This window comes from Puma concolor, chromosome C1 (genome assembly GCF_028749965.1).
Source record: "Puma concolor isolate L17-30 chromosome C1, mPumCon1.1.hap2, whole genome shotgun sequence".
NCBI classification, from domain to species: domain Eukaryota; kingdom Metazoa; phylum Chordata; class Mammalia; order Carnivora; family Felidae; genus Puma; species Puma concolor.
In genome coordinates, this window is record NC_141674.1 from 162,208,684 (window position 1) to 162,280,772 (window position 72,089).

General features: G+C 38.1%; 1 protein-coding gene across 2 annotated transcripts; it reads left to right on the forward strand.

The window, feature by feature from the left end:
- The first annotated feature begins 12,169 nt into the window (after positions 1-12,169).
- Positions 12,170-45,262, forward strand: PDK1 (pyruvate dehydrogenase kinase 1). 2 transcript variants are annotated; one of them, XM_025934147.2, is made up of 11 exons: positions 12,170-12,371; positions 14,233-14,374; positions 16,986-17,057; positions 19,426-19,610; positions 19,891-19,986; positions 21,192-21,269; positions 23,061-23,137; positions 24,952-25,050; positions 35,922-36,032; positions 39,810-39,923; positions 42,648-45,262. In XM_025934147.2, exons 1-11 carry the CDS (start codon positions 12,170-12,172, stop codon positions 42,786-42,788), a joined length of 1,317 nt encoding a protein of 438 aa, XP_025789932.1. In that variant the 3' UTR covers positions 42,789-45,262. The 2 variants fall into 2 exon arrangements, with proteins under 2 accessions (XP_025789932.1, XP_086575034.1); XM_086718908.1 differs by lacking the exon at positions 35,922-36,032.
- The last annotated feature ends 26,827 nt before the right edge of the window (positions 45,263-72,089 follow it).

Below are 72,089 nucleotides of genomic sequence, written 5' to 3' on the forward strand. Positions count from 1 at the left end.
AAATAACAACTGACATCACAGGAATACAAAGCATTCTAAGAGACTAGTAAAAAAAAATTATATGACAACAAATTGGGCAACTTAGAAGAAATGGATAAATTCCTAGAAACATACAATCTTCCAGGACTGAATCAGGAAAAAGTAGAAAATCTGAACAGACTGATTACTAGTAACAAAGTTGAATCAATAATCAAAAAACTCCCAACAAACAATAGCCCTGGATCAGATGGTTTCACATGTGAATTTTATCAAATATTTAAAGAAGAATTAATACCAGTTCTTCTCAAATTATTTCAAAAAATAGAAGAGGAAGGAAAATTTGCAAATTCATTCCAAGAGGCCGGCATTACTCTGATACAGAACCAAAGACACTAAAAAATAAGAAAACTACAGACCAAGATCCTTGATGAACACAGGTGCAAAAGATCCTCAACAAAATTCTAGCAAACCAAATTCAACAATACATCAAAAGGACCATTCACCACAATCAGGTGGGATTTATTCCAAGGATGAAAAGATGATTCAATATCCGCAAATCGATCAACATAATATATCACATTCAAAAACGAAGGATAAAAGCCATATGATCACCTCAATAAATGCACCAAAAGCATTTGAAAAAATACAACATTCATAAAAAAAGCTCTTAACAAAGTGGACACAGAAAAAACATACCTCAAAATAATAAACACCATATAGGACCAAGCCAATGCCAACATTTTACACAATGGTGAAAATTGAAAGCTTTTCCCCTAATATGAGGAACAAGACAGGATATCCATTTTCACTACTTTTATTCAACATAGTACTGGAAGTTTTAGCCATAGCAATCAAACAAGAAAAAGAAATAAAAGGTATCCAAATTGGTAAGGAAGAAGTGAAACTGTCACTATTTGCAGATGACATACTATATATTCCTAAAGACTCCACCAAAAAAATATTAAACTTAATAAATGAATTCAATAAAGTTTCAGGATACAAAATTAATATATGGAAATCTGTTGCATTCCTATACAGTAATAACGAAGTAGGAAAAAAGAAATTAACAAAACAGTCCCATTTACAATTGCACCAAAAAAAAATAAAATACCTAGGGATAAATTTAACAAAGGATTGATGAACTATCTATACTCTGAAAACTATAAGACACTGATGAAAGAAATTGAATATAACAAATGGAAAGATATAACATGCTCATGGACTAGAAGAATTAATATTGTAAAAATGTCCATATATTGAAGCAATCTACAGATTCAGGACAATTCCTATCAAAATACCAATAATATTTTTCACAAAACTAGAACAAATTTGTATGGAACTTTAAAGATCCCAAATAGCCGAAGCAATCTTGAGAAAGAACAACACTGGAGGTATCACAATCCCAAATTTCAAGCTATCCTACAAAGCTATGGTAATCAAAACAGTATAGTGCTGGCACAAAAACAGACCCATAGATCAACATAACAGGATGGGGAGCCCAAATATAAACCCATGCTTATATGGCCAATTAATCTATGACAAAGGTGACAAGAATATACAGTGGGGAAAAGACAGTCTCTTCAATAAAAGGTGTTGGAAGAACTGGACAGGTATGTGCAAAAGAATAAAACTGGACTACTTTCCCAGAACACATAAACATAAACTCAAAATGAATTAAAGACCTAAATGTGTGACCTGGAACCATAAAGCCCCGAGGACAAAATAGGCAGTAATCTCCCAGACATCAGCCTTAGCAACATATTTATGGCTATGTCTCCTAAGCCAAAAGAAACAAAAAGCAAAATTAAACTACTGGGACTACAACAAAATTAAAAGGTTTTATAAGTAAAAAAAAAAAAAAAAAAAAAATCAACAAAATGAAAGGCAACCTATTGAATGGGATAAGATATCTGCAAATGACATATCTAATAAGGGGTTAATATCCAAAATATATAAAGAACTTACACAATTCAACACCAAAAATACAAATAATCCAATTTAAAACACAGGCAGAAGACCTGAACAGATATTTTTCCAAAGAAAATATACAGATGATCAGTAGATACATAAAAAGATGCTCAATATGATGAATCATCAGGGAAATGCAAATCAAACCGCAAGGTATCACCTCAGACCAGTCAGAATAGCTAGTATCAAAAGACAAGCAATAACAAGTCTTGGTGAGGATATGGAATATAGAGAACCCGCACACACTGTTGGTGGGTATATTGGTGCAACTACTGTGGAAACAGAATGGAGATGCCTCAAAAAATTTAAAATATAAATACCATAGGATTCAGTAATTTCACTACTGAATATTTACTCAAAGAAAACAAAAACACGAATTCGGAAAGATATATGTATGCATCTCTATGCTTACTGTAACATTATTTACAATAGCCAAGATATGGAAGCAGCTCAAGTGTCCATCAATAGATGATTAAAGAAAATATGGTATACATATATAATGGAGTATTATTCAGCCATAAAGAGAATGAGATCTTGCCTTTGTGACATCGATGGACCTAGATGGCATACTGCTAAGTGAAATAGGATAGAGAAAGACAAATACCGTATGATTTCACTTATATGTGGAATATAAAAAAAAAAAAATAAGCAAACAAAAACAGAATAGAAACTACTCATAAATACAAGAGAACAAACTCTTGATTACCAGATGGGGGGGGCACGGGTTGCAGGATGGACAAAATAGGCAAAGAGGATTGAGAGGTACAAACTTCTGGGTATAAAACAAATAAGTCACTGAGATGAAAGTACAGCATAGGGAATATAGTCGATGATACCGTAATAACATTGTATGGTGACATATTGTAACTACACTCACTGTGGCGAGCATTGCATAAGTATGGAACTGCTGATTTGCTATATTGCATACCTGAAACTAATATAACATATAACTATACTTCAATAATAGAAAAAAAATTTTAATTTTACTCAGTTGAATTTTTGTTCAAATTTTGTTCAAGAAGGCAAATGTATATAAGAAAATATCATGCTCCAGTGGAATATAAAGCATTGCTTAGAGCATAACTTTCTAAAGGGTCTGATTCTGATTCATCATTCTCTTGGAGCTATTTCTAACTCTGCAAATTGTAGATAAGTGATAATGCAAAATTATGCTTGCCTATATCCATGAAAATAAATTGTCAGATGGAGGGTTTCTGATTCCTAAAAGGAAAAAAGCCAATTTTGATGCCCTTTGCAAATTCACTTCTGTTTTCCTTTTTTTTTTTGAGTTCTCCTTTGAACTGGTTGTAACATCTTTTCTGGTTGCCTCATTTAATTAATGTCTTAATTAAATTTTTGGCATGTTCATTTTATTATTATTATTTTTTAGCTTTACTGAAGTAAAACTGACAAAATTGTAAGATTTAAAGTATACATGGGGTGCCTGGGTGGCTCAGCCGAGCGTCTGACTTCAGCTCAGGTCATGATCTCATGATTCATGGGTTCGGGGCCCGCATCAGGCTCTGTGCTGACACCTCAGAGCCTGAAGCCTGCTTTGGTTTCTGTCTACCTCTCTCTCTGCCCCTCACCCACTCATGCTCTGTCTCTCTCTCTCTCTCTCTCTCTCTCAAAAATAAATAAACGTTAAAAAAATATTTTTTAAGTATACAATGTGATAATGACATGTTCATTTTATAACTACTTTCAAAGCCTTGATTTTACCTTTTTCAGCTTTCTGTAAGTAAGTAAATAAATAAATAAATAAATATTTTTTAAAAAGGTGTCTAATTTGCCTTTGGGCTACACATGCAAATGAAGTTGAACTATTATGAAGTCCAGAGCCTGTGTGCATTTCTTGGAAAAGGAATAAACCATTTCAATCAGTAGCTCAAACCATCTCTCCAGAAATCAGAACAAAGAATTAACTTTGTAACAGACACTCTCTTAAAACAAGACGTTCTTGTCTTTACTACCTTACCCTACACAACAACCCAATCTTGCCATAAAGAAAGAAGGCAAGTTTGACTCAGAGGGAAACCAAATTTATTGATTTGTACAGGACCTAAGGCACAGAAACTCTTCCGTAATTCCTTGGCACCCTAGAGTCCCAAATCCAAATTCAGCTATTATTCTTAGCTGGATTCCTGCTGATGCAACCTGGGTTACAGTAACTGACCCTTCCTCAGCTTTCTTCACAATCCCACCCAGACTCACAATTTCTTTTTGCATTTCCATTTAAAGGGAGACAACTGCCATGGACTCACATACCATAAGGCTACTACGAGTCTTCCTCAATATTTCCCCAAGTCCTTAAAGCCACCCTACACCCCATAACCTCTACCCAAGCTTCCACACTAGTGCAGTATGTTGATGACCTTTTACTCTGTAATTAAACTAAGTTGGGAGCTCTTATAACTTCTTCATTCTCTTAAAGGCAGTAGCTGAACAAGGCCATAAAACCTTTAAATCTAAATATCAGTGGGTACATGCAACTGTTATCTCTTCAGTATATGCGATACGTCAGGGCATTCAAAAGCTCACTCCATGGGGCATCTGGCTTGCTCAGTGGGTGAAGCGTCTGACTTAGGCTCAGGTCATTATCTCACTGCTTGTGAGTTCAAGCCTTGCATCAGACTCTGTGCAGACGGCTGGGAGCCTGGAGCCTGCTTCAGATTCTGTCTCCTTCTCTCTGCCCCTCCCCTGCTCATGTTCTGTCTCTCTCTCTCTCTCTCCCTGAAATATAAAATAAAAACATAACAAATATATATATTCCAAAATGCCTTGAGTCATTTTGCCCAGCCCTCTCCCCAAAACAGTTAAATGAATTTTTAGGGGCAGACGGCTATTGCCACCAACAGATTCCTAATTTTGCAGTTTTTGTTAAACCTTTGTATGCTCTTGTCTCAGATATCACCCCAGAGACCATTTTCTGGCTTTCAGAGGCATTAACCTCTTTTGAAGCCATAAAATCAGCTCTGTCCACACTTCTGACATACCTAATTTTGACACACCTTTCCATTCATACAGCCATGAAAACAATGGCTATGCTGCAGGCACTCTTGGACAACCTTTTGCCTCTCCTGAATGTCCAACAGCATATTTCTCACGCCAATTAGACCCTGTGGCATCAGGTATGCCTCCATGCTTACATGCAATGGCTACAGCTTCCACCTTGATGGGCAAACCCCCTACTCTTACATTAGGCTTCCCCATTCACCTATGTGTTCCCCATGCTGTGTTTGCTCTCTTACAAGTTCTTAAGTCACAGCATCTCTCTACCCAATGACAGACCACTTATGAATGATTAAGCTCTCTTGACTAACCCATTAACTTACATCACTGAAGAACTTTAAATCCAGTTACCTTACTAACCTCTCTGATAATGGAGAGCCCCACTCTATCCCCCACGATTGTCTTACAACTGTAAGTATGATCTCAAAACCACAAGAGTGTCTCTCAGACATCCCTCTAGATAATCCAGACTTACTTCCATTTTGTGATGGCTCCTGTACACAAGATTTCCAGGGAAACATAATCATTGGTTGTGCCATAATTTTCCCCCATAAAACACTTGGAGGCTTATTTTTTGCTCACAGTAAAATAGCCCAAGTGGCTGAACTCCTAGCTCTTACTAGAGTTTATATGCTGGTAGAAGGGGAAAACTGCTACTATTTACACGGATTTTGTAATCTGCCATGCTGTTGGCATAATCTGGAAATTTCATGGATTCTTAACTTTGGTGGATACTCGCATTGCTAATGGGCTCATAATTGCTGACCTATTATGAGCTATTCACCTCCCTTCTAAAATTACGATTATTCACTACTGAGTTCATACTAAGGAAACTGATAGTGTACCCTTAGGAAACCATAGAGCTAACAGAGCTGCTAAATATGCAACCCAAAACATACCACTCCCCCATCCTCAATCCACCCAGTTTTTAACCCTACCTTTATCCCTGACTCATATTATTAATTATCATACAAATGCCCTCCAATTTTAAAAGACAATTACATACAAAAGGGTGGAAATAATTATCAGATGGATTATATATATTGGCTCAAATGGACTCCTTGTAGCCCCTTTTCTTATAACCTTTTGGCTAGCACTTATCTCCCACCAAATGGGACACAAGTGTGTGAAAGTCAATGCAGGGAAACCTCACTAAAAGGAAGTTGGGAGGTTTGGCTGGGGGAGCTCTCACACTCTACCACTCATTTTCAATTACAGAACCAACAGGAAGTCTGCAACTCAAAGCCACTTTCCTTGGTAGCAACTCAGCTACCAAGAGACAGTCACAAATCAGCCAATGAAAAGCCACTATATACTTCAAACTCCCAGTTTACTCTAACGGGCTTTTCGTTTATAATAGCCTTCCCAACTTCCCCCCTTCCCCCTATAAAAGAGCACCCCTCCTCTTGTTCTGCAGACTTGCCTATGGTTTTGCCACAAACTGCTTGTCCCAAACTGCAATTCCCTGCTATTCCCACATAAACCCATTTGCGCTGATAAAACAACTGGCAGCTTATTTTTAAAGTTAACCTGTGCAAACAGATTAATTAAGGAACTAAAAAAAAAATTGGTTCTGCCGTGGCATCCGTAAAATTTCTGACCAAATTATCTCCCAGAGTACTACTCATACATCTTACCAAATCAGCATGCCCCTAAGAAGTCCTCTTAGGTCCACAATGCCCTTTATGGCATTTTAAATGGATTTTATAGACTCACCCCCTGCCTTGAGCTATTCTCCCTATTTGGCTATTATCTGCCTATTTAGTGAAGGGTCTGAATGCTACCTGACTGTGTAGACTGTGTGCTACACTGATGTGCTCATGCCACAACAGTGGTAAAGAAATTAGTAACTGAGATTATTCCTCATTTGACATTCCTTTATGGACTGAGTTAGATGAAGGAACTCATTTTACAGCAGAGATAAACCGCCTGCTTGCAAAAACTCTGGGACACTCATTAAAATTTCACATCCCCTATTAACCTCAATCATCAGAGCAAATGGAACATAAAAATCTAGATCTAAAAAGAACCTTAGAAAAGATGTGTCAAGAAACTGACTTCAATGGCCAGAAGAACCAAACTTGGTCTTTATTAAAATCCAGAATACTCCATATAGGAGACATGGATTGATCTCTTTTAAAACAGTGTTTGGTCGGGGCGCCTGAGTGGCTCAGTTGGTTAAGCTTCGGACTCCTGATCTTGGCTCAGGTCATGATCTCAGGGTTCATGAGATGGAGCCCTGCATAGGGCTCTGCACTGCCAGTGCAGAGCCTGCGTGGAATTCTCTCTCTCTCCCTCTCTCTCTTCCCCTCCCCTGCTCACATACTCTGTCTCTCTCAAAATAAAACATTAAAAAAAAAAAAAAAAGCCCAAACTGGTCTTTGTTCCTGCTAATGTAAACATTTGATGGACTGAGCAAGGGAGACAGGTAAATAATAAGGTGTGATATCCATGATCAGAAGAAAGTTACTCTGCCTTTTTCCCTGGTGAGTTACGTGGGCCGCAGAAAATCTCTACAGAAGCTCAAAGACTATCCCTTGTCAGGGTGAAAACAATAGCTGAAGATTTTTCCTGTTACATTGAAAACAGACCTGCCACTGGACTTCTCCTGGATGACATACCAAGCTAGTATTACAACCAAACTCTGTGTTTGATGCTGAAAATGGCATTTTCTTTTTCTTTTTCTTTTTTTTTTTTTTGGAAAATGGCATTTTTAAACTTGGCAAGGAGATTAAAAATAACTCTAGCATAAAAGTTTGCCAAATCACCAAACAGGTTTACATACCAGCTGCCCCTCTTGTTAGATTGCCCAATACCACACACTATATTTGGGTGGATCAGAATTGCAGATTTCTTTGGCTCGATGACAGCAGTAAGCTTTATAGCTGCCAGAACCAAACTATAGACCTCCTACATCACTATTTCACAACCTGTTCTGCTCTCATAGACTGACAGGAAAAATAGAGATGTATGGATATTAACATTATCAATGGCAAAGGTCATGGAATACTCCAGACTTTAAAAATTACAGGTTTCAGGGTGCCTGGGTGGCTCAGTGGGTTGAGCATCCGACTTCAGCTCAGGTCATGATCTCATGGTTCATGGGTTCAAGCCTCGCATCGGGCTCTGCTCTGACAGCTTAGAACCTGGAGCCTGCTTCAGATTCTGTGTCTCCCTCTCTCTCTGCCCCTCCCCCTCTCAAAAATAAATAAACATTAAAAAAAGAAACTACAGGTTTCAAGGGTGCCTGGGTGGGTTGAGTGTCCCACTCTTGATTTGGGCTTAGGTCATGATCCCAGGGTCATGGGATCAAGTTCCGGGTCAGGCTCTGCATTGAGTGTGGAGCCTGCTTAAAATTCTCTCTTCTTCTCCTCCGGCCCCTCTCCCCTTCTTGCACTTGTTAGCTTTCTATTTCTTAAAAAAAAAAAAAAAAAAAAAAATTACAGGTTTCAACCTAACCTTGTCTGTAAATCATACCCCTCTTTTTTATTTTTAAGTTTATTTATTTATTTTGAGAGCGAGAAAGAACACAAGCAGGGAAGGGGCAGAGAGAGAGGGAGAGAGAGATTCCCAAGCAGGCCCCACCCAAACTGTCACTATGGAGCCAGAAGCGGGGCTTAATCCTATAAACCCTGAGTGTTGACCTGAGCGGAAATCAAGAGTCTGATGCTGAACTGACTGAGCCATCCAGGTGCCCCAATCATAACCCCTTTTTATCTTATGTAGCAACAAAGTACATAAAGGGTTCCCACCTAAGTTTTCAGGACAATGTGGGTTCAGACCTGCCTCCTCCTGTCACTAAATACTCCACCTTACATGCCAAATTATAAACTTGGGTTCCTTTGTTCATAAAATTATGTCACACAAACACGCCTCTCAAAAAAATCATAGAAATTCTGCTTGCATATCTCAAGTCCACCTTCTTTTCAGCTTTAAGGGTTTTTATTCCCAAATCTTGGAGATTATGAATTAATTAGAAAAGGCAATCCTAAATCTCTCTGTAGTGGAATAGTTCAATACCACTATGCAAACTTTGAAAACACTCCCGTCAGAAGTTAACAGCTTAGCCTCTTTGGTACTGCAAAATCGTCATGCCCTACATACACTGGCAGCTCAGCAAGGAGGAACTCCCTGGTGAAAAATGTTGCATCTGTGTAAACCAAAGGGGACAAATAATACCTAACTTAAATCTGTCATAATAAAGGATTAATATTTGTCATCAGATAAATGAAACAGTAATATTTACTGGACGGATCTATTTCTGGGGTTGGGAGGCTGGCTTAATGGGGTGTGGGGAAATGCGCTCTGATTTGTTCTTCTGTTTGCTTCCTCATTCTAATCTACGTGCTTTTTTCTCTTTGCAGATCTCCTACCGCTCACTAGCTCAGTTTCTCTCTCCACAGTCACCAGCTCAGCTTTTCATATTGAAACTCCCAGGGAAGTTTCAGAGGGAACTGGAGAGGCCCAGGGCAGGCTGCCCCCAAAATGTGCCACATGGCATATTGGTTATTTTGAATTGAAGCTACTTGGAAAAAGCACAAACACATGGAGGCTAAACAACATGTTACTAAGCACAACATGTTACTAAGTAACCAATGGTTACATGAGGCTACTTGGGAAATAGCCAGTGTAAGGACACAGACCTTCCTCTGTCCCCCACCCCCACCACCCCCTAGGCAGGAAATAAACCTTCCTTATGAAAGTTACCTTCCCTGTACTAAGAAGTAAAAAGACAACCTTATCACCAGAGATAGAGATTTTAAAGCTGAGAAAGTTGTAGAAACAAACCTTGTCACTTTTATTTTAAGTTTATTTAGACAGGGTGGAGGGGCAGATAGAGAGGGAGAGAGAAAATCCCAAGCAGGTTCCCCACTGCCAGGGCAGAGCCTAATGTGGGGCTCAAACCCACGAACTGTGAAATTATGACCTGAGCCAATATCAAGAATCAGAAGTTTAACCAACTGAGCCACCCAGGCAAACCTTGTTACTTTTTACTAATCTACAACCTCAGCCCAAATTCTTAGAATTCCTAATTAAAACTCTCAAACATTTATTTTCTTTATCCTGTTAATTCCTCACAAATTTATTGTCTTTTTGTCTAAAATGTATAAAAACTGCGAGTCTTGGTCATTTCTTTGGATCTTGATTTCATTATTGGGTCTCCATATGCGCCTAATGAATTGGGTTTTTCTCCTGTTAATCTGTCTCATGTCATTTAATTCCTAAACCAGCTGGAAAAACCTGGCAGGGAAGGACATTTTTTTCCTTCCCTAAAACTGCTTCCCCTAAGATATTTTTACCAATCGTCGGGTTAATAGATCCCTGAAAAACTCTAATGTTCTCTCCAGCTTCTGGACAGTAAGCCTTTGACCAAAAAGTAAAATGTTGATACCATTTTTAATGTGTTTTCATAGAATCACTCTCTGGATATTGAGTGGAAGTTTGGTGGTGAAGATACTTTGCAGAAAAAAAAATATTTTAATAAACAGCTGAGTTAGTTTCTGGGAGAACAAAGTTGCTAAAATAAATCTCAAGATTCTTGCTGGGCCTTTGTACTTCCACACAAGTCAACGTTCAGCTGAATCCCTCCACGTGCTCAGGTGGAAAGCAGCAGAGTTGCCAACAGTGGTTGAAGGAGCTGAATAATACTATGCATAACCTTTAAGATTTTGGAGTTTCTATCCCAGTGACTGCTGGAGCTATACATGCATACATATTTTATTGATAAACTACCCAGGAAAAAGTAATTTTGTTTCATCTAAGACATACCAAAGTACTGGGGATGGATATAGGGGGAAGTAGCAGTGGAGAGGAGGGACAGCAGTGGTGATTTTCAGCACAGATTGCAACTTTTGTAGCTCTACGGCATTAACCAATATAAGAAATTGTCTAGTCTTATATTCACTATAGGCAGTTCCTGACTTTCAACAGTTCAACTTATGATTTTTCTACTTTACAATGCAGCAAAAGCGATATCCATTCAGTGGAAATTATACCTTGCATGTTGATGTTTCCCCAAGCAAGATGCAACGTGGTACAACATTCTTTCGTGATGCTGTGTATCAGCAGCTCCAACTCCAAGTCTGCCACATAATCACCAGGGTAAACAACCGATGTACTTACAACCATCCTGTTTTTCACTTTCAGTACAGTATTCAATAAAGTGCACGTTCTTATAGAATTGGCTTTGTGTTAGAGGATTTTGCCCAACTGTAGACTAATGGAAGTGTTCTGAGCACATTCAAGGTCCACTAGGCTAGGTTACGACGCTGAATAAGTTAACCGTATTAAATGCGTTTTCAACTTACCATATCCAGAGGTGCCCCATCGTCTAAGTCGAGGAAGACGGAGCAGAAGAGGAAAGGATGGAGCAGCCAAACTGTGAGGCTGAGAAGACAGTTAAAGTCAGTCAGTCAAGGAGAGGGACCCTTTGAGTACTTTGCTGACCATGCCCGAAGACTTGTCACCTAAGACTGGAAGTTGGGTTGCCAATCATCTTCTGGGTCTGCAGTCGCTGACAACATTTAGGGCCACATTCCCCCTTGTTCATTGGTATTTTTGTACCACTGCTTGGCAAGGGTCAGATCCTGAAGCTCTCTGGGTCTTGGCTCCTTCACCTGTAAAATGTGGGGTTTGCATCACAGAGGAGAGTTTCTGGAAAGCGCTCGGACAGCCAGCACACAGGTGTGGGAAGCGAAGCGCGGCCCAGTCCTTCAGCCTTTTGGCTGAGGCTGGGGAGGCACAGATAGCAGGAAGGTGGGGTGTGCTCCGAGAGAGCGTGGGAAGGGGGCGCACCAGTAAGCGAGGGCGCCTTAGGGGCCCGGGCGCCACGGCCACCTACGGGCTTCCTCGCTGCAGGGCGGGCCGGGGACTGAAGAAGCCTAGGCTCCTCCCGCACCCACGGCTTCCCGCCGGCAGACCTGCGCACGCCCTCCCCGCCCCACCGCTCGCCGGCACCGCCCCGGCGCACGGAGGCTGGACTTTAGCACGGGGGCGGACCCCACTCCCGCTCCCGCCTCTCTCCCCGCCTCCCTCTCTGGGTCCCGCCCCGCGGCGCAGGGGGCCGGGCTCCGGCGAGGGGGGCGGTGGCCGCGGCGGTGACAGCCGCTCCCCGCCCCCGAGGGTCGCCACGTCCCTCACGTACCGCCCGGCCGAGGCGCTGAGCGGCGACCTGGCTACCCCAGCTCCTGCTCCTCCGGCGGGGCTCGGCATGAGGCTAGCGCGGCTGCTTTGCGGAGCCGCCTCGGCCGGCCCGGGCTCCGGGCTGCGCGCGGCCAGCCCCGGCGCCAGCCGCAGCTTCACCTCGGACTCGGCCTCCGGGCCGGCGCCTGAAAGCGGCGTTCCGGGCCAGGTGGACTTCTACGCGCGCTTCTCGCCGTCCCCGCTCTCTATGAAGCAGTTCCTGGACTTCGGTGAGTGCGGCCCGGGCCTAGGGCCTTTGTGCGCGGCCCTGCTCGGGGAAATGCGGCCCCTGACCCGGGACGGGCCCGGCCCTCGCTGGCCCCCTCTCACCTCTGGCGCACCCCTCCTTCTTAACGTCTCCTCCCCCAACGCTGTAGGTGTTTCCTTCCTCCCTTGCGGACAGATCCCCAAGCTCAGGTGCACGCGCTGGCGGGCGGGATAAATAACCGGGGGCGTGTGCCTTTTTATTGTGTATTGTTGAAAAACAAACCTGGAGGGCCGCGGGCGGAATGACCTCCCGCCTTTCAGCGCACGTGCAGAGCCGCGCTCTCTGCCAGGCGCCTTCCGAAGAGTAGAGCTCCGGCTGGAGGCAAGTGTGCTGCACACTCCCGGGAGTCGTGTTCGGATTCTGCACAGTGATGATAAATGCTCAGTTTTGTAGACGATGATTCCATAAAATTGGCGCGATGATAGGGGAAGCAGGTTATAACTGGCCCAATTGTTTCATAGAATGTTTTCCTTGCCACTTGCTTAATAGTGTTTCCACCAACAGCACATTCATTTCATCATCAGCAAGTAAGTGTTGAGCACACGTAAAGTGCGTGAGCACTAGACTAGACGTGGGGATTGCCACATTTCACCCTGTAGAGGCGACTGTCCACTTTCCTCGTCTTCCGGTGGGTCCTTCCTGGTTTTCTCTAGAAAGGATGCAACAGATTGCAGAGAAATTGCAAAGTTAGACTTATAACTTTGACTTCTCATACGGAGGCGTGGAGGGGAAAGGGAAAACTAATAAACTCGAATAAAGTCATAACATGTCAGTAGAAAAAGTTATCTTCTGCATGGTGAGTACTGTTAAGTCAGTAATGGATCTCTGGTGGGCTCAAAAGATATCAGCTTAGCTGACAGCTTTATCTTAAAATTGTGGTGTACAGAGGCGAACTCTTTTTGGCGCAAAGCCCTCGGTTTTCTTTGTTGTTACTTTAAAATGACTGTAGTGTGATTAAGGGGTGAATTTGGCCTTGTTCACAGTATGCCATTAAACTTTCACAAGAAAGTGTTTTCCTTTAATTCGGTAATTACTGCTAGGAACAATCTAGTTTTGGCTAAGGCTGCCTTTCTAAAACAGCAAGATGACATTCGTGAGTTCAGAATGCATTGCTGAAATAACATGATTTTTTAGTTTAACTTTCAATAGAACTGCTTGTCAAAGGACATTCTACAACTGTTCTGCTTAGTAGCTTGGTATAGGAGTGGAGGAAGAGTAGGATGCTTACCAGGAATCAGACTATTGAATAAGACCTGGGGGTGGGGGTGAGGGGAGGGGGAGCTTGAAGATGGCTGCTGAACAGGTATTGGTATTTTTTGCTTTCTGTTGCCTGAAATCCCTCCTGTACATCAGCTCTTTGCTTATCGAGGTTCCCACGCACATGACCAAATTTCTCTGTTTATATTGGACAGGTATTCATTTCTTACAAACCTGGAGTTAGGAAACAGATTTTCTAAATAATAGCATCCAGTTAATAGGCTTTGGCAGGTCCTGCTGTTAATTAGACTCTGCACTTTGTTCAGACTTGCTCAGGTTACCTTGGTGCTAAGAAAATCACAGGAAGGATGCAAGTGATGGAGAGGGGAGAGTATCTTCACTGCTCTACAAAGCGATTGGAATGTCACGACTTAGGTCATTTAGGATGCCTCACAACCCTGCTGACTGGGTTATCTCATCCCTTTCGTCCTCATTCCCTGTCATGAAGGTGATGCTACTACCACTCTGACGTTGCCAAGTAACTCCCTCTGCGTTTCTCCCTGCCTCTTGGCTTCTACTGCCTTATGGGCTCTACTTACTGCTGTTCCCACCTTGTTTCATTTTAGGATCTATGAATGCTTGTGAAAAGACCTCATTTATGTTTCTGCGGCAAGAGCTGCCTGTTAGATTGGCAAATATAATGAAGGAAATAAGTCTACTTCCAGATAATCTTCTCAGGACTCCATCAGTTCAGTTAGTACAAAGCTGGTAAGATTCCCATCTTGTGTTTGCAATTTCAATGGACTTACGGACTTTACTCAAGGTGAAAGCAAATACTCTTTTACTCTTCAGTGGATTCTTACGGTAGTAAGAGCATTCCTCCACCTCTTTTTGGGTGTGTCTGGGCTTGTCCCCTGAATCCTGGACTCTACCACTCCTTGACTTTGAGAAAACAAACAAACAGCCAATCAGAACTGCACAGAAATACACACACTAAATTTAAGATTTCTGATATTAAATCTGTAGGGATGTTATGTTATAATAAAAAATATCTACAAAAAATATATGTCTACCATTTGTTGATGGCTAGGGATTTATAGGCATTACCTTTAATCCCTTTGACAACTCTGCCCATTAGGCATTATTATCATCATTTACAGATGAGGAAATTGAAGCACCTACTGGCCTTTTGCCAAAGGTGGTACCATTCATAGTGGAGGTAGGATTCAAGCCCAGATTTGTTTCTTTCTACTATACCATGCTCTAGTCAGAATGATAAAATGTATTAAAGTGTGTATATATTTTTGAATAAACTGAATTTATTTTACTGTAGTATATCTTTGTCAAACACAAAAGTTAAAATCTTTATTCTCCCATTTTAAAGTAATTACAAAGTAGTGGAATCATATAAGAAACTCTGCTGTCTTCCAAAATATGACAGTAGAGGTATTAAGGGTATGAACATATACGTGGCCATTTAAATACAGCCTTTCTTGAAAAATAAGATAAAAACAGAGAGGGAGGCAAACCATAAGAGAGTCTTAAATATGGGGAACAAACTGGGGGTTGCTGCTGGGTGGGGGGGGGAATGGGCTAAATGGATGAGGGACATTAAGGAGGGCACTTGTTGGGATGAGCACTGGGTGTTATATGTAAGTGATGAATCACTGAATTCTACTCCTGACACCATTATTACACTGTATGTTAACTAACTTGGATTTAAATTAAAAAATAAATAAATACGGCCTTTCTTGTTAATGTTATTAATTTAAAAGTGTAATTCTTTTAAGCACTATACATTTCAAACAAAAGAATTTGCCAGAGTTCAGTCTTAAATGGAAAATAAAAATTAGCTGCAAGATTTTTCCCAGTTCTGATTCATGGAGATCTTAGCACTTTTTTGTAGCCATTATAGTTTGTAGGAGAAGCTGATCTAACTTCAACTTTAAAAAACAAGCAAAAGAAGTATGACTGCTATAATATGTGATAATGAGATGCTATCTGGTTCAAGTATGGAACAATTATGAGTGTGGTTTAAAGAAGAGGCATTTGTTTAGGAACTCTGATGGAATCTAAAGGAGAACATATAATTTTCTACGGAAGCTTATTTCTGTTTTTTAAAATTCTTCACTGAAAATAGAATATGCTGCATCTTGAAATCTGTTCTGTGCCTAACATGTTGTCAGTGCTCAACCGTCTCTTGAATTAAGAGCGTAGTTTTTCTTGCCAGGGAAGAGAAAAGTAAGGGGTAAAGCAAACGTCAGAATCACTTGACTTTGGAATGCTTTGGACTGAAGAGAGGCACACACTGCTTGTCAAGAACAGCTTTCCAAATCAACATATGGATTTACAGATTTTTCAAACACTTTCATTGCCCCTGGATGCCTACTAAAGACAGTTGTAGATAACAGTGCCCACAGACCAGCCAAAGCAGAGCCTATATAATTGAAAGTCATTGAATAGCAGTGAGGTGTTTTCAGCTCCGGCCCTGTACTGCCATTATGCTTGGCCGCATGACCTTGACAAAGTCATTTGGCTTTTCCTCATTTTGTTCCTTCCTTAACGGGTGATTTGCTACCTTGAATTGTTAGATAAATTAAAAACCTACATTTGTATGACTTTTGTTTTTGTTCAGCTCTGTTTAAAAGAACTATGTGGTAAGTTATAGGCTTTTAACAAATACTTGTTGATGGTACACAAACTATTAACCTGGAGAGTGCATGCTTCTGAAGGACAGACAGCCACCTTCAGCTCCAGCTGGTCATTGCCACTGCGGAAGTACCATCCACATCATCTGGCTTTTGTTTGTTTAAAGAAAAGCCACAAGTCTAGATTTTTAATGTAGAATCTCCCAATTTTGAAAGATTGCAACTAATTAAAAATTTTGTAAAGCACCAAAGCCCTAAGAAGGTCTGTAGGGTTTTAAAACACAGGTTTTAAGCTAGACTCATAGACTGAGGTAGGTGTTCCTCCACATTTCGTTGAGACTAAGACAAATTAAGTCATTTCCCTCAGATCACATAGTCACTGGTAACAGATGCGATTCTCATGACAATCAGCATTTCTACTGTATAGTGGTAAATTTAAGAAATTGAAAAGCTATTTTAGAGTATAGAACTTAAGAATAAAAGAAGTAGGAAATCTTAAAACTCTAAAATGTAACCTATGTTCTTAGGAGAAAATGTGCACCTTCTATTACTTTATGCCAGGCACTTTGCTCAAAGGTGGATGGGTATAAAAATCCTACTTCAACCATAATTCATAGCACTATTCTAAATTAAAAATTAAGAGATGGGTAAAAATACCTTTTGAGTATTTTCATAATATTGAAATTTCAAATTGTGAAAAAACAAATTTACCCTACTGGTTTGCATTTTAGGTATATTCAGAGTCTTCAGGAGCTTCTTGAATTTAAAGACAAAAGTGCTGAAGATGCTAAAACTATTTATGAGTAAGTACATGATTTTGACCCTATTCGGAACACAATTTAAAAAAAATTTTTTTTTTAACATTTATTCATTTTTGAGAGTGAGAGAGAACATGAGCTGGGGAGGGGCAGAGAGAGAGAGAGGGAGACACAGAATCCAAAGCAGGCTCCCGGCTCTGAGCTGTCAGCACAGAGCCCAACCCGGGGCTCAAACTCACGGACAGTGAGATCATGACCTGAGCTGAAGTCAGACGCTCTTAAACATCATGTAAAAAATATAAATGTATTGAACTTAAACTTGCTATTGGGTCATTTTAGGGAAATTAACTTTTAGTTTCTCACCACTCGAGAACATACAGTAGTACATGTGTCTATAGCAGCTCATACAAGTAAGACAAATATTGTAAAACAGTGAATATAAGAAAAGACAGTTCAAGTCTGATGATTAGGGAAAATCCAGAAATGGCCTTGGTGCCATTTGGATGATAGGGGACTGGTGAGAGGACTCTTTATCTGGAGAGCTCAGGTGAACATTCAGCTCCAGCCAGTCATTACCAATGCAGAGACATTATTCAGATTGTCTGATTTTTTTGTGTGTTAAAAGCAGTAACTTTAGATTTTTAGTGTAAAATCTCCCCCAATTTTGAAGATTGCAACTAATTTTAAAAAGTTGTTTTAACACCGAAGGCCTACAAACACACCTCTGTGGTCTCACTTTCTGACCTCTGTAAGATGATGAAAGTAATGACAAATGTAATAACCAGTGTACCAGAATTGATAAACCCAGGTAGTCCCCTCAGGCAGTTATCTGCTTATTCCGATGAATGTTGCTCAGAACTTAAAGCCCACCTCTTTTGTTGTCCCCAGAGTCTATTGCACATTTTTTTTTTAACTGTCTTTAAACATGATGGCAACATTTCACCTTTTAAACATAATTGGGTCTGAAAATAACATCAAGGATTTACTCTCTACCTAGGTATGAAGCACACTGTATATTTAATCTTTAAAACAGTGCTCTTGAGTTAATGCTATCTGTGCACAAAGAGGTTAAGTAACTTAAGGTAGCATTAAAATTACATAGCCAAGGGGCGCCTGGGTGGCGCAGTCGGTTAAGCGTCCGACTTCAGCCAGGTCACGATCTCGCGGTCCGTGAGTTCGAGCCCCGCGTCGGGCTCTGGGCTGATGGCTCAGAGCCTGGAGCCTGTTTCCGATTCTGTGTCTCCCTCTCTCTCTGCCCCTCCCCCGTTCATGCTCTGTCTCTCTCTGTCCCAAAAATAAATAAACGTTGAAAAAAAAAATAAAAAAAAAAATTACATAGCCAACTAGTGTGATGGGATCAGGATTTGAACCTAAGCACTTGCACTTAAAAATAAATGTACGCTATAGAACCTTCTGAAAATAGCTAGTCAGAGCTGAATCTAAAAAATAAGGTGAGCAATCAAGCAGAATAATCCTGTCTTGGGTTTTAAAAGAGAGAGAGGTGAAATAAAGGGGTGATGAGGAATGATGAGTGTTTGTTGTTTTTGAGGAGTTTTGTTGTTTGTATTTTGGATTAACAGTTTGGTTTTGAAGCAGATTACAAACTAGGAATTCCAAAAATATTTTGAACGATGAGAGCATCACTGGAATAAGTTGATAGTACTCAAGATGATGACTCTGAATGGGAAAGCACTCATTCAGAAGTGTAAATTCTGATGGGTATGTTACAAGATGGATTTTATTTCATAATTAAGACTTCTTTGCTCTTTTATCTAGATCTTTAAATTAACCATGCAATAAATGCCTTCTAAATGACAGAAGTGGGAAGGCTGGATGACTTGAAAATTTTTCTTTTAACACAACAGTTGACTCTTTCTCTCCCATTTTTAAACTTCTAGGATCAGCGACATTAAAATTCCTTTTACTTCTCTGTTCTCAGTAGTTCTTTCTCTCTTGGAACCATAGGGAATAGTTCCAAAACAGACAGGCTTTATTGGCTTATTCATCTTCATTCCTCACAGAGCTGTGTTCACTAGAAGCAAGCACTCTCTGTCTTCTCTTATGCTGAACGTCCGTGGAATACTGTCCTCGTAGGGAATGCTCAAACGATCTTAGTTGATGATGGTTAAAGCAGACCCTTAACATTTTTAGGATTGTGTTTTGTGGCAGCCTTACTTTTAGGAGTTCCAAGAAAATAATTAAGCTTCAAAAGTTTTATTTTGGAGGTCTTTATATTCTATATTCTATATATCGATGATCTGAAATACAGTTAAATAAGCAGAAGAAAACATGCACTGATGCTTTTTTACTCAAGTAGGGATTTCTTGCCTAGAAAAGGTTGGTTAAACGTAGATTTTAGTATTAAATTCACTTGTCAAAATATTTGGCTGTTTTGACGGACAGGTTTGTTTAGCTTTACAGATACTGTGATTCGGATCAGGAACCGACACAATGATGTTATTCCTACGATGGCCCAGGGAGTGATTGAATACAAGGAGAGCTTCGGGGTGGATCCCGTCACCAGCCAGAATGTTCAGTACTTTTTGGATCGCTTCTACATGAGTCGCATTTCAATTAGAATGCTACTCAATCAGCACTGTAAGTATCTAGAAGTCAGGAGAAGAAGCAAAATGAAATGAATGTGTTGGTATATTTTAAGTTTATTTAGAAAACTTCCCTTTAATAAGCATTTAATTTTGCTTTTTTGTGTGTATTAAGTAAATAGACTGTCATGCAAAGGAGGTATTCTCATTGAATGTAAAATACTACGTTTAAAAAAAGTGTCTGTTCTACTGTTTGGCACCATTCAGAGACACAGTATTCAAATCAGGAAAAGGGCATTAGAGGGTTTAGCTTATTTTGTTTGTTTGTTTGATAGCTTTATTGTTTGGTGGAAAAGGCAAAGGAAGCCCGTCTCATCGAAAACACATTGGAAGCATAAATCCAAACTGCAATGTAGTTGAAGTTATTAAAGGTAAATGCTTACATTTCTCCTTTCATGAAGGATGCAAAAATCAAAATTATTGAGTGTTAATTCATGCCAATAAAACAATTACTTGTATCTTGAGATAAAACATTAGGAACAAATGCAAGGATTTGAGAATAATTTTATGATGTTAATTGTACATTATGTATAGGATGAATATTTTGTTGATCCAATTCTTTGTTAGGCAAAGTATGGTGATACTGTGAGGGCACCTGTTTCACTTCAAAAAGATTCAAGCTCCACCTCCCCCTGCTTTCTAATTCCCTGTACTAGGAGCCATAGTCTGTGATAGTTTGGTTTGCATTTTTCCACACTTTTTTCTGTTTATACCACATATACTCATATATGTATATATGTCATTGTTGTTCTTACATTGTTTGCTTTGGGAAAACGGATGCTGTATGTATATTTTTCTATAAGCTTAGAGCCATCACACCACATTCAGTACATATGGAAATACCTTAGGTTTTTGAGTGGCTTAATGGGTATTTCAGAATGTATTAATCCATCCTTCTATTGATGCATATTTAGGTTTTAATTTTTTTTTAACCAGTAATACTGAAGTGAACATCTTTAGACATGTGCTGACTTTACTAGTACTTTAGAAGGCAAGATTCTTAGAATTTAAGACATTTAAAATGCATTTAGGGGCACCTGGGTGGCTCAGTCAGTTAAACGTCTGGCTCTTGATTTTGGCTCAGGTCGTGATCTCACGGTTCATGAGATTGAGCCCCATTTTGGGCTTTGCACTAATGGTGCAGAACCTGCTTGGGATTCTCTCTCCCTCTCTCTCCTCCCTCAAAATAAATAAACTTAAAAAAAATTTTTTTAAAGCTAAAATGCATATAAAATTTTGATACCTCCTAAAAGGTATCAAACAATGAATTCCTAAACTTTTACCAACTCTATATGTTATGTGTATTGTAAATATTTTCTTCACCCTGCTGTTTTTACTTTGTTCACAGTGTCTTTTTCTTTATGAATGTTTTTATTTTCTTATAATCATATCTGTCATTTTTCCTTTATGGCTGTTAGGTTTTATCATGTCATACCTTCTCCAAACTAAGACTGTTAAATTATATTTTCTTCCATAAATGGTTTTAAAATTTCGTTTATCAATAGTATTGCCATCTTAATGCATGATATAGAAATACATTTATTTAATGCTTTTTTTTTGTTTTGATTTACACTAGATGGCTATGAAAATGCTAGGCGTCTATGTGATTTGTATTATATTAATTCTCCTGAACTAGAACTTGAAGAACTAAATGGTAAGCCTGATGATATCTTTTTCTGAATGATTAGTGTTGTGATTTTCTGCGAAGGGATGATAAGAAGAATTTAGATTTGTTTTAATATAAAAGGACTTTTCATAAACTCTTTCATTGAATATGAAAGCCGAGGGAGAACAATCATGTTAAAAATATGTGTGTGTGTGTGCGCGCGTGCGTGTGCTCATGTGCATGTATGCGTGTATGTCTGTAATTAGTTGGATTCTGTCTGAAAAGCATTTTGGCTTCTTCCTCGTTTTGTTTATGTTCAATTGATAATGTTGATTCTTTCCTTATTTTTGTGGGTTTTCTTTTTGGTTAGTTTGGTTAGAAAAAAATGATGCCAAGAAAATTATATTTGACTTTTATATGCATTTCAATACTGTAGAATTGAAGAATTTAAGAATTCCACTTACTGAGTGGTAAATCATTTTTATTATTGAGGAAGTAAAAAGACTGGGGGTGTAAAGAGGAAAGAAAGATGCTGATCTGTTTGAGAATCTGTTAATCTCTGATGGTCTTTTCACCCTGACTAGTAGTGTGCCTTTTGGACAAAACAATTTCAGATATCTTGGAAGGAGATTGATAAGTTTCTCTGTGTTTCTGAGGGGTAGTGTAGTTTTGTAGAGGGAAAAACAGTTACTAAGTGAAGATGACCCTTTAAGAAGAATAAAATTAAGTAGGGTTTTTCTAAACTGTATTCTGGAACTTCTAGTGGGAGAGAAATAAAGAAGTTACTCAATTGAAAATAGAACTGCTTGGTGTTTTTCTAAAGCCATATTAACTTTTGTTTCATAACAATACCATTCAGTAAATGAGAATCACAATGCAGAGATGATATTTACACCTGAACTGCTGTGAGCATGTTCTAGGTGTCCCATCCATGTTTCCGTGGGGTGGTTTATTCAGAGGAGAGTCCAATTTATTGGGTCAGTTGGAATTCTAAGGTAGGGTGAGGCTTATTGCTTTGCTCTACTTTAAGTTCTGTTTTACATACAGCCTGCCCCCCTCACCACATCCCCAACTGGCCTTCTAAATTTAATAAAATGTTTGAATGTAGAATTCGTATCCCTTGATAAATTGATGCTAGCTTAATTTTTTTTTTAATTCAAATCTATATACATAGAAATGCCTGAAATAAAACAGAAAACATTCCACATGGGAGAAACATTCAAAAAATGACTTTTTAAAAAAAAGTATTTTTTTTTATATTTATGTGAGTTGGACCATGGAACTTACAGACTTTAATACTTGTTTTGGTACTCTGTATTTAAGAGTCTCTTATAGTTTGCCTTCCAATGGGGGGTGGGGGAGAAGGGAAAATGGGTGATGTGAATTGAGGAGGGCACTTGTTAGGATGAGCACTGGGTGTTGTATGTAAGTGATGAACCCCGGGAATCTATCCCCAAAACCAAGAGCACACCTTACACACTGTATGTTAGCCAATTTGACAATAAATTACATTGAAAAAATTCTTGCTTTGGAAAGTAAAATTCTGGCCTAAAGGCTGAGTGTCCTTTAAAAAGACTCACCATCATAGAGGAAATAGGAAGCTGGGTTGGCTAGATTGTCATTCAGGGTCGCAAGAATGACTGCAAACTCATGTTGTCACTGTCATATGTGAATGTGGGGTCAAACACTAATATACTGAAGAACTGGGGTGACAGTTCTCTCCCAAATAATAGTGTCCTCCATAGTAAATGTTTTCTTTTCATCACTACACAATATATACTTTAAAATGCTTTAAGCACATCTCTCTGTACTTTTATATTTTTCTCTTCTGCTCTGTAGCAAAATCACCAGGACAGCCAATACAAGTGGTTTATGTACCATCCCATCTCTATCACATGGTGTTTGAACTTTTCAAGGTTTGTAAAATAGTATTACATAACCTTTATCAGTCCTTTTCTGAGGTTAGGGATCTGCTCTGAAAATTAAGTACTCTACCAGGTTTTCCTCAGTTTCATTAAAAGATGTCATTTCATGCTCAGTGTCACGTCACGTTGCTGGAGATCAGCCTTTTGTCAACACTGATGGACATCTCAGTGTAGCAGTCAGCTCATACTGGGAAGTCAGAAAGACCTGGGCTTGAATTCCAGTTCTTGATACATATGTGACCATGGGAAAATCCGTCAACCTTTTTGAGCCTTAGTTTCCTCTTCTGTAAAATGAGGATAATACTACCCAGGTTATGATGATTGGGAATAGCATACTAAATGTCCAGTACAATGACAACTCATTATAGGTGCTCAATAAGCTATATTAATATTTTTTAAAAATGGAATATTTAGAAGAGTAATTTTCAATTTTCCACCCTTAAAAAACCAGAGTCCCACTATTATATGTTTTTTTTTTCTTTGAAAAAGTCATTTATATTGACTTACAGGGCTCCTGCTATCATATTTGCTCCTTACAACAAATTTCAAAAGCTAAATAAAATGAGTCTAGTAATGTTGAGAGTACTCTTTTCCCAAATAACGCACCAATGGCAACTTGCTAATGGATAGAAAAGTGAGTGAGGAGAAGTGGTACAGGTCCCTGTGGCTAAAAATGACTGCCCTAAATCAAGCTGACAGTCTCTCTGACTTTAGTTAACATGTCTTCAGCCAGCAGCAAACTGCTAGAAGAGGTGGCTTTCAGCCTGACCATGAAAAAGAAAAATACACTGAAACACAGAAAATCTAACAATATCATAGAACAGCAGGAGTTCAAGAATGCTCTTTTGTTCTAGGACATCAAGAACATATCTAATACCTTACAAAAATCTTTCTCAAAGTGGGAAAATAAATAAGCAATTGGCACTTCAAGGATTAAGATTAATTTTTTTCCTTAAGATTTCAGTTACATAAAGGTCTTATTCCCCATGATGCTTAATAAAATAAATTACCATATTATAAAACAGATTTTATATAATGTCAATAATAATGTCAATAATCTTAAGTAGCCTTTGGTAGAGATTATAGCATCCCCAGGGATACTCAATCCTGATGTGTATGTCAGGGCCACACACTCTGAATTTTTAGGAGTGTTTTTAAAAAATTTAGCTTAAAAATTTTTTAAATTCAGTCCCATCTTTTGCCTTTTTAACTGTATCTAGTTTTACCAATTTCTCCTCCATTGCTACATGTCATGTTATCTTTTAGCGCTCATAATATATTGGCATTGTGTACTGTGTATCCTTTAGGAACTGATCAAAACTAGAGATATTTACAATGTAAATCAAACTAGTGATGAATTGGATTAGTTTCTACATCATAAAACCATTGCTGTGAATACTATATGAAAAAATTTTTTCCTTAATTTATGGCAATTAAAATGATTCCTAAAAATAGAGACAAAACTCTTTTCAAAAAATAAGTTATTATCTACTAAACTATAAAAATATTTGGATAGAATTTTCAGCTTTAATGTAAACTATTTAAGTGTTGAGATGCCTGGTTTTGGAAAATATGCAACCTGGATTTGGTTGAAATCTTTAAGTCAAAGTATCTCACCAGTCGTCCAAAATGGACAATAATTTTTTGAAGTAATTCTTTAAATATAATTATAAGAATTATACTTTGGCATATTTCCAGCAAACTAAAAATTTTTTAATTTCAAATGGTGCCTATGTGTTTGAAAATCAGAATTAGTTTCTTCTTTTTTAAAGTTGTGTTTTGAACGGAACCCTAATGTATTTCAGAACGCGATGCGAGCGACTATGGAGCACCATGCTGACAAAGGTGTTTACCCTCCTGTTCAAGTCCACGTCACACTGGGTAACGAGGATTTGACTGTGAAGGTAAATGCTCCCTGGCATTGTTTTGTTTGTTTCGTTGATGTACAGGCATGCACATAATTTCTTGAAGACGTAATTTATTCTTAGAAAGAGATCTTATCTCTAATAGCTAATAAGCACGTTGCTTCATTTATCTGGCAGATTATGGAATTATCCCTTGAGTCTCTTTCTATTCTGGTCTGTAATCCAGATGATGCAAGTAAAAATAAATCCTGAAAACACAGTTTAGCAGTCATCATGAATATCTACTTTGATAAAGTATATATTTTTTTCTTTTAGAATTTAACATTTATTTATTTTTAAGACAGAGAGAGAGAGAGAGAGAGAGCATGAACAGGGGAGGGTCAGAGAAAGAGGGAGACACAGAATCTGAAACAGGCTCCAGGCTCTGAGCTGTCAGCACAGAGCCCGATGCGGGGCTCGAACCCACACACCACGAGATCATGACCTGAACTGAAGTCGGACGCTTAACCGACTGAGCCACCCAGGCGCCCCTACTTTGATAAAATATTTGAGTGTTCGCAGTGTTACATAGATAGCATATAACTTTTCATTTTTAAGTAACATTTTTCAATCTACTTTTATATCATTTCATTTGATTCTCGTAACGGCTCTTTAACATAGGAGCACAGGTAATTTTATTGTCAATTTTACAGGTGAGGAAACTAAGACACAGTGATTAGCTCATAATTAATTACCCAACTAATAAATGTAACAGGACATGAAGTCAGGCTCTCTGACCCCAGAGAGCCTTCTTTAGATAGTTTAGTTTCTTAGAGTATGAATATGCTCTTTTTTAAATAATCCTTTTAAATTTTGTTTTAAAGTAATAAATGCAAAGAGTATAAAAATCAAATATATTAGTTCCTGGCCATTTGTAGGCCACTACTCAGAGATAATCTTTTAGTTATTTTTTCTGGGATTTATTGATGTATTTTTAGTAGTATTCTGATATCGCTATTTCTGAAATTTAAAAATTTTCAACAGCAAATACTAGCTTTCTGTTATGATAGCTTAGGAATTAGCTCTTGTAGAGCACCTCCCCTCCCCAACACAGCCTTAGTTGCTATTTTCCCCGTTTTAAGTTCATACATGAAATTCTGGATTGAAAATAATCATCTTGAAGAATTTTGAAGGCATCTACTGTTACTTTTTTAAAAAGTGTATAATTCAGTGGTTTTTAGAATACAAAGTTGTGCTACCATACCACTAATTTCAGAACATTTTCATCACTCCCAAGAAAAACCTCAGTACCCATTAGCAATCACTCCCCAATTTCTCCTACTCCCCAGTCTTTGGCAGCCACTAGTCTACTTTCTGTAAATGGATTTCCCCATTTTGGACATTTCATAAAAATGGAATTATACAATATGTGATCTTTAGTGACTGACTTCTGCCACTTACTGTAATGTTATAGCATGTATTAGTTCTTCATTCCTTTTTGTGGTTGAATAATACTGTTATCCATTTTGTTTTATCCATTCATCAAGTTGATGGACATCTGGGTTTGTGTTGTGAGAAGACTTTGATAACTCGTTCAATCTCTTTATTTATTATCAGTCTATTCAGATTCTGTATTTCTTCCCAAGGTAGTTTCGATACTTTAGGCCTTTCTAAGAATTTGTCCATTTCACCTAGGTTGTTTAATTTGTTGGCATAGTGGGGCGCCTGGGTGGCGCAGTCGGTTAAGCGGCCGACTTCAGCTCAGGTCACGATCTCATGGTCTGTGAGTTCGAGCCCCGCGTCGGGCTCTGGGCTGATGGCTCAGGGCCTGGAGCCTGCTTCCGATTCTGTGTCTCCTTCTCTCTCTGCCCCTCCCCCCTTCATGCTCTGTCTCTCTCTGTCTCAAAAATAAATAAAAACGTTAAAAAAAATTTTTTTAATTTGTTGGCATAGAATTATTCATAGTATTTCCTCATAATCCTTTTTATTTTTGTAGGATTGGTAGTAATGTCCTCACTTTCATTCTTGACTTCATCAATTTGAGTTCTCCCTTTTTTCTTGGTCAGTCTTGCTAAAAGCTTGTCAATTTTGTTAATCTTTCCAAAAAAAACTTTTGTTGAGTTTTTGCCATTGTTTTTCTATTCTTTATTTCATTAATTTCTACTCTCATGTTTGTTATTTCTTTCTTTTCCTTGCTTTTGAGTTATTTTGCTTTTTTTTAGTTCTTTTTTGTTTTTTTTTTGTTTTGTGTTTGCTTTTTTTTAATTTCTTAAGGTGGATTTTAGGTTATTGATTTGAGACCTTTTATAGCTATACATTTTCCTCTAAGTACTGCTTTCTTTCTATCCCATAAGTTTTTTGTTTTATTTTATTTTTTTAACATTTATTCATTTTTGAAAGGCAGAGAGAGTGCGAGCACGAGGAAGGGAGGGGTGCAGAGAGAAAGGGAGACACAGGATCTGAAGCAGGCTCCAGGCTCTGAGCTGTCAGCACAGAGCCTGACATGGGGCTCAAACTCACAAACTGTGAGATTATGACCTGAGCTGAAGTCAGATGGCTTAACCAACTAGCCACCCAGGCGCCCCGTATCCCATAAGTTTTTTATGGTGTGTTTTCATTTTTATTCATCTCAAAGTATTTTCTAATTTCTCTTGTGATTTCTTCTTTGACCCATTGTTTCTTTAGGAGTATGTTGTTTAATTTATATATATTTGTTAATTCCCACATTTTGTTCTGTTATTGACATCTAATTTCATTCCATTGTGGTTAGAAATACAGTTTGTATGATTTCAGTCCTTTAACATTTATTGAGACTTGTTTTATGGCTAACATATTGTCTATCCTGGGAAGTGTTTCATGTGTACTTTTGAGAAAATGTGTATTCTGCTATTGTTGGATAGAGTGTTCTATAGATAGTTGTTAGGCCTAATTGGTTTATAGTGTTATTCAAATCTTCTATTTTCTTGTTGATCCGCTATCTAGTTGTCATATCTGTTATTGAAAGTGGGGTATTAAAGTCTCCAACTACTATGGTTGACTTGTCTCTTTCTCCTTTCAATTCTGTCAGTTTTTGCTTTATGCATTTTGGAGCTCTGAGGTTAAGTGTATATATGTTTATGATTTTATATCTTCTTGATGTATTCATCTTTTATCATTGTAAAATGTCCATCTTGGTCTCTGATAATAATTTTTGTCTTAAAGTGTATTTTTATCTGATACTAGTATAACCACTCCAGCTTTCTTTTGGTTTCTGTTTCCGTAGCATATCTTTTTCCAAGATTTTCCTTTTAGCCTATTTGTGTCTTTGAATCTAAAGTGTGTCTCTTCTAGACAACATATGGTTAGATTATGCTTTTTTTTTTAATCCAGCCAGCCAGTGTCCATCTTTTAATTGGAGTGTTCAAGTCAGTTACATTTAACATAATTATTGTTAATATAGAATTTGTGTTTGCCATTTTGTCATTTGTTTTGTATATATCTTATGTCTCTTTGATTTTTTATTTCTGTATTACTGATGCCTTTTTTTGTTCAAATGATACTTTCTGGTGTACCATTTTAATTTCCTTCTTGTTTCTTTTTATATTTCTTTGAGTTATTTTCTTGTTGTTGTCCCAGGATTACAATTAATATAGTGATTTATTTATAACAATTCAGATTCAATTCAGATTAATACCAACTTAATTTCAATAGTGTAGACATACTTTGTTCCTGTATAGGTCCATTCCTTCCCCCTCCCCATCCTCTGTACTGTTATTGTCATAAAACATACATTTTTATACATTGTGTGTTCATCTACACAGATTTATAATTATTCCTTTCTGAAATTGTCTTTTAAATAAGGTAGGAGAAAACAGTTACACACAAAAAATACACACATACTATCTTTTATATTTACCTATGTAATTCTTTTTCCTGGTGCTCTTTATTTCTTCATGTGGATTTTATTGTCTAAAGTTCTTTCATTTCAGGCTAAAGGAATCTCTTTAGTATTTCTTTATAGAGCAGGTCTACCAGTGATGAACTCTCTCAGTTTTTGCTTACTTGAGAATGTCTTAATTTCTCTTTCATTTTTGAAGAACAGTTTAGCTAAATATAGGATTTTTTGGTTAATACTTTTTTTTCAGCACTTTAAATATGTTAATCCTACTGCCTCTGGTCTCCCCAGTTTCTGATGAGAAATCAGTTGTTAATCTTTTTAGGATCGTTTGTATGTGATGAATCACTTCTCTTGCTGCTTTCAAGATTCTTCTTGGTTTTTGACAGTTTTATTATGATTTGTCCAGGTATGGACCTATTTGAGTTCATTATACTTGGCATTTGATGAACATCATCTTTTTTTTAAGTTTATTTACTTTCAGAGAGTGAGAGAGCAAAAGCGTGAGTGGGTAGGGACAGAGAGAGAAGGAGAGAGAGAATCCCAAGCAAGCTCCATGTTGACAGTGCAGAGCCTGTTGTGGGGCTCGATTCCACAAACCATGAGACCATGACCTGAGCCAAAATCAAGAGTTGGACGCTCAACCGACTGAGCCACCCATGCACCTTGATGAAAATCATCATTTTAATCAAAATTGGGAAGTATTTTGCCTTCATTTCTTAAGATGTTCTTTCTGCCCCCTCTTCCATCTCCTCTTCTGCTGGGATTTCCGGTACATCTTGGTACACTTGATATGGTCACACAGGTCTCTGGCCTCTGACATATTTTTTTTTTCTTCTTCTTTTTTTTTTTTCATTTTTCTTTATTTTTTTTTCTTTCTGTTTCTCAGACTGGATAATTTCAATTGAGTTATCTTCACTATCACTGATTCTTTTTTCCATATGTTCAAATCTGCTATTGAGCTCTTGTGAATTTTTCATTTCAGTTATAATATACTTCTCAACTCTTGAATTTCAGTTTGGTTCTCTTATATAATTTATATATATTTTTTATTGCTGTTCTCTATTTGGGGAGATATCATCCTCTAACTCCAGTACTTTTAAAATGGTTTCCTTTAGTTCTTTCAAAATATTTAAAATAGCTGACTTAAAGTCATTAGTTTCCTCAGATATAGTGTCTCTTGATTCCACTTTTTCCCCTGTGCATGGGCCATACATTTTTCTTTGCATCTCTTGTAATTTCTATTGAAAATTAGACATTCAAAATAACATAATGTGACAACTCTGAAGCTCACATACTTACCCTCTCCCAAAGATTGTTTGTTTTGTTTGTTTAGTGACTGTTTAAACTATTTCTGTAAAGTCTTTATTCTGTAATGTGTATGGCCACATATACTTGGTTAGCTTAGTGATCAACTTATGATTGGACTGAGAGTTCCTTAAATACCTGCTGTCTTCCAGTCTTTGCAAAGGGGCTCCGTGTGTATATTGGGGCACACTTTCAACACTCAACCCAGCAGTTGACAACTTCAAATTAACCTTTAGGTCCTGCTTATACAAAACCTCAAGGTCAGTCAGAGATGAAACCTTTCCTGAACGTGAACATAGCCCTGCACATAAGCATGACCTTCTAGATTCCCAGGATATCCCTGAGCTTTTGTAAGCCCCTAAAGACATCTCATTCCCTAGCTTTTCCTATTAAGGTTTTTAGTTAATTTATTGTTTGCCTTAACTGTTGTACACTGCTTTAGGCAAACTTCAGGTTCATCAATTATCTCTAATTGTTTTTGACATATTTCTGAGGATCAGGGGTGGGTGTATACAAGACATTTTGCACTGGGGAGCTCAAAATCAGGCCAAAGAAAGATAGCCTTCCCAGTGGCTGCCAGGATGCCAGTTTCACTCTGATTGCATGTTACTGATGGGAGTGGAGATGGGGGTGGGAATAAGCCAAGTTAAAACAGCACAGAGTCCACTGGTTTTGTTTTGCCTACGTGTTCCCTAAATTGCTGCAAACCTTTGGTTAATTTCTGGAGTTCTGAACAAATTTGATTCTGACAGTATTTGCCTTTTTCTTGGTGCTTTCATGGATGAGAGACTCCTTTTTCTACAATTTTTGCTGATGTCCCTCTTGCTATTCTTTTTGAGAAGACTTTTGCTTATTCCATTTCCTGTTCCTTCATACAGGCCCAGTTTTAGATGTCAGGCTTTATTGTTTTGTTTGTTTTAACTGAAGCTTTTAAAATCTTTTCTTCAGCTCTGTTCTGAAATTGCATAATGATGTGACTTGGTGTGGGTTTTTTCTTACTCATTGGTCCGGGCCCTTAGAATTTCCGTTGCGTCCTTGGCACTTTCTTCCCTACTGCTTCACTTTTTGATAGTCTTATTTGGAGGATGCTGGTCTTCATGAATTGATCTCTGATTTTCCTTATCCTTTTCTCCTGCTTTTTATCTCTTTAAACTTTTCATTCTACTCTGTGAGATGTCCTTGACTTTGAATTTCCAACTCTTCTATTGAATTTTCATTTCCATGATCTTATTGTAAATTTCCAGGAACTCTTTATTTTTTATTATTCCTTTCTTAGAGCATTCTGTTTCAGTTTTATCTTCTATTATCACTCTGAGGGTAGTAATAATAGCTGTATTTTTTTAAAAAATTAGTATGCCGGGCGCCTGGGTGGCTCAGTCGCTTGAGTGTCCAACTTCGTCTCAGGTCATGATCTCGCTATTCATGGGTTTGAGCCCTGCATCAGGCTCTATGCTGACAGCTCAGAGCCTGGAGCCTGATTTGGTGTCTCCCTCTTTCTCTGCTCCTACCCCACTCGTGCTCTGTCTCTGTCTCTCTTTCAAAAATAAATAAACATTAAAAAAAATTTTTTTTTAATTAGTATACCTTAACTGTCTACACTTTTCCCTCTGAATTTCTTTTTTCTGTTTATCTCTCTTGGCTGTTCATTTAAAAAGAGTGAGACACAAATAAATATATGGCAAATACCATCTGTGTGCTAAAAATGTAATGGGAATGCATCACTTTTTTTCAGCCCAGATGCTAAAGTATGTCTATTTTTTGGTTGTGTGTCAGCTATTTGCTCATTAAGGTTTACTTGATTCAAAGTAAGTCCCACATGTCTTCTGCTTTGGGGCCTCAGTTGTGCTACAGTATCGTCTTTCTCATACCTTTTTCTGTTTCTCTTTCATGTGTTTTTACATGTTGGTCTGTAGCTGTTTTCTTTCACTTGTGGTCATCCATCACAGCATAGATCAAGATTCACTGAGGTCTTAGACACTTAGCAGAGATTTGTCCTGTGCTGGTGGACAGGCTCTGTTTGGGGAATCTGTCTCTTTGGTGTAAAGAAAGCTTTATAATGACCTGGCAGTTCCATTCCTAGGTATATACGCCAAAGGACTGAGAACAGATACTCAAGCTAAAACTTATACAAGAAGGTTCATAGCAGCATTATTCATAATAGCCAAAAACTGGAAATGGCCCAGATGTCCATCAACTAAAAAACAGATCAACAAAATGTGACATAGCCACATAATGGAATATTATTGGGCCATAAAAGGAATGAAGTATTGGTATCTGCTACAACATGGCTGCTACAACACTGGAAAGATGACACTAAGTAAAAGAAACCAATCACAAAAAACACATACAATTCTATATATGTGAAATGTCCAAAGTGGGCAAATGTATAAAGACAAGAAATAGACTAGTGTTTTCTTAGGAGTGTGATCAGTAGAGAGTCCAGGATTTCTTTTTGAAGTAATGAAAATAATCTAAAATTTGTGGTGATGGTTGTACATATCTGTGACTGTATTGAAAACCATTCAGCTTTTACATTTTACATAGGTGAATTTTATGGCATGTGAATTATTTCAATAAACTTGTTTTTTTTTTTTTTTAAAAGAAAGGCTCATAAGGGTCTTGAACAGACTGTTCTAGAGGTCTCTAAAAACTCTACTCATATTAGGCATAGTCACTTGACTGCACCTGCTCCTGTTATCTCTACTCCTATTAAATGCTTCCTTTAATTTTATTCAGTAGAGTTTTCATCCCTATCACTAATACTAGATTTTCAGGCTCAAGGTCTGCTTTTAACATATTTATACAGATATGTAGAGAGAAAAATAATGCTGAATGATATGTATTAAAAAGTCAACACGATGGCTTAAAGTTGAGTTTTTATATAGTCTTTTTTTTTTTTTTTTTTAATGTTTATTTATTTTGAGAGAGAGAGAGAGAGCAGGGGAGGGGCAGAGAGAGAGAATCCCAGGCAGGCTCTGCGCTGTCATTGCAGAGGCCGGTGTGTGACTCGGTCTCATGAACTGAGCCAAAATTAAGAGGCGGGTTCCTGAGTGAGCCCCCCAGGTGCCCCTATATAGTCTTTATCCCATTCTTTTAGCTTATTCAAATTTTTGACATTTTTCACCTTTTTTCTCTGCTAAGAATCCTGTGAGACAATTGTTTTTTTCCAGCATTCGAATGGAGCTGCTCTTTCAGATTTGATGTTTATGCTGTATTCAGTAAATAACATAAATGTTACAGCCACATCTTTTAAATTAAAATGTAAATGTCTTGGTTCATACCCTGTTGGTGATTTTACAAACTTGACATTGATAAGCTCTTGAGTAAGAAACTTCAGGAGCTCTGGGTGAGTTTAGGGTTAATAAATCTCTTTCCTTTAGAGCTGTCATCAAGTTAGTAGTGGTTCATTTCCCTTGGACCTGAAATTCACGTGAATTAGCCCAGGGAGGTCAGTGTTATTGGAAACAGGAAGTTAGGGATAGTAACTCTTGGTTAGATGACACTGAGATGTGGTGATTTCACACACTAAAAACTTTAAACATAATTGCCAGACTTCTCTTTCTAAGCCTTTTTGTTGACGTTACTCTGCACCATGATCTCTTTCATAATCTCTTGATATTTCCTTTATGTAGGTTTGTTCCCATGAGTCTAGATTTTTTTTCTTCAAATTATCTTAATCAGAAAATTTTTAATTTTCACATCTTTCTCAATATATTTGTTGTCAGTCTTCCATTCTTAAATATGTACTGACCAACCGTCTGCCCTTCTCTACTATTAATCCCTCCATCCCTTTTTCCACAGAACTCAAATACTCTGGTGTAATGTCATTTGGTACAATTCTCTTGGAAACTCTTTTGACCACTTTAAAAATCTGCTGGTTCCAGTTTATTATGTTTTTGGCTGCAAAACAAAAAGGGGTTACCTTTCTCAGTTTTTAACTACATTCCTATGGCTTAATTTACCCCCTTCACCTCTAATAAGATGACACTTCTCAAAGTCACCTCTGTCCTTTATGCTCAGCTCTCTGCTTTTCTAATACTGGCCTCTGGCTAGAAATCACTTCTTGTTTCCTACAAGATTGCTATAATCTGTCTGGCCAAAGGTTAAGGAAAACCAGGAAGTATTTATTGAAGTCTACCTTTTAATCGTAATATCTATTCTAATATATTTAGTTAATATTTATGGAACACCCACGCTTCTTAGTCATGTTACCAGCAAACGTGCGGCAGAGCATTAAAGAATGAATAATTAACAAATTGATGGATTTCAGAAAATATTCAGAGCTCTTTATTAATCTTACTAAAATAAATCTCATCACTGGGCTTTGAATTCAAAGCCAAGAACAATTTCAAGCACGTGTACTTACAGGTTCTGATTAAAGTCTTTATATATTTTTGCCTTATATTGTAATTTTCTAATTGTAGATATATCAAAGGCAAGCCATCAAATGGTATTTCAAAGCAGATTTTTATTTTAAAAATTAAAATATCTATGTAACTTTTATTATGAAAGTAGTATATATACATACTGTAAAGATATTTAAAGATCATATAAAAACTCAACTATAAGCCGTCTAGCCTATTGACTTTTTTTTTAATAACGTGCTTTTAAACTTATTTGTGACCAAGTCTTTACTTTTATTTTTTTTACTTTTTTTAAGTATCTCTGCACCCAGCATGGGGCTCCAACTCACGACCCTGAGATCAAGAGTCAGGATGCTTTACCAACTAAGCCAGCCAGACATCCCTAGCCTAGTGACTTTTTAACCATTCAGCATTATCTCTCTGTCTGTCTATCTATTCATTTGTTCATTCATTCATATACACACATATGTTAAAGCAGATTTGTTTATGACAACTGTATAATGTCATAGATAGTAAAATCAATTTAGATTTTGTGACAAAAGAAAATAACTGTAATAGATGAGAATGTAAACTATAAATAGAAAATAAGACCATGTTAACTATGAAGGAAACAGAATGAAATAGTCTGTAAATAAATTACTAAATTCCACCTACCGTATGATTTGAGTTGAGAAATGACATTAGAACAATATAAAGACCAGTATACTTTAAAAACTCACCAGAAAGCTGTCTGGGGTTCTGTGCAGCTGAACAATGTCTTGTGGACCTCTTTCATGCCAGTATATACAGTTCTACATTGTACGTAATGGCTCAATAGTATTCTATTTTAGAATGTGCATTAGTTTACTTAAATAGTCCTCTATTAAGATTGTAATCCACTTAGCGGAGCCTTCGATAGCTCAGTTGGTAGAGTAGAGGACTGTAGATTGTAATCCACTTTTAGCTATTCTACATAGTGCTGTGATGGATATCCTCATACATACTTTGCATACTTCTAGGGAAAGCACTGTTGGGTCAAAGTGTACATGCATTTTGAATCTGATTGTCAAACCACCCACCAGAAAGGATTAACAAATTTATTGTTACATCCAAGATAGACTTAGTTTATGCCCCATTCTGTTCCCACTGTACTGTTTGTGTGTGACTTGAGTAAATATACAGAGCCACAGCATTGACTCTGTATTGTGATGGAGTTTGTTATGTGTTAGAATTGTCCATACTGGAGGAGTTGTATGAAGCCTACCAGTGAGGAAACTGCTTACACTCGTAACTTGGATTGCATGGTACTCGTTTTTTAAAAGCAGTATTCTCCAGCCAGCAGTTGTGTGTTGGTGTTTTGCTGTTTATGGGACTTGGTCATAGGGCATGATCCTTTCTCACCGTAGATGAGTGACCGAGGAGGTGGTGTTCCTCTGAGGAAAATTGACAGACTCTTCAACTACATGTACTCAACTGCACCCCGGCCTCGTGTTGAGACATCTCGAGCAGTGCCCCTGGTATGTGATCAAGAAATAGTGAAGTACAAAAAAGAAAAAGAAAAGAAAGAATGAAGTGTGTTTTTGTGAATTGCCAAAAAAATAAAATAAGTACCAAATAAATTACCAAATAAATCAGGTAAGCACTTGTGTAGGGTACCCCTAAGGAAGAAACGAAGCTAATAGAAAAACACTCTCCTCTAAATTTAAACAGCCTTTGGCTGGTTTCTTCTTTTGATTGAAAAGAGCACAAGACATGGGTCGCCTGGGTGGTTTGGTCAGTTGAGCGTCTGACTTCAGGTCAGGTCATGATCTCACAGTTCGTGAGTTCGAGCCCAACGTCAGGCTTGTGCTGACAGCTCAGAGCCTGGTGTCTGCTTCGGATTCTGTGTCTCCCTCTCTCTGTCTGCCCCTCCCCTGCTCACTCTGTGTCTCTTTCTCTCAAAAGTAAATTTTAAAACATTAAAAAAATTTTTTAATTTTTTATTAAAAAAAAAATTTTTTAATGTTTATTTATTATTGAGAGACAGAGAGAGACAGAGCATGAGCATGGGAGGGGCAGAGAGAGGAGGAGACAGAATCCAAAGCAGGCTTCAGGCTCTGAGCTGTCAGCACAAGCCCAACACGGGGCTTGAACTCACAAACCGCAAGATCATGACCTGAGCTGATTGGACGCTCAGCCAACTGAGCCACCCAGGTGCCCCCAAAAAAATTTTTTTAAGAGAAAAGAGCACAAGACAAAGTATTGTTTTACAGTTCTCGTTGCCTCACTTGATAGTGATGTGTCAGTAGTGTTCATGTGGTTAACCATGTTTTGATACACCATGTCTAACGTGAAGACTAAATTACCGGTTTTACTAGCATTTGGCCAACACTGATTTACTCTTCAGTGTTGGTTTCTTTTTCCTCAAGTACTGATAATTAGAAAGAACTCATATTCTAGACTCAGAAAAAAGACTAGAGTGCTGATCATCTAATCACCAGCCTGGAAAAGGCTCAAATTATTTTTGTTGTGATGGTAGTTTTTATTGATCTCAGCTACCTATTTTCAGATATAATGTGATCGGCTTTTGAACTGGTTGCATCCTTGTCCTCTAACCCCTAGAAAAGCACTTTGCCAAATCTCTGACCTGTAACTCTGGAAGAGCTGTTCTTCTGGGCTTTAAAACTTCTCTGACATATGCATTGGGGTTATGCAGTAACATGATGACATACAGTACCAGATGGATCTATTTTAGGTTCTTTCTAAGAAGTTCCTAGAAGGACTTTATTCTAACAGTTTTACTTGTTACACAGCACAGATTCTGTCATTACAACTGTAATATAGTTCATGTTCTTACCATACTTTTAAAATGATTACTCCAGGGATGTGCTTCTCAAATTGAGATACATGTGCATCCATGTGCCAACAGGCAGACATGGTCAAATAATAAACAGGAGCATCTTCTTAGATTCTTAGCTATACCGCTTTGTAATAACTATTGTAGAATTTTTATGAAGAGTGGCATAGAATACCAGTCCAGACTCTGGATCAAAACTGTCTGATTCCCTGCCCCACTCCACTCTATCCTGGCTGTATAGCTTTGAGAAAATTATTGAACTTTTAATGCTGTAGTTTTCCTAACTTTAAAAATCAAGTTATTGTGAGGATTGAGTTAATATACGTAGAATTACTTTTTATGGTGCCTGGCATGTAGTAAATGCCATATAAGTGTTATTTAGGATGCAACACTTACGTGAATTTTTAAGAAAACAAGAGGTGTGGCGTGGCACAGGCTTCTCTGTACATCGACATAGACTTACCAAGGCTAAGACCACCATTAGGCTCTTACAGAGCTTCCCTCCTCGTGTCACAGCCACTTTGTAAGTAGACCCAGTAAGCCAGCACTGGGACGGCTGGAGAAGTGCTGCTTGACATCCACGGGCGTGACCATCTCGTCTACCTGGTTACTGAGTGCTTCCTCCATGTGGACACCTGGTGGGCATCTGCATGGACAGAATATCTTCACAGTGGAAGCCCGTTCAGAGACAACCATCCACATTTCTCTCTTCCAGACCTTCTTCTCATTAGTTACCCAGTTTTGTTCTAAGTCCCTGACCGGCCAGCCAGCTTCCTTGCCACTGCCTGTGAGTTCCTGTAGTCGCAGAACTCCCAGCTCTGCCCGCTGGTAGGATTCACTTCACGCCCACCTTTCAGGCCTGCCTCTGAGAAGGGTCGTAGCGAAAGGGCAGTCCACTTTGGCTGGTGCTGGCAAACATGTAGGTCGTGGGTGCACCAGGCCCATGGTGTTCTCTTTCCCTGTTAACTGTTTATAGGGGAAGCCCTGTGAGTCCCTGTGTGTGGTTGAGGTAGAGGCAGGTGATCAAGTAGATCAGGTACCATGGGATCCTGAGCCACATGGCTTGTGCAGTTTCCTAGAGGCTATTTCTGGGACCATTTAATGCATCAGTCAGGGTCCCAACCAAGGAACGAAATAGCTCATTCAAATTATAATGCAAGGAAGGCATATTGGCAAACAAATTACAGAGCTATGGGCAGGGGTAGTATAGGGATCCAGGGCTGGCAGCATAGAGCTGTTCCCACCCTGAATCAAAGGGAGAAGGAGAAGTTGGCAGAACCCAGAAGAAGAGACAGTAACAGAGCAGCTGCTTACACTCAGTGGTCCAGCCCCAAGGGAAGCAACTCAGCAGGAAGAAAGCAGAGGAATAAATATCCTGACTTGACTCCCCCTGAACTCCTACAGACTTCCCTATTGGCTGGACCCACTGGAAGCAGAGGGCAGGGGGATCCACTGACATAATCCTCCCGGGGCAAGGAGTAATGTGGAGAATGGGTTGTTGATTTGGAGGGATAAACAGAAACTCTGGTTGGAAAGGTCAAGTAATAAATGGTAGAGTTAGGTAAAGCCAGAGCCTGCATTTGTTGATAGCATTCTGATTCCCGAATCCACAGAAACTCTTAACTGAAGTGTTAACATGGAATATCATCGAACATCTGACTTGGTGATAAAAACTGTTTTTACATTTGTCCAAATGTTTTGCTTTGCATTAAAGAATCTGTAGGATTTATTCAGGTAAAGAAGGCCATTCCAGATACTGGGAACAGGATGAACAAAGACACAGAAGTGAAAACTAACATTTGTTTGAGGAACTTAAGAGCAGGAGATTTGGTTCAGCTGGACTGGAAGGTGGGAGGCAGAGACCTGGTCTGATCAGGTCTTGAAAGCTCTTTTTAGAAGCTTGAATTTTATCTCAAGGCAGTGGGTTGGGGATGGTGGGTGGGTAGGGCGTGGTGTTAGCGGTGATGTGCTTTGTAGGTTTTTAAGCAGGGAAGTGACTTGTCAGTGAGTAGGAAAGTGGACCTATTATTGATCGATCCAGGTTCAGAACACAGGCTGGAAATTCATGGTATGAAGTCAAAAGATGTATGTATCTCTGAGGCTGCAACAAAGCTTTTTCTACTCTTGCTCCTAAGAGAAAGAACATGTTTTATGTGATATTGCCGAAAGCAATACTGGGATACTGTAGAGCATGGCAGCGAAGAAGAGCAATGTGCTGTTCTAGATCTACAGGAGTCATTCTACAGAAAAAAAGAATGAGTTTTAAATGACCAGCGGGGAGTCATCTAATGTAGTACCCAACTAGGCTTCCGTCTGATCAGTATTAGTAGTTAGGTATTAATGATCTCTTACATGCAGGCTCTGATAGCCATGGGATACTCAGAAGCATTTATTTTAACTAGAAAAGTATTTTACTGTGTGGCTTTCTGAATAGAATTTCATTTTTCTCATCAAACAGGCTGGTTTTGGTTATGGATTGCCCATATCACGTCTTTATGCCCAGTACTTCCAAGGAGACCTAAAGCTATATTCTCTAGAGGGTTATGGGACAGATGCAGTTATCTACATTAAGGTAATAACATAGTCTTTTTGATTTAATAATACTTCTTTTGGTTATGAGAAAAGATGCCAATATGTAGCTTTAATGAAATTTTCTTTTACCTCATTGCTATTAAAATATAAGAATGTGGTTTTTATGTAGGATCTCATCTATATTCACAAATGATCTCTTTGATTATGGGAAAAGACACACTCTAATCTGAAATGATCAGGACTATGGTTGTTAGAAAAAAAGTCAGGTTGAAGTGGGGAATCATATACCACCTCATGCTAGTCAGAGTGGCTAAAATGAACAAATCAGGAGACTATAGATGCTGGAGAGGATGTGGAGAAACGGGAACCCTCTTGCACTGTTGGTGGGAATGCAAACTGATGCAGCCACTCTGGAAAACAGTGTGGAGGTTCCTCAAAAAATTAAAAATAGATCTACTCTATGACCCAGCAACAGCACTGCTAGGAATTTACCCAAGGGATACAGGAGTGCTGATGCATAGAGGCACTTGCACCCCAATGTTTATAGCAGCACTTTCAACAATAACCAAATTATGGAAACAGCCTAAATGTCCATCAGCTGATGAATGGATAAAGAAATTGTGGTTTATATACACAATGGAATATGACTTGGCAATGAAAAAAGAATGAAATATGGCCTTTTGTAGCAACGTGGATGGAACTGGAGAGTGTTATGCTAAGTGAAATAAGCCATACAGAGAAAGACAGATACCATATGTTTTCAGTCTTATGTGGATCCTGAGAAACTTAACAGAAGGCCATGGGGGAGAGGAAGGGGAAAAAAAAAAAAGTTAGAGAGGGAGAGAGCCAAACTATAAGAGACTCTTAAAAACTGAGAATAAACTGAGGGTTGATGGGGGGGTGGGAGGGAGGGGAAAATGGGTAATGGGCATTGAGGAGGGCACCTGTTGGGATGAGCGCTGGGTGTTGTATGGAAATCAATTTGACAATAAATTTCATATTAAAAAAATGAAGTGGGGAATCATAAAAAGTTATATATCATAGAAGTTTAATTTTAATATAAAACACATGAATGGACATTGATCCACCAATCTTTTTTTGATGTACTGCCATGGTCTTTTCTTTGAATAGGAGTCTGCAGATTCAAGTTTCAGTAGTCTTTCTTGCAGAAGCTATACTTATAATGCATTGTTTTGATTTCTTTAAACAAAGAAACAATCAAGTGCATAATCCTTTCTTATTTATATGTAGTCCCTTACAGATGTCTTCTGACTCGGATTTGATGGCAATTTTTATGTGACTTTCCTTCATAAGTCTTTCCAAAGCATTCATCTTAGTTTTCAAAGAACCTACCCCCACCCTTGTTTTGCATTTTGTTTAAGCAGTACTTGTTTAGTACTTGATTACATTATGTAATTACAATGATAGAAGTGCCTAACAGATTTGGGAACAAGCACAGGTGATTCTTGGTAAGCATATAGCTCACCTTGTAGGAGCACAAGCAGTTAGCCTACTGGCCTGTGATGTTCCATGTGTTTATGCAAAGATCAGCATATTTTACAGGGTTAGAGAGTACTGAGCCCCATCAGCCCACTGGTACCTCATATAGTGACTCAAGTTTCTTGGTCTGGCCACTAGATGGCACCTATTTTATAGGAAATGCTGAAGACTGTATATTGGAAAAACTAAATTTATCTGAAAAGGTTAAATTCTTCCAAGATAATAATTTTTTTTTCAAACCAGCTCAATTGTGAGTAACTTTAAAAGGGCGACATGAAGGTAACATTTTTATTAGCAAATGTAACATTTTTGATCTAGCCTACAGAAGAATAAGGGGTTCTGGCAGTTCTGGCATATTTAAAGAGAATATATAGGTGAAAGGTTTTCAATTCCACTTTGGAAAAAAATAGAAGACAGGAATCTTATAAAATCATTAAAATCAGTGTCAAAGACCTTCCTTACCATTATCGGAAAGAGATTTCCTGTTCAATATTTGCTGCATCTTAATACCTGTGGCTTAACGTTGAATTCCTGCTAAAATAACTTGAAGAAGATCAGGAAAAACATAGTCTGTCTCAGATTCCACTGATTTACAGGAAACTGAAATAGAACAGTGAATTAATGGTGATGGTATGTTGGAAACATGGAATTATGCACAATGCAGAAATCCCATATGCCATAACAAATTGGTGGCTTTAATGGTAGGAGAAGAAACACAGGATCAAACCCAAGGCCAAGAATTTTTCAAGCAAAAGCCAAGACGCCTTAGACATGGTTTTGTATTTATCGAGAATCTTTTTAGGATGGCTGCTGAAAAAAATAGTATTTCTTCTAACAAATAATTGAAATAGAGTTCATTAAATGATTGTATAATTATATGTTAAGGTACATATGTCAATTTTTATGCTTTTACACTTAACTGATTTTTTCAGTTAACCAAGTTCTGGGTCGTGTTTTTATAAGAGGCATCTCCTTTCCCTGTGTAAAATTTCAATCCAGCAGCTTCCAGGCTGGCTGGACAATTACTGCAAACAAAACAGTAAAGCAATATGCACACCCAGCAGTGCAATAGACTTAGTAAATAACGCGTTTCAAATATGTACACTGTTTCATAATGTACGTACATGCTGTTAATGATTAGTAAAATACGAATCCAATAAAGTACTGTTTAATTCGTAATGACCTTTTTGCCATTGTATATTTTCTCAAATAGTGGATTCTAAAAACAAAGCGCCAGACTTTTAAGTCTTGCTCTTTCTTTCAGGCTCTGTCAACAGACTCGATAGAAAGACTCCCAGTGTATAACAAAGCTGCCTGGAAGCACTACAACACCAACCACGAGGCTGATGACTGGTGCGTCCCTAGCAGAGAACCAAAAGACATGACAACATTTCGCAGTGCCTAGATCCGTTCGGGACACCTGGAAAATCCAAATGTGGCTTCTGTATTAAATTTGGAAGGGATGATGTTCAGAACCACATTATACCAAATACGTCATGTGTTATTTTCAGAATTAACTATTTGGGTAGAATAGATGGAAAGTGAATTCCATTTATGTCCGTCAAGGCTACTAAAGGATGAAATTGTACCTATTTTTCACTTATATTTTCACAGTTAATTGAGCATATTTTTAAACACCTGTAGTTTTGGTCAACTTTTCTCTTTATGGTAGACTTCAGAAGCACGGAAGTCTTTGGGTTTCTACGGAAAGCTGTGTGTGTGTGTTTGTGTGTGTGTGTGTGTGTGTTTCAAAGAACTTTTCGTTCATGTCTGCTAGAAACATTTTCTTCATAATACCGATAAGCTAGTTAGCCATCCTTCTGTTTTCTGGAGTTGTGCCATCCTTCATTAGTGTGTAATGACAGCTGTAATAAGACAGTCTTCAGATGTACCAGTGACTGACTCTAAGTGAAGCAGAAAACAGTTGCCGTGTTAGTGAAGCAGCAGCCACCTTTCAGCCTCTACCTGCACTGTCTTCACTCTGAAGGTGATTTATCATTTTTTAGTTTCATTGCAAGGGATTGTAATAAGTTCCCTGTGAAGCTAAGCCAAGATTGTAGGCAGTCTCCCCTGAATGTGCTTCTTGTGATTAATGCAGGGGGAAATTTTTATACTAAAAACAAACTAGCAGCTGCTAAAATTCTAGAAAAGAAATTGAGGGCAAAGCAGTGAGTCCCCAAAATTGAACTATAGATTATCGTGATTATCTGGGGGAACTTTTGAGACAGAGAGCTTTTCTGGGTTCTACTCCAGACATACAGAATCAGACTGTCTGTGGCTGGAGCCCAGGAATCACAATCTTTAAAACGCTTCCCAGCTGAGTCTGATGCCTCACCCAGTTAGGAAACCACTCTTTTAAAGTGAGTGACCATACCACATTTCCTAAAGTAACAGAGATCTTTAGGTTTTGATTCTCACTTACTGAAAGGTCAGACTTCTAGACTCCAGGAAAAGACCAGCACTCTCAGGCCTGGTGCAATTAAAAGCATAATTAAAAGCTGGAGACAAATTGACTGTGTGAGAACAGTCAAGTAACCAAAGGATCAGAACCATAAATGGACAAGTATTGACAAAGAACATATATTTTATAAGAAATGTTTAGAGTCTGTTGTCAGGAAAACTTCAGCTAGGGCTTAGTAACAATTCTTTGCATTCATATGGTAATTTGTAGTTTACCAGTACTTTGCTAGATTATGATAACTCTGTTGGGCCTTAAAACAGTTACAGAGCTGGTGGTATCATCCTTGATTGGAGACTCAGAGGGTGGTCCAAAGTTGCACAGAATGGGAGGCAGGGCCTGAGCTCTACTCACTGATCACTGTCAGCCGCCAAGTCTGGGAGACCATGAAGTTAGAGGACCTTGTGAGTCATACCTCATCATGTAAGGTGACAGGGAAATATAGTGAAAATACATTTAAGGTAAGATTTTAAATGTTTAAAGAACAGCTTTACTACTTAAACGTGGGGAACTTACATTGGGTCGAAACACCTCACTTTCAAAATTAGTTTAACAATTCTATACACATTTGTAAACTGGAAGGGATGTAATAGGGCAGTTAGTCCAGGATCCTCACTTGAGAGGTAATAGTCCTGAGACTTGTGGTGTGTGGTTTGCCCAGGGGTTCTTAGCTAATTCGACCAAATGTTGGAAAAAGAGATCTTTTACCTAATCTATATTGTTCCTTAATTATGGATTTTGTGAAAAGTAATAGGATCTGCTAGTGGATGATTTATATTAGTTAAAAGTGTTACAACTTTTTAGCTTTAAATTACACCTTTTTTGTAATGATGAAATATTTTAGAATTCTTTAAATCAAAATACTCTTTCCTAAATAAGACATTTGTACAACTGACATAAACTTGATGTTTTACTTATAAAACACTTTCTCTCCCCCCACCCAAAATTAAAGGAAAAGTGAAATGTTTTCCTTTATCTTCTTTTTAAGGTATAACAACTTTTTTACCTTGTTATGTGGTAATGGACAAAAGATTACATACAAAAATATTTGGGGGCTAGCATTCGCCTCGATGGTTTCAAATCATTGTGCTCCTTGAAAAGTTTTTAGATTCTTAGGCTGTTTCGTCCACCAGCATTTAATGTGATGCCATGTAGCTATAAAAATATACTGAAGGATAAGCAGTGGATACTAAGTGATTTTTATAATCTGGGCATTTAATGAATGTGCCAACATTTTTTAGGAAGAATCGCAAAAATATCCTCCCTATACTTAAATTACTGGCTGGCTTTAGATGTCTTCATACTTAATAGTGATCACTTTCTTGCACTGAAGTTTTTACATGAAGATGTTTAAGTGGAAGTCTACCATATTATTTTATAAAATGTTTTGTGTGTGACAATAAACTGAAAACATGAATTAACTCTTATTTTGAAAATTAACTGGGTCAATTTAGGTTTTCAAAAATATACTTTTTAAATTAGAATCTCTTCCATCATCAGGTGTCGACGTTCTATAAGAGTTCAAAATGTGGCTAGGTGGCTTACACCCAAGTCTCACTATCTTCAGTAGAGGAGATTTTTGGAACTTGATCTCCAATGTGTATATTCTAATGGAGAAAGCAAAAGGTGGAATTTGTATGGTTTGAGTTATCCTAGATTTTCACTGTCCAAACATGCAAAGAAGACTGACTACATTAGTGAAGGTCTTCTGTTGTGTGATTTTTGAAAGGTTATATTAATGTGCCCTTTGAGTAAGTTTTCACAATGTAAGTAACTGTAGGAAAGGTCTTAATTTAACCAGTATTACCCTCTGTACCAGTTGAAAATTCAGAACTAAATCTAGTCAAAGACAGATTCCTATCTTATTCCTGAATAATGGGATATGACCACAACTTCCCTTTGTTGTTAAATCCAGCAAGTTCTTTTCTTTTTTAATTTGTTTAATGTTTATTTATTTTTGAGACACAGAGCGTGAGCAGGGGAGGGGCAGAGAGAGAGGGAGACACAGAATCCAAAACAGGCTCCAGGCTCTGAGCTGTCAGGGCCTGACGTGGGGCTCGAACTCAAAACTTCGAGATCATGACCTGAGACAAAGTCGAAAGTCGGACGGTTAACCGACTGAGCCACCCAGGTGCCCCAATCCAGCAAGTTCTATAACAAACTCCGCAGGTAAATAACAGGAAACAAACTACTAGTTACTGTCCCTTTGTGGCCTGTGAATGGCTAATCAGAGAGGAAGCCAAAAATCAGCCAACCAGTTTCAGTTATGGCTTCAACTGCTGTGTCATAAATGCGAACTTTTAACAGATGGGTAATCAGGGTTGAGTTCGCTCGTTTGCAATCTTGGCTTTTCCTGAGGGAACTTTTCATCATATGTGATTAACTTCTGGCCCCAGTGGTTAATTTTCTTACAGGCAAGCTCAGTGCTTAAAACAAATTCTATAATGAGGTGTGAAGGATTTTATCTATGTTAAAAAAAAACACACCACTGGTTTGCCTAGTTCTGGCATTTTGAAATTACTGCCCTTTTGTTCTGTTTACATGTTTGGGAAGAATTAGACATACTGCACACTTTTTTCTGGAGCCTTCACATTTCTTCAGCAATTGCTAACCATAGGATTTTAACAGGAAAAGACAAGATTGTCAGTTTTGTTTTGTTTTTAATTTATAACATGAAATTAACTTGTTTACATACATAAGAACAGTGCTTGTCACTTAGTAAACACAGTATAGGTGTATATTATTATCATTAATCTTAATACTCCTTCCTCCCTGGGGCCAATATTTTACATAGTTATACACAGTCCAACTGTAATTTTTAAAAGTTTTTCAGCAATGAGATTGCATTTTAGTGGAGCTTGGAATGCGTTTCTAGGTTTCTTTATTCTGGTACAAGATTGCCAGTTTTTCCTGCAAAACTTTAGGCCTTTTTTCTCATCTTGCAAAAGCTGTTATGTTTACTGGGGAATGGTGACAGCTGTCTTTTACTCTATTAGAGATTTTTGAGCAAAAGTATACAATTTTCATTCCAGGAAGATAAACCCAAGAAACTTCCATTTGACTGTTGCATTCACTTAGGAGGTCACTTTTTGAAAGTCAAGAAGTACACTTCCTGCAGTTGTCATATAGGATACTGTCGGAAATTTTGTAGTTTCGAATGGAAATGTTGACATCTGTTTATAATAAATTTAAAAAGGTGAAAATTTCCTCGAAGAAACCGTTTATGAGGCCAGGACATTTTAAAGTCTAACTCAAATATAAAGGGCCATAGTATTCTTGCCATGGGTTTATACTTTCATGTTCTCCATTATGGGATTCAAAATAGTTATGGAATTACAGTACTATACAAAAATATCTAATTATTTGTCCAAAAACTTTTAAAAAGCCCATCAGGTTACATAACTGAAATAGAATTGGAGAGAGAAACGGAATGTCATTTATTTTACTATATTACAGTATAAAAATAATCTGATTTGATATGAACTATTTCTTTTCCTTATTTACTCCCAGTTTTCCAATGCTGCCCAGTACATACTAGGTACTTATAACTGTGTATTCTGTAAATGCATAATGAATAACGAATTTAACAGGTGCCCTTTCTCAAAATGATACCTCACACAGAAATGAATCTGTACAATAAAACTATAGGTAGTAATCGACACAAGAAATTTGGCAAAAGGAGAAAATACAGAAGAAAAGGAGAAGGTAAAGGAGTAGCAAAACTGCACTACTAAAGTTATGGGTTTAATAGCTTTAGTATAAAGAAATAAATACACAAACATTGTTCTGGTAGGTGAAGCCTTCCTATTTGTGACAGCAAATAGCTGAAGGCTGTACCTCAAGGGAGCCTCTGTAGGCTGATCAAAAGAGATACGTCCAGAGAAACCACTAGCAAGGAGTAAAGAGGGGGGGAAAAAGGCCCAAATGAATACTATTTAGATAAAAACAAGAAGATCTAACTACAAATAGAGATGAAAAATGATTGTTAAGAATACCATTAACTTTATGACAGAAATTTTGAGTGTAGAAGAAAAACGATTCATCTAAGAGATTTTGGCAATTTAAATCAACCAGTAACTACTAAGGAAATGGAATTAGTAATCCTAACCACACCTCACCAAAAGACAAGGTTTACAAGGTGAGTTTTATCAAAATATCAAGAACCTGATAATTCCTATATTAAAGAAACTTTCAGAGAATAGAAAAGAAAGCAAGCCACCTAATCCATTTCATAGAGTTTATAAAATCTCAAAGCTGAACCTGGTCATGCATAGCATGAAAAATTAATGTATACACTAATCTTACTCATGAACATAGAGGAAAATTCTTTCAGTAAAATATGGGCAAAGTGATACAATAGTGTATACAAAATTCTATACCATGAACCAAGTGGGGCACCTCCTAGGAATCCAAAGATGTTTCAACATCTGAAAAACCTGTGTCATTTATACTACAAATTAAAGGATAAAAACCATGTGATTACCTCACTGGAGACAGAAAGTTCAATATTATTTTGTTATTTTGAAGTAGAAGTTAGTCGTAGTTACGATTGCTTCCCTCACCATACAGGTCACTGTTGGATGTTACAATAAACCTTGGATGGTGGTAGCCAGGTGTAAGGCATATCCTTGAATTGTCTGCTGAGTTGAGTCCGTGCTAGCCCTGCCATGGAAAATGCAATTGGTACTGTGTCCAGAGCTTCACTATTTGCTCGGTAAAAGCTCTGGCATGGGGATTCCTCCCAACTCTGATCCAATACTTTGAAACATGGAGGAAAAGAAACATCCAACGTCTCTGTGTTTGGACAAACATAAAGTCTATAAAAGGGCCTAGCGTTTTTGACAAGCATATTTGTTTGCTAAAGCCTAGCCTTTCTCACTCTGGAGTAGCAAATTCACTTCGTTTTGGAGAAAAATCTCCCTTTCATCTCAAAAGCAACCTTCAATTACCAACAAAAGCAAGTAATAGGAACAATCACCAATTGGGAATCATCAGGCAATTCTGTGGCAATTTTATTCTGTGGTGCGCAGCTGACCTTGATTTTTGCCGTTGGGTCAGAATGTTTTCACAAAGACTGAGTTAACAAATGGAAAGTACAGATAGGTCCTAGGAAGCAATGCTTCTCAAACATTAATGTGCACAAGAGTCACCTGGGATTTTGATAAAACACAGACTGTGATTCAGCAACTTTGAAGTGGGGTTTGAGATTCTTCATTTCTAACAAGTCTCCAGGTGATATTGATGCTGCTGGTCCACGGACCACACTTCAAACAGCAAAGGTTTAGAGACTGTGGGATAAACTGCTATCAGTATCCAAAAGACTAACTGAAGAGACTAAATGAGTTGCAGTATGAGTGGGGAGCCAGATAGATCTGGTAATCTGATTCTAAGAATATTAAGACGGGCTAGGAGGGATCCATTCCTAATATCCAGAGTACTTGGTGGGTGTACCCATGACCTTGAGATCCAAATCTCATTAGTTAACTCCGGTGAAATTTGAGTTTTAAGGATCTTACCCAGCAGACATGTAACTAGTAGAAGTCCTGGTTAACGCAAGGAGGTGATGCCATTTGTAAAGTTCATCTTTGTATTCATGCTTCTAGAATACAGACAGTAACTTGTGTGTTGACAGAAACATCTGCAACATGAAGATGATGTTCTGTGACGTTTCCCATGTTGCTGGCATGACCTGGGGCATATCTACCTTGCTTTCAGAGAGGGCATCATGGTTGCAAGGTCAATATCCTGAATCAGAAATGACATCAGTACTGGTGTTGGCATATGTTGCAGTAAATTTGAGTTTCCGGGTTTTAGTGCTCATTGGTGGCAGAGATTTTTTTTCTCCCCCCTCCCTTTTTTTTTTTTTTTTTTAACTCTTTTTCTTATAGAGGTGAAATTCACACAACCTAAAACTAACACCTTCAGTGCAGGTCATTGGCACTCAATACATTCACAAGGCTGTGCAACCACTACCTCTATCTAATTCTAAAACATTCTCGTCACCCCAAAAGGAAACCCTGCATCCATTAAGCAGTGGTAGTTTCTTTCTCATGTTAGTTTTATAGCATGGCTTGGAATATTATTCTTGGGAACTTATCCTGGAGTTCTTTTCTACAGTAGTATAATTATGCAAGAGTGAATATATACAAGGGTAAACCTATAGAAACAACTTGTGCCTAAATTAGCTCCTGGACATACTGTCTTCAAAGGAATGTTTCAAAACAGCCAAAGCATCAACATGCTTACATTTGAGTCTATTTTAAATTAAAAAGCCAAAATAGTAAGTGCACTGGCTTTTTATGAGTTTGGAAATAGAATCAAACTATTGTGAAAATATAATTGGGTAAGTTGTGTCTAGAATTCTTTCCAAGCCACTGCAGGTCGTACTTCTCTCTAAGATGCAGACTGAACCGGTCAAGGATTATGACTTCAGCATGCCTCCAGTTGTCTTGCCACCCCTCTGCCTGCCTGACATCAAAATGAGATGTGCTGTTGCCCCAGGCCGAGTGAGCTCTCTCTGCCTGGAGGGTGCCATCACTGCAGCTGCAGGCTGTCACCCAGTGCCAAGCTCCCTGTTCTTTCTGACTATAGGGATGAAGTGAGATGGGAAGGGCTGGCATGTGATAGGAAACCTAAAATTATGGTACTAGGAGTGAGGTTGGCCAAACTCCAAGTAGAGGCCGATCCTCCGTCTGACTATAGCAGGGCCAGTGCTAGGGGAGCAGTTTCAGTGGTAGCCAACCTCAAAGACCAGCAGGCAGCAGGGGAAGGAAGCAGCGGGTACAGGAGGAGCAGTGAGTGAGTGAACTCCCAAGAGGGGAATAATAACTGGTAACTGACTTTTGCAGATTCCAGATTCCCTCATATCCAGTGTATACTTCTCCAACATGTTTCTTGGGCAATTATCTAGAAAAGAGTATTTCTGCCAAGAGCTATGTTCAGTGTTCAACTGTAATTATTTAAGCAGTATCATATGGTTTGCAGTGTTTGTAGTATAAAGCAAAAGTCTGAATTAAGGGTCATTAATAGTAGCCTCAATACTTGACTCAACTGAGGGTGAGGCTCCAGATGCAAAATGGTAAAAAAAAAAAAAAAAAAAAAAAAAAAGGTAAATTTAAAAGTCCCATCATGTTAGATTGTACAAGTCTTTATGATTTGTTGTGCTTTTAGTCTGTCCATGTGAAACCCAGTCCATAGATTTACCAATGGCTGTTTTAGCACCCCCAAACTTATTTTTTATTCTAATGAGTTTTATCTCTTCACTTACTCCATTTTCTTTTGTTTGATTGAAATCTCTACTGTTCTCCTCTATTATATATTATTCATTGTTGTTTGAGGCACCTAGACCCTTTTAAAAAAATTAAAGTCTATTTAACTGATGATTGTTTATCTATTGAAATATAACTTTGAGTGCCTACTGTATACCAGGTGTTAAGAAAGGCCCTGGGACTAAAAAGACAAAAGGGTGGATTTCCAGGCCATGGAATTAAATTTCTCTTTCTCCAAATCATTTAACAGCCACTCAGTTGATTGGTTCCATTTTCGGTGAGAAAATTTGGAGGCTCATAGATACTTGGATATTTTCATAAATAATATTCAATTGCATAATAATTTCTATAATGAAAAATCACATAAGTCCCAAACCATGGAAGGTTATTATGTCTTACTACAGTAGGCAAAACGAAAAACATTCTTGCCTTGGAATCTGTTTTCTACAGGGATTGAGTTACTAACGGGTGTTTTTAAGATATAGTAAATGCACTTTTAATTTCCAATCAGCAGATAGCAGCACTTGATTTCAATTCAAGAGAAAGTTACAGTGGTGTTCTGTGTAATGTAAAGTACACTCAGAGCTTCCAGAAGATGATTCTTAAGATGAAAACTGAACACATTCAAACTGAAGATTCTCTCTCTATTTTGTCTTAGAAGGGGGAACACTTGGTAATTTGGTCAAGTACCTTTAATTTAACAAGGTAAAAGACACCTTTTACTGCTCTTCAGTGTAAACAACTGCCCTTTTTCCTGTTAAGTAGCATATAAAGCACAATATGAATTTTTTTTTACTATAATGGGAAGAAAATTTTCTATTTTTTCCTGATTAACTTTTCTCAAGAGCATTCTAAGTGACATGAATTTGATTTACTACAATTTGCAATATCACTGCTGCAGGCACTAAATTATCCACTGCATTCTTTAAAATAAAGACCACACAAAGGAGTTTCTTCCAAACAACCCAAAGAAGTAAAAGGACACATTCCTGTGTACTAGGTTTATAAAATGAGCATATGCATTTTCTTAAATGCTCACTGTCATTGGAAGGCATGACTATCCTGCTGTTCATGTTTGTGGTATTGTCCCCAAAGGAAACTGAATTATCCATCCAACAAATGTGGTAGGCCCTGTGCTACATTCATAGCTTCCTGATGTTCAGTACGAGTTGCCATAGTCATTCACTTTCAATTTCCAGCTGAATGATCTCTTCTCTAACTATACCTTTATTGTGATTTCTGTAATACCTTATTTCAGGCGTAGGTCCATTAAATAGTGGCTTTTCTTGATTAGTCTTCCCTGAAATGGGTCTACTATGTCACTGATTAGTTGCCCCTCTTGTTCTATAGTTATCACTTGACAGACAAATAGGTGTCCAGTGTGTTTAGGCATCTTGCCCCTCTGAGGCTCCCCTCAGAACCCTGAGCACCAGCTACATGTGCTCCTTCTTGCACCAAGGGTTTCATAGCATCACGTCTTCCCTTTTGTTCTCCAGCCCCAGATGGGACTGAAAAATTCTTGCAGGTATTAATCTTTGGGCTACCTCACAATGGCCTTTTTGTTCTTTTAGTTTTCTGTCATTTGTGCAATCAATTCCTCACATTAAGTCTCTTCGATTTGAAATACTTAAAAAAAAATTTTTTTACGTTTATTTATTTTTGAGAGACAGAGTATGAGTGGGGGAGGGGCGGAGAGAGAAGGAGACACAGAATCTGAAGCAGCTCCAGGCTCTGAGCTGTCAGCACAGAGCCCGATCGGGGCTCGAACTCATGGAACCATGAGATCATGACCTGAGCTAAAGTCGGACACTTAACCGACTGAGCCACCCAGGCACCCCCTATTTGAAATACTTAATTTCTGTCTTCAAAATGGTATCATTTACTTTCAATAATTTAAAACTAGGGCCCAGAAAATCAGAGATTTAGGGTGGAAGAAAGAAAAGCAAACAAACAAAGCCCTCAACATTGCACTCAGCAGTTGTTTAGATTCATGATTAACAAGTCCATTTAACAGGTTAATTCCTGGGCACCCAGGTGGTTCAGTTGGTTGAGTGTCCAACTCTTGATCTTGGATCAGGTCATGATCTCCCGGTTTGTGAGATCAAGCCCTTCATCAGGCTCTGTGATGACAGTGTGGAGGCCACTTGGAATTCTCTCTCCCTCTCTCTCTGCCCCTATCCCACTCGTGCTTGCTCTCTCTCTCAAAATAAATGAATAAACTTAAAAAAATTTTAATAAGTTGAATCCTGAGCATCAAATACTTTACATTCTATAAATGTAAATATAAAATCAAATTACTACCCAGATCTTCACATTATATGTGGCCCCCTTACTGAGTGTTTTCCTCTCTCCCTTTAAAAAAAAAAAAAAACAAAAAGAGGGGAGTGGGAGACACAAGCTTCCAGTTTTAGAATGAATAAGTCACGGGGCTAAAAGGCACAGCATGAAGAATATAGTCAATGATATTGTAATAGCAATGTAATGGGACAAACGGTAGCTACACTTGTGAATACAGCATAATCTACAAACTTGTCAAATCACTAAGTCGTACACCTGAAACATTATGTGTCAACTATACTAAAAAAAAAAAAAAAAAATAGCTGAAAGGAGAACCATAAAATACCAGAACTCAACCAGCATGAACTAGATAATCTGCATCATCCTTTACCCACTATAGAAATGGAATGTGTAGGGGCGCCTGGGTGGCGCAGTCGGTTAAGCGTCCGACTTCAGCCAGGTCACGATCTCGCGGTCCGGGAGTTCGAGCCCCGCGTCAGGCCCTGGGCTGATGGCTCGGAGCCTGGAGCCTGTTTCCGATTCTGTGTCTCCCTCTCTCTCTGCCCCTCCCCCGTTCATGCTCTGTCTCTCTCTGTCCCAAAAATAAATAAAAAACGTTGAAAAAAAAATTAAAAAAAAAAAAAGAAATGGAATGTGTAATTTAAAAGTTTACAAAATAGAGGGGCGTCTGGGTGGTTCAGTCAGTTAAGCATCCTACTCTTGATTTCCACTTAGGTCATGGTCTTGTGGTTTTGTGAGTTTGAGCCCTGCATCCAGCTCTGTGCTGGCAGCGTGGAGCCTGCTTGGGATCCTCTCTCTTTCTCCCTCTCCTTGCCCCTCCCCCACTTGCACTGTCTCTGTCTCTCTCAAAATAAATAAACTTAAAAAAAAAAAATCAAAAGACTTTACAAAAAAGAATCTCCAAGCCCAGATTGTTTCGCTGGAGAATTCAACCAAACATTTTTAAAAGGTCAACATCAGTTTTATACAAGCTCTTCAAAAAAATAGAGGAGCAGGGAATACTTCCCAACTCATTTTATAAGGCCAGTATTACTTTGATACCAAAACCAGACAAACAGTACTAAAAAAAAAAAAAAAACTACAGACCAATACCTCTCATGAACTTAGATATAAAAGTTCAACATGATATTAACAAATCTAATCCAACAATGTATATAAAGAAGAACATACTATGAAGTATACACCATATCAAGTGGGATTTATTCTAATATGTGAGGCTGGTTCAACATCAAGCAGGCTAAAGAAGAAAAATCATATGATGGTATCAGCTGACACAGAAAAACCATTTGACGAAATCCAAACACATTCAAAATAGTCAGGGTCCCTAGTTGGGATCTGATAGTGTTAACTCCACTCTTAGGCAACTTTACCCAACCTTGATATTCCCCTATGTAAAAACAATGCTTTTATACCTCATTTTGTGAAGGAAGAGGTCAGATTTTAAAAGAAATACATGGGTGGAAATGGTATAAATCAAACACAAATTTACCGTATTATAATTTTCCAAGCTACAATTTAAAAATGTCTTTAGAAACAGTACTTTTCTAAATAAATAATGTAGTTGGAAAGTTCATAATTACTCCTCTGGTGTACATTTTACTGGATTAAGCTAATAAGTACTTATATAAGTAATAATATTTCTATTCCCAAGATCCACCATTATACATTAACATTTGAATGAATACATTCATTATATAGCCAGGATAGCAATTTCCAGTTCAAGTGCTAATGTACTTTCTGGCTAAAGCTGAAACTCTTAAGAGCAAATTAACTAATTCATGAATTAATATTGTTTAGACATCAGCCTGTAGAACTAAATGAGATGATGTATGTAAAATGCTTAGCACATTTCCTGCCATATAGTAAGTACTCAACAAATGACAGCCATTAGTTTCAGTACTGTAAATTAATGATGTCATGAGGTTTTCTACATTGATTACTGCCACAGGTAAATTTTTTCTTTAAGAAATATAAATCATTTTCAAGCTATGGATAAGTTTCTCAAATGCAAGGTCCTATGTGCCGGGAATGCTTTTATGCTCTTGTAAATCCAATCAAATCTGTCAATCAAAAGTTTGATTAGAAAGTTTACCTACGGGGCACCTGAGTGGCTCAGTCGGTTAAGCATCCGACTTCAGCTCAGGTAGCAAATTAAAGCCTTTGCTACTGAAAAGTTGTGTCATTTGGGTAATGTGCAACACAGATGCTGAGACAGAGTTAGAATGGCAAAGTTTTAGTGAGGGTTAACTAGAACAAAATTTAGAGATGAATTGGGGAGCAAACAGTATGGATCAGGAAGAGCCCCAGACCGTGATGATGCAGGTCTCACAGTCTTGGCTAAGATAATGAGTTGGCCAGGAGCAAAGACTGACCAGGAGGACACCCACTCAGGGAAGAAATGGCTGGCATCCTCTCCATGCTCAGTCATTCACTCCTGTAAAGGAGGCCTTGTAAGTGAAGCAGAGCAGAACTTAAAGAGTGAAGTAGATGGAGCACATTGGCTAATTGTCCCCTTTCCAGCTGACTGGTAAGTCCCTCAGGCAGATCTGAGCAGCACACCTCCATGACTTCCTCAGAAGACATGCTGGAGAAACACATAGAAAGAAGTACAATTCCTGTATGACCTTTCTTGCTGCCTTTCTAGCACTCATTAATTTCTGTTTTAAGTCTCCATGTTAGCATGACTTTCACCACTTCCATGCTACTCTCAGGCTCAGGGTAAATCATTCTGCCACTCCCCAAGTTGCACTGGGGAGAGTAGGGATTTGTGAGGTTGTCCTTGGTCACCTGGATATATCATTTAGACACTTCACTCCTTCTTCTCCTTCCAGGCATAAGAACAGACTCACGCCTGCCTCTTTCCCAGGGGTGCCCACATTCTCCTCTGTTCTTGGATTTCCAAACTTATTTGTGTGTTTCTCCTCTCGCTTTCTCCAGTCTGAACAAAATTATGTAGTTCAATAAATCACAGGTGGAGAGGAAGAGAAGCAGGGGGTGTGTCAGGATTGAGAAAAGCAGACCTTGACTACAGATAACATAATTTTTCCTCACCTAATTTTTATGGCCTGAGTTCCCTCTGGGCCTAGAATTTTTTTTATGTCCAAAGCCACAGCTTCAGAAATTTAAAAAGGCTTTTCTTTGCTTTTCTGCTGTAATAACCTTTCCCTGAGGCAATGAATGCACTGACTAAATGCATAAAGAGCAAAGAGTAAAAGAAACTCAGAAAGGAAAATCTTAGGTAACATCTCAAAATATTATCCTGCCACAATTACATCCAAGGATCCTAACAGAACCTGTGGATGAGATCAATGAAACTTTGTTATAGTCTTTGATGGTTTAGGGAGAAGGGAAAAAGACCAGATGATCAAATGATCAAAGCCAGGAAAAGTCTCAACTTTTTTTTTAAGTCAGAAGAAAGAGGATGCTGCAAATCATAGATTGGTAACCAAATGTTCCCATTTGTCTGGGAAAATTCCAGATAAAACTCATCTCATCTTTTTTCTTTTTCCTTTTTCCTTTTTCCTTTCTCCTTTTCTTTCTTTCTTTCTTTCTTTCTTTCTTTCTTTCTTTCTTTCTTTCTTTCTTTCTTGCTTTCTTTCTTTCTTTCCATAGTTTGTCTTGGTCAGGCAAATGCCTTGAAATAAGGTATCTGGGCTGCAGGAAATAATTTAACAGTCTCTGATGATACTGCGATGAATAAGTTGTATAAACGAGGACCAGAAAGCAGAGGGGCTAGTAGATTTGTGATATGATGAACAACTACCCCCGGTAACAACTGGAATAGGGCCAAAGTCAAGTGGTCAAGATAGAGGTGGCTATGGAAACTATGCCACATAAAGTTGGACAGAACTGAGGATATGAAGCCTTAAGAAGCCCCAGGGAACCCACACTAATCTAAAAATGAGGAATTAAGCACCTATCATTCATACACTAGTTCTGTGCAGCTGAAAGGAAAACAAATGAACTAGGAGAAATTTCTGATAATTAGAATTTGTCTCAAAAGCAAACAAAAACAAACAACAAAAATAACCACTAGGACGTTGTGAGGTAATGTGTTTATCAGCAGCATTTCGTTATAGAGTAGATTCCTTCATTCTACTCAATGTACAGATTGCCTACATTCCATTCATAGAGAAACACAGAGTGAAACCAAATGACTTCTAAAAGGTCCCACAATTCTGAGCAGCTATGATTCTATTCTAAAAAAATGTGAGTGCTAAACCAAAACCAAGAGAATTTCCACATTTTTACAAAAATGTTTTACATGATTTACAGAAAAACTAGTGACTCAGAAAGAGCTTTATAAAAGTCCGTGGATACACCCAGAGTTGATTTTATGACTCATGACTGGCAATATTAATGGAAGCACTAATAAAAGTTATGATATATAGTAATAAAACACTGAAGCATGGAGTCATAAATCATATTCCAACAGGATAAGGAAGGTAGTTTTTCCTTTGTGATTTAATACAGCTTTCCACAGGAGACCTATAAACCCCCAGGATAGGCTAAAGACTGAGGTTAAACCACTCCATTTCAAAGATAAAATAGCAATGAACATATAGATATGAAAAAAGTGACATTCTAGATTTACAAAGTGGAAATTTTTCAGTCATCCCACTTGATAGCATAAGAACACAGGAGGTTGCTTATTTGGTTCTCCCAACTTAAGATTTAGTAGGTTGACTTTTTCCCATTCAACTCTACTAAAATTCTAGACTAATGTTTGAGGAGACATTAAACATACTACCTTTGGTCACAGCTGTTTTTGCAGCTCAACTACTTACCCCTGCCATCTGGTATCACAGCCATTCTATTCTGCTCAGGAACTACTCCTCTGACACCTGATGGGGCTATCATAAGACCTTCCCTCAACTTTCACTGGGGTATGATTCCAGCTGGCCAAGTTTTCCCAACCACTCATGATGGTTAATTTTATGTGCCAATTTGACTGGGCTAAGGGATGCCAGATAATTGATAAAACATTATTTCTGGGTATGTCTGTGAAGATGTCTCTGGACTAGATTAGCATTTAAATTGGAAGACCAAGTAAAGAAGATCATCTTCACCAATTTGGGTGGGCATCATCCATTCCATCAAGGGCCCAAATCAAAAAGGCAAGTTCTCTGTTTCTCTCTGCTTAAGCTGAGACATTCATCTTCTCCTGCCCATGGACATCAGAGCTCCAGGTTTTTGGGATTTTGGACTCAGACAGGGACTTATATCATTAGCTCCCCCATTTCTCAGGCCTTTGTACTTACACTGAATTACACCATCAGCTTTCCTGGTTCTTCAGTTTGTGGACGGCAATACATGGGACTTCTTGACCTCCATACCTATTGGTTCTGTTTCTCTTGAGAATCCTGACTGAAACACACCAGAAGAGTGACTTGTCCAGTGGTTTCCCCCATCTGACCCAAACAGGTCCAAAATCTTTCTCAGAGATTATTAGGAATGCTAAGAGGAGGCTTAAGGGAAGCTTATGTCCTGATATCACAAGAACTAGAGACTGAGTCTGAAGATACTGGGAACTCATCTTTGTCACCACAAGAAAGAAGCCTCCGTGGGAGTAAACCAGTGCAGAGAAAAGAGTGGGAAGAGACAAAGACCTTATAACATCCTTTGAGTTCCTGAACCCAGCTATTATTGAATCCATATGAAGCCCTGGACTTTTCAGATTCATGAGACAATGAATTCTTGTCTACTTAAACTAGTTCATTTCTGTCACTTGCAACCCAAAGAGTCCTAATTAATTAGCCATAACAGTTACCTTTATGTTATTGGTTTATCTCTGTTTCATTTTCTGGTAATTATCTTCAAAGAGCTAGTAACCTTGAGTAAGAAGAGATCTTTTCATTGAAAACTTAGAGACGACTGAAGATTTAGTCATTCATTTCATTTACTTATTTTTGAAGAGTGACCCATGCAAGCACACTAGTTAAGAAAGAATGTTGAGCACCAAACCTGTCTGGGGATTTGAGCTTCCTTTCCAAGTTAAAATGAGTTGATCATTGTGATGCGATAATAAAATGTATTTAGCCTATCTCCCATATTCTTTGAGAGATGTAGCCAACACTCCTCCCCACAAGAGATGGAATCTAGACACTCTTTCCTTGAGTCCAGATGGGGCTTGTATAGCCCTGATCAGTGGGGAGTGATGGCAGAGATAACATTTGGCATCTGAAACTGGGCCATAAAAAGGATACAGCTTCTGTCTGGCTCTCTCAGGACACTTGCCCTTGGAACCCAGATTCTCTGCTGTGTAGAAACTCAAACCAGCCCACATGAAGGGGCTCATGAAAGGGGAACTGAGAGTTCCAGCTGACAGTCAACATCAACTTCCGGACATGTGAGCAAACAAGCCTTCAGATTGACTCTACTCCTAAGACTTGTAGTCTTCCAGCTGAGGTCCTATATACAACCATCATGCTTCCCACTGTGCCCTGTCTGAATTCCTGACCCTCTTGAACCATGAGAGACAACAAAAGATTGTTTTTATTTTAAGCCACTAAGTTTTGGCGTGATTGTTAAATAGTATTAGGTAATAATATGGTCATCTTAGTTGAGATGATAGATATTTTGCTGAAAGAAAAAACATGGAGTTATATATGTACAGTCAAAATCTATTTTCCCAGAAAATTAAAGTGGTGGCAGAATTATTCGGGCGGTTTAACACTGGTGATTGCATAGCCTTCACAGTGGGACTAGACTTTCTTAGATGTAAGTGAAAACACACAATTGTGTAAACATGGAATCTCCAAATGATTGCTTCAACCTAGAAAAATGGTGAACATAAATGTTTCAGTATTAGATTTGCACCTACCAATATGGAGCTCAGATTCTGGAAATTAAGTCAGTTTTGGTTGGCAACTATAGCACAGATGGTTCAGTGTGTTCCTTAAGCCTGTTTCATTTTACTCATGGGCACATAGCCTATCCTCATTTCCCAGCCTCCCCCACAGTTAGATGGGGGTGATTGAGTTCTGTGCAGTGAGCTGTGAGTGGACCCAAAGTGTTTTGTTTGGCCTGAGGCAGTTGAGAGCAAACATGCTTTCTTTGCAATCTGTCATCCCTTGTCTGGACCCGAGAGCAACCAGGAATTGAAGATAGTAGAGCTTCTGTCAGCCTAGATCCCTGAAAGACCGTGTGGAGCAGAACCTGTCAGCTTTGGACTGTGAGATGAGAGAGAAATAAATGCTTATTGTGCTTAGTCACTGAGATTTGGAATTGTAACAGCAACTAGTATCAGTGAATCTGACTAATATAGTAGTCCCTCATAGAACTGCTCACCATGAATAAAATTCAAGTAAGGGGCTGGTGTCCGCTGCTCTCCCCAACCCCCACTCGCATATCTCCCAACAGCTACTCAACCAGCTATCTTGTGAAGTTACCTTTTACATAAATCCTCTTTTTCTATTCTTACTGCATTACTGTAGTTCATCTTTTGTTGGGATACCCGACAGATTTAATTCTCCATGCTCATTCTGCAGGCAGAATGATGTTTCTGAAATATTCATCTCATCATATCAAAACTATGTGCTTGAGGACACGAATGAATCAATGACAAAAAAAAAAAAAGAACTAAACAAAGATATAAAAAAATATATATATAAACCCCACAAAGATCCTCCTTCCATGCAAGCTGTAGTAACTTATATTTAAACTAAAGTTAGCAAGGCTGTAGCAGCAAAAACATTTTTTTAGAAATATTTCAAAGCTCAGTGATATTGGATTCTCTGCAACAATTTTTTTTTCTTTCCCTGGCTTGGGAGATGCGAACTAATGTTGTCATTTAAGAAACTGTATTTGTTTGGAGTGCCTGGGTGGCTCAGTCAGTTGAGCGTCCAACTTCAGCTCAGGTCATGATCTCATGGTTCGTGAGTTTGAGCCCCGCGTCAGGCTCTGTGCTGACAGCTCAGAGCCTGGAGCGTGCTTCGGATTCTGTGTCCCTCTCTCTCCACCCACCCCTGCTTGTGCCCTGTCTCTCTCTTTCAAAAATGAATAAACATTAAAAAAAAATTAAAAAAAAAAGAAAATGTATCCGTGTTTTTGTTTTTAATTTTTAAATTGATTAATTGCTGAGGCTCTATCCTTAATAGCCTAAGTCAGATATGTGCTAAATTTCACTGGATTTTTTTGGAAGTGGGGTGATAACTGGTATTAATGGGAGTTCGTGAAAATAAATTTGCATACCTAAAACTTCTGCCAATGTATCATTTACCAGTATTCAAGAGGCATACTTATTTTGCAGAAGGGGAAAGCTTTATAAACATTGATGAAGACACTGCTTTTCTGGCTACAGTTTGGAAATCCATATAAACATTAATTTCCATTATTTTAATGATATACTTTGAAGTTGAAGTGTCACATGTTATTTGGGGGGAGGTCACTAATTTATTTAAGAAATCAGTAAAATAAAAACAAGAAGGTAAACCAATTTACAAAGAGGTCATGATAATGCCCTAGGGAATGTGCAGTAAAACACAATAGCATGCAATTATTTTCTTTTGCAGCTCTGAACACTTTTCAATTTGTGGCAGATTTACAAGATCATCTTCTGCATAAAGAAAAAAAATCCTACAAATCGTTTCCTGAAAAATTCTAAAAGAGACAGAAAAAGAATGAAAGGAAGGAAGGAAGGAAGGAAGAGAAAGAAAGAAAAAGAAAGAAAGACAAGAGAATCTGAAAAAGCTTCGAAGTTGCCATAGGAATCAAATCCCAGGTCCAGCCACATGATTATGCAAATCATTTCAGGTTCAGAGGATTATCTAATACACTCGGCTGAGAACCTTGTCTGAAAGAATAGTATCTAAACCTGCACCCAGAGCAGCCACCGCGAGTGCCTGTGAATTGTCACCTGCACTGTTCTTCTGGACCCTTTAGCTCTTCAGTTCTTATAGTTTCAATTCAGTATTTACATATTTTCAGCAATAGAGGTTTCACAAAGCATTATGTTCTTTAGGGAAATACTGGAGTGGAACATAAAATATTCTGTTGTACAAAAGCAACAGCAGCTGGTGGAATTCACATAAACCAGTAGAGCCCAATATAATGAATTATAAGCACGCTTGTGTTTAAAGCAAGCACTGACATAAAAGAGGCAATAGAACACAAAGTATGCTTCTATTTAGCTCATAAAAATATGCACAGTATGAAGAAAGCCATTGATAATGATTAGATCCAGGAAATTCAGGTACCAGGTTATATTTTGCTCCCCTCTTCTTTGGGTGCAGAGTTAAGTTAATCATATTCTCTCATTTACGGCACACTATTATCAGTCTTTTTGTAGCAGCCCTCTCTCTTTTTACTCCTTCATTCCTGCTCTCTGCTATCCTTCCACCCTTCCCCTTCATAGCTACCAAGAGTAATATGCGTGGAATGTGTCCTTGGATATCTGAGCATCTTGAAAAATGCAATGCTGCTTCTGTGTCAATTGATGTTGAAAACATACATTAATAGGATTATGCTACACATTTCAATTTGTTGCTTGCCTTTTCCACCAAACACTAGGTTTTTAAGCCCCGTCTCTGTTGCTGTATGCAGTTCTGGTTCATTATTTCTGACTATAGCAGAGTATTCCATAGTATGTCTCTCCTGCATTCTAATTCTTCATTTCCACCATCATGAACTTATACAGCCTCTAAATCTCTACCGTCATAAACAACATCATGATGGATGTCTCTGATCATGCAACTTCGTATGTTTTTTTCTTTTTCCTTTTTTTTTTTTTTTATTTGAGAGAGAGAGAGAGAGCACCAAGTAGGGGAAAGGGGCAGAGGGATATAGAGAGAGAATCTTAAGCAGGCTCCATGGTCAGCATGGAGCTGGACACAGGGCTCAATCCCATGACCCTGGGATCATGACTTGAGTTGAAATCAAGAGTTGAATGCTTAAACGACTGAATCACCCAGGTGTCCCAATCATGCACCTTCTTGATGACAGTGTGAGCTGTTCTACAGAAAATGAGAAGAATTGATTGGTTATTTGATATATGCATCCTTAATTTCACCAGACTGTTTTCCAAAATGGCCATCAGTCTATCCCAACATTCAGCAGTAAATGAGGGTTGCTTTTCCCCACATCCTCACCAACCTTGGTATTCTGTGACTTTCTACCTTTTTAGCAATACTATGTTATGATGTTAGTTTGCATTTTTCCAATTATTTGTGATTTTGGATCTTTTCATGTAATTGTTATCTGTTTGGGCTTCCCATTCTATCAACTTATTTATATTTTTCTATTGGACAATCTTGTATTTCTCTTGTTGATTTGCTAGAGTTCTTTGAACATTCTAGGTCTAGCACTGTCCAAGTAGGTAGCCACTAGCCACATGTGGCTATTTAAATTTAAATTAATTAAAACTTCAAGGGGTGCCTGGGTGGCGCAGTCGGTTAAGCGTCCGACTTCGGCCAGGTCACGATCTCGCGGTCCGTGAGTTCGAGCCCTGCGTCGGGCTCTGGGCTGATGGCTCAGAGCCTGGAGCCTGTTTCCGATTCTGTGTCTCCCTCTCTCTCTGCCCCTCCCCCGTTCATGCTCTTTCTCTCTCTGTCCCAAAAATAAATAAACGTTGAAAAAAAAAAAAACTTCAAAATTAAGGGGTGCCTCGGTGGCTTTGTCGGTTAAGTGTCTGACTTCAGCTCAGGTCATGATCTCACAGTTCATGAGTTTGAGCTCCACAACAACAGCTCAGGGCCTGGAGCCTGCTTCAGAGTCTATGTCTCCCTCTTTCTCTCTGCCCCTCCCCTGCTCACTCTCTGTCTCTCTCCCTCTCAAAAAATAAACATTAAAAAAATTTTTAATTTAAAAATTAAAAACTCAGTTCTCAGTTACGTTATGCCCATTTCAAGTGTCCAGTAGCTCAATGTGGGTAGTATCAACCTTACTGGAGAGCACAGACACTGAACATTTCCTTGATTACAGAAAGTTCTAAGGGACAGTACTGTTAAATATTAATCCCTTGTCACTTTTTAACATTGCAAATATATTCTCCCAAATGATCAACCAACTATAAATCTTATCTATTTTGTCCTTCATTGAATAAAAATCCTTAATATTCATGTACCCATATCTATTTTTCGTAGTCTCATGGGATCTTAAGGAGTCCTTCCCCACTTCTACATATTCTGCTATTCACTTTGTAGCTTTACCTTTTACACATAGGTCTTTCATCTATTTGGAAGTCATCTTTATACATGGGGTAACCTAAAGTTCCAACTTCATTTTTCTCTGTACAGTGAACCAGTTTTCCAAATACCATCTATTAAACAATCCATTTTTTTCCTGCTGGTTTGTGGAACCACCTCTATCAAATAATAAATCCCCATATATACATGGGTCTATTTTGAGTATTGTATTGTATTGTATTGTATTCTATTCTACTCTATTCTGTTCTGTTCTATTCCATCCCATCCCATTCCATCTCATACTATCCTTTCTTATCCTGTTCTATCTCATGTGCCAGAAGTACACTGATGGTTTAGTTGTTTGTTTATTACCAGAAGAGCAAGTCATCCGTCAAAGCAGACCCTCCTAATTACCTATCCAATATCCATTCTGCATTTCCTTTTTACAAACAGAACTCCAATTTTGTTTGGAATAGCAGCATTTCCAGCCAAAAATATTTGTTTTCTCAGCCTCTCTTGCAGCAAGGATTGGGCATGTGGTACAGATATGAATAATGAGATGGAACAAAATTTCCTAAGGATAGTATCCTTTCCCAAGTAGAAAGGAGTACCATGAGAAAGCCATTCATCTCATTTCCCTCTTTTCTTGCCTAGAATGTAGATATGAGGCCTAGAGGAACAAAGGTCTGAGGTGACAAGTGTGGGGACAAAGATCTGCATATTAAGAATGGCAGGACAGAAAAACTGAAAGAGCCTGGTCCCTTAGCTGTTTAGCTGTCAGTATTAATCCCAGACTCCCTCTGGGCTTGACACATAAGTCAAATCGTTCTGTCTGTTAATCCCTGATAGTAGAGTTTTCTGATATTTGTGTCTGAATATATCAGGCTTCCTATCCCTTCTTTTCCATATTTGTCTTACTTAGACTTTATTTTTCCATATAAATTTTAGAATAAGTTTTTCAAGCTCCTTAAAAACCTTCTCTGGAATTTTGATCGTAATTGCATTAAATTTATAGGTTAATATGAGCAGTAGTGGAGTCTTTAAAATATTAAGTCATCCCAATTACAAAAATAGTGTATCTCTCCATTTATTTAGGTCTTCTTTCATTAAAGAGCTTAAACTAGCTTTAATAAATTTTTTCCAGTAAAAATCCCATGCATTCTTTGTTGGGTAATTTGAGATACAAGATCTAGAACACCAGTTTATTGAATTTTACCAATTCTAAGATACACTTTGTTTTTGTTTTATTTCGATTTACATTTGAACATGTTTGGAATCTGGATTCATCTTTGGATTGATGACATCTAACAGCCGTATTCACCTCCACCTTGTCCCCTTAGTGGTATGTAAAATAATGATACATTGAACCATATATGGTTTCATTAAAAAAAAATACAGCATATATTTTTATTTAATATTTTTTACTTGTTGCTTTTATTTGTCTTTGGTTTCTTTTGTTTATTCCCTTGAAACTTCCAACTGATCAAAATAAAGCCTGAACATTGTTTAGGGGCACCTGGGTTGCTCAGTTGGTTAAGCATCTGACTGTTGGTTTTGGCTCACGTCATGATCTCACCATTCATGGGATTAAGCCCCACAGGGGGCTCTGCACTGACAGCGTGTAGCCTGCTTTTGATTCTTTGTCTCTCTCTCTCTCTGTCCCTCTCCCAATCGTGTGTGCTGTCTCTCAAAATAAATAAATAAACTTTTAAAAAAACCAAAAAACTGACCACTGTTTAGAAATACTCAAATTATTACATTCACTATTTGTTCTAATAATTGATAATAGTAAGGGTGCATTTCTACAATTTTTGTAGATAGAGCAAATCTATTTTTTGTTTTGCTTGTAGTTTTTTTCATGAAACGTTTTTGAAAAGTATAATAGATAATATAACAAAGTCTCATAAGCCAACCTCCCAAATGAACAAATACTGGCATTTTATATTTGCTTCCATTCTATTTCTTTTTTTTAACATTAAAAAATCAATAATGAAATTTCAATTTTATCAATTTAATTTATTTAAAAACAAATTATTATTACAGACAAAGTTAAAGTTCCCTGTTTTTCCCTTTCTACCTTCCTTTCTCAAACCTCTCCTGAGGCAACCACTTTCTTGACTTTGCAGTGTCACCAATCCATATTTTGCCTATTTTTATTACATATCACTGAATTCATAAGTAGCATATAGTATTGTGTTGTCAATTTTAACATTTTACCTGGGGGTGCCTGGGTGACTCAATCAGTTAAGCATCTGCCTCTTGATCTCAGCTCACATCTTGATCTCAGGGTCATGAGTTCAAGCCCTGCTTTGGGCTCCATGCTATAAATAAATAAATAAATAAATAAATAAATAAATAAATAAATAACTTTTTACCTATATGACAGTGAGGCCATGAATTTTGAACATACTTCCTTGCTCGTGTTCAGGTATAAAAATTCCTTAACCACCTCTTGTTCTTCAATAAAGGCAATCTTGTTCTTTAGGAGAAAAAAACAGACAAGTTCTCTTATTCTTTTCAAGAAAATATAATTGGTAAAAGCTCTAAGAACGTCTTTTCTCCTCTTTGTATGAAATAACTACAGTGTGTTAGTGCATTATAATGAGGATGGTCGTTGTAATTACATTCCCTGAAAAAGCTCCTATCTGAAATGTCAACTTTATTCAACTGGAAATGATTTTTTAGAAAACTCTCTGTGTCCTTTTTTTCCCCAAAAGCGAGCACAGACTTATCATTTTCCATATGATTCCTTTGGCAAATATAGATTTGCATAACCATTTCATCAGAAATATTGAAATTTCTGTTATTTGTGCTTAAGTCTACAATATCACTGCATTGTTCAATAGGTAAATCTAGTATGCATCTGAGCATTTATATTACACCCATTTCTATAGCAACGAGGTAGATTTAACAAATTGTGCATATATTACATATTAATATTTAATTGTACAAATTTTGCTACATTTCTATCATCCACAGGAGGTATACTGCAGGGACCTCCATCCATATTCTTCCTTTTAAAAAATGTTTATTTATTTAGAGAGAGTGAGAGAGAAACAGCAGAAGAAGAAGGCCAGAGACCAAGCAGGCTCTGTGCTCATAGCAGAGCCTGACACAGGGCTTGATCCCACAACCATGAGATCATAAAGAGTCAGCGCTTAACTTACTGAGCCACCCAGGTGCCCCTCTTCCTTTTTTTAAACTTAAAAATAAAAATGTACATAAGATAAAAATCAAAGTATGTCAAAGGGCAAACAGTAAAAAGTAAGTCTCCTTCCTACTCCAGACTTTTAAGTTCCCAGAATCTATCTCAATATATAACATATTAGTGCTTTATATGATAGTTTATGATATTCAATAACAAGATTTAAATAATGGTTATGAGAAAGAACAGTCTAGGAAAGTTGAATGAATCTGAAAATACACCTGACTGTAATGATTTCTATGCAAGGCAACCTTATAGATGACTTCAAGAAATGGTTGGTGTTTCCAAATATTTCTTGGTCCCCACTTGGGCCAATGCCAGAGTAGCTTCTTATCAGCAGTTTGGCACCTGTTTTGGAGCACACTGTGTAACGAAGGGTTCCCCTCCACCATGCTGGAACATAACCACACTCTCACCCCTGAACTGCTACACAGATCATTTACTGCTCTTTGCCAACTTTCCTTCATTGAATTTTCTTTCAATGTCTATCACTCTCAGGTGACCCCATACAGGACACACCATAACTCTCTTAAAAGTATTCTATTCTAAAAAAAAAAAATGAAGAAACGTTGGTACTATTTACTCTAGGGAATGCTTTACTATTCTTCAGAAACTTTGAAATGGTATCAATCTATAATTTTTGGTTTTTTTCCCTATTTTCATCCACTTGTTTAATTTTATATATCTAAGTTCAATTAGTTAATGTAATTTAATTAATTTTAATTAAGTAAATACGTCAGTTGGTATTTTCTTTTTTTAAATGTTTATTCATTTTGGGGAGAGAGAGGGAGAGACAGAGAGAGAGACAGAGCATGAGTGGGGGGTCGGGGGAGGTGCAGAGAGAGAAAGAGACACAATCTGAAGCAGGATCCAGGATCCGAGCTGTCAGCACAGAGCCTGACCTGGGGCTCAAAGCCATGAACTGCAAACCATGAGATTATGACCTGAGCGGAAGTTGGAGGCTCAACCAACTGAGCCACCCAGGTGCCCCCATAAGCTGGTATTTTCCATTCTGCTCTGTTCCATTTTCTATTTCTACATCAACAGACTGCATTTATGTTTTTAAAATGTGGTGGGGGAGAAGGCAGAAAAAATCAACATTACAGTCAAGATAAGAATTCCATAGTATTGGGTTTATTTTCATAATTGTTAATTGGATAGAAATAGTCATGCAAGGAACTGACTGACAGTCAACCAACATTCCCAAGCATGGTCCCAAAAAAGAAACACTATGGACTTCTGCCATGGTCAGACATGGTACTTGTATTAAGAAATGAATTCACAAAGAAAATAGCATTGCATAATCATGCATGGATTGCCTTGAATGACGTTATCCATTACTGCAAACCAAAAATAAAAATAAGCAAATAATAAAACAAAACCAATGCTTAGTTGCCATTTTGCATTTTTGCTCCTACACATTCCTGAAGATAGAACTTCTTGCCTCCTGAAGTCAGTGGGAGGAAAAAACTCTGAAAATTATTAATTGAACCCAGCAGAAATATTAACGTGCAGATAATATTTCTTTAGTAAAATTAATCATATAGGCAAAATCTATATAGTGGGTTTTATCCATAACAACAACAACAAAAAACTCATGGTATTCTATGTATCATGAAACTAGAAAATACGCACACAAATCTTTTTAATAAATCTTTGAACAACCATCGGATTTTTAGCTGTAATGTGTCTATGAAACTGTATTTCTCTTTTCAATGACCCATTGTCATTTCAGTTTTCTGTAGTCATTCACTTAGGGATGGAAAAGTCATTATCTGAGGACAAAGGAAATAATTTCAGGTTCCTGAACTCAACTCAAGGGCCTTCATTTCTCTCCTCTTCCCCTCCCCACTTCCACCTCTCCTACCCCAACCCCTCTGCCCCATCCAGAAAAGGACCATCTGAGTGTCTCTCTTTCAGTAGTTTAGGTGGCAATGTGGAGAGAATGGGTCAGTTGGCATCAGGAGAAGAAGTTAGAAGAAATAGAGAAGGAGCCATGAAAGCCTACAAATAAGTTGAAGTTGGAACTATGTGAAAGACACAAATAGAGGGTGAGGTAGTTGGTGGCAGCAACAAGAGAAGTAGGAGCAGACACGGCTAGACCACATGGTGAACAAGAGCCACCATGTTTCCCACTAGTGAGGGGACCAGAGCCAGCTTCATGAATATGCGACCATGAACACAGCCCAGCACTTGATTTAATCTTCTGCTGTCTCTGTCTTGAAATTTTTATTAATTTGAGATAGCTGTAATAGGCATGTCTGCCACTCTTCTGGTCCCATTATATATAATGTTCATAGTGTCCTTGGAGCACAGAATCCTATGGAACTGTGATGTGAGTGCAGAGACTCAGAGCAAGTAAAAGGGAAGGCAGTGTATTTAAGGTGAGTAAGCAGGGCACTTATACCTCCAAAGGGCCACACTTTGCATCAGAACCAGAACCCGTTCTGAAAAGGCAAAGCATGCAATGTGTTTTAAAAAACACAAGTGACTGGGGAACCCTATCATATTCTTTCTTATTCATATTACTTCCCCGTAGTTGGTCAACCACTTCCACTGAAAATGAAGGTGTGAAAGGAAAGGAAATCTAGGGCAACCCAGTCATTTGTCTTTGATTCCTTCCCTGCTCATCGGGAAGCTGAAGGTAGAGGGTGTTGGTAGAATGTGCACAAATGAGGAAATAAAATAAAATCAACTGAGTTAGTTTTGTGCAGCATTTTCATTGCTCTGGTAAGAATGCAATACATATGACCATACAATAGGCATTGTACCATTTTGAGGGTTCCACTATGAGTTAAATACTCTTGTTTTTGTAATTAAAACGGACATCACAGCATATAAAGATGAACAGTAAAAACCATGCTGATAATCTAAAATGTTAACTTTACTTAGAATGATGTTAAATAATTTTTTTTTAATCATAACAAGTTGAGAGAGAGACAGCAAAAGACAGTAAAAAGCTTTATATCTTAGGACTTATAATAGCACTTTTTACCTGCTTTCTGATCTAAAGACTCCACATTTTCAGTTTGCTGCTGCAAATTATGTAGCCAGCTGTGGGGAGGGCCACACAATTTTATGGATCGAGGAGCCACCTGTATACCAAATGGCCTGCGTGTCCAGTCCCATAAGGGCTGGCTGATATCTTGTTCTTCTGTGTGTTTCCAGAACTTGATTTTTCTGGATCCCCATGTGTCCTACCTGTGTTTCTGAGATCCTTGTTTCCTTATTTGTTTTTGGGACAGAGAGAGACAGAGCATGAACAGGGGAGGGGCAGAGAGAGAGGGAGACACAGAATCGGAAACAGGCTCCAGGCTCTGAGCCATCAGCCCAGAGCCCGACGCGGGGCTCGAACTCACGGACCGCGAGATCGTGACCTGGCTGAAGTCGGACGCTTAACCGACTGCGCCACCCAGGTGCCCCCTTGTTTCCTTATTTGGACAAGAAGATTTATAATAGACTTCCCTGATCTGAGACAATCAGAGTTCTCTATTATTTGCAATTAAAAGCACACAAAAAGCATAAAATATGGTATGATTTTTAGTTAGTAAATCATATATATTTTCATTCACAAAGTAAGTGATGCTTAAACATGCTGCATTGGAAAGAAATGGATTTTTGTTAAAAATGATTTAGCTTGAAAACTGTAGGATTAAAACTGTGCACGTGAAATATTTCTGGACCAAAATCTGTGAAAATATCAGCAAAATGAATGAGTCAAATTGGATTAAACTGCATTAACTTTCACATTGGTCTTGTTGACATCAGGGGCTGGTAATACAAATTTAGTTCATAGTGATGGCAATTTCATCAGATTTGTGTCCTGAGGGACTCCAACTTTTATGTGTGTTTTAAGGAAGACCTGTCAGGTGTTATATGATCACTGTGGCTTTGGTCTGCGTAAACAAGGCATGGCCATCAATGCAGGCTGAATCAGTGAGGACATTTGCCTCAGCACAAGCAATAACAGAAGGAGAACAAATGTGCAGGATATGATCAAGGAGGCCTGCAGTGCATTGTGGAAACCAGGGAGCAAACCAGAAAGCTTGAGAAATACTGCAAAATACACAATCTGATAGTGGACAATGGTCCACTACCAGAAAATGTGGTTTATCTTTAAAATTATCCTTTTAGGGGTTTCCCCCCCTTGAAAAGGGGCAGAAAGGTACTTAGTGGAGAATTTAAACATTTTAGTAAAGTTACAGTTGTGGATAGTATCTAACTAGTGTATGGTGTCCAGAAATTGAGTAGCTGGAAAAGATGTCTTAAATTTATTTGTAAGTGTCTATTTAGGGTGGATGTGACACTATGTCCCATTTTGGGTCTTGCCTCCCTGTCCTGCAGAGACATCCCA

Bases quoted from the DNA above. Each gene is read 5' to 3' on its own strand.
- PDK1 (XM_025934147.2), top strand. From the start codon at position 12,170: ATGAGGCTAGCGCGGCTGCTTTGCGGAGCCGCCTCGGCCGGCCCGGGC. The intron at 19,987-21,191 runs GTAAATGCTTAC...GATTTACACTAG, and splicing joins TGTAGTTGAAGTTATTAAAG to ATGGCTATGAAAATGCTAGG. The intron at 21,270-23,060 runs GTAAGCCTGATG...TCTGCTCTGTAG, and splicing joins AGAACTTGAAGAACTAAATG to CAAAATCACCAGGACAGCCA.